Source organism: Triticum aestivum, chromosome 7D, assembly GCF_018294505.1.
Source record: "Triticum aestivum cultivar Chinese Spring chromosome 7D, IWGSC CS RefSeq v2.1, whole genome shotgun sequence".
In the NCBI taxonomy this organism is placed as follows: Eukaryota; Viridiplantae; Streptophyta; class Magnoliopsida; order Poales; family Poaceae; genus Triticum; species Triticum aestivum.
In genome coordinates, this window is record NC_057814.1 from 637,645,981 (window position 1) to 637,718,069 (window position 72,089).

Sequence of the window (72,089 nt, forward strand, 5' to 3'; positions counted from 1 at the left end):
GAGGCAGCTTGCGGGCGCGAGGGGAGCGGGGGCAAGAGGGAGCTGCGGGCGGCGGCGCGGTCCGGTTCGGGCCCGGGCGGGGTTAGAGGTTTTTTTTTTTGTAAAATTGAAACGTTTTCTTAGAATTCACTAAAAAAAGGACTGCAGGTTTAATACAAAAATCAGTAAGGGATTTTCCGCAATAACGCCGCGGCGGTGAACCCGACAGAAGTAATGCGTGCTTTATTAGTAGGTAAAGATAAAGCAACCAACCGATACATGCATCCAGCTTGGTGGGGCCGCAGCATAATCAAGCCTAAAAGAAAAACAAGAGAAAGAACGAGAAACAAATGCCAACACCGGTAGATCAATAAAATGAAGATGACCAGTAACCGCTGCACCATCTGGAGAAGTGCCACCGCGGACCTAGCACTTCAAAGCGTCGCGTACCGAGCAGCACCTTCAAAAAGGAATGCGACGGCGATGTTGCTGTTGCCCAGACAAGTTCTAGGGTTCCCCCCGTACGCAAAGGACAGTGGGGAAGGGGTATACTCGACGCCATCCAGGAAGGTCCGGTGGCGCCCGCAGGCATCACCGCGTCGATGCCGGACAAGCCACCAAGGATTTCTCCCGACCCAAAACAACAAACACCACCCCAGACGATCCGTAGTGCACCACCCAACCCGCCCGCCCACCAGCCTGTGCCGCCACGGTCAACGAACCAACTTTGCCGTCTCACTGAGGCCACCGACACGAGACACCTAGAGGAGGGAAGAGGAGCCAATGGGCTCGGGGGCATCCACAACTCAGCCGACCGAAGGGGACAACTTCCACTGCCGTCGCGGAGCCGACCAGACGTGACGACAAGGGCCTACCAGGCCCCTACTGGACCGGCCGGACCCAAATGGGTCCGGACAGGCCCTGCCGCCACGCTGCAGCATGCCGGCCGACGAAGCCGCCACCACCCATAGACCACCAATGCCTCGCCACCACCAACCGGGAGCCGCTCCGCCGCGCGCCGGACTGCCGGCCCGCCTCAACCCAGATGGGCCCAATAGGGCCAAAATCTGGGTCGAGCGGACGCTCCTAGCCAGCAGCAGCACCACGCTGCCCCGCTGCATCGAGGGCACCCGAGGCCCGCGGGATCCCCACCCGAGCCACACCGCCGCCATCAGGGGGCCCCACGCCCCCCTACGTGCGCATGGGGAAGGACATGTCCGCCGCCTCCAGCGCCGCGCGGGGCATGGCCCGGCTGACCATGCCGGCGGCGGCGGCGGTTAGGAGAGAGCGACGGGTAGGGGTGGCTGGAGGGGGACCGAGGGTTCGACCGTCGCCCACGAGGGGTGGCTGGATGTCCTCCATTTTCCTTCCTTGATGCAGGAGAAGATGATAACTGTGAATTGCTTGACTCGCGCAAAGAGTATATATACACGCGACCATTTCTACGTACGTAACTGTTTTGGATGGAGCGAGGCACCGACATGCCCGATCAACTCGGCTTGCAATACAAAGCCTTAATTTAGGTCAAAACACCGAAACGAATTCCATGACATCGCAAGTTTGACTCACGCGCGCTCGATCGGCGCCACATACGTACGTACGTATACACGTACAGCTAGCCTTCACCTCGATGTGCCACATACTTTGTCCTGGAGCCATCACCTTCACAATTGTCCACTCGTCTGTCCGTGCTGGTTTCAGAGCCATCACCTTCACCTAGCTAGACAAGGATTCCAAGTGGTGGTCGGTTAGCTTGCTTGCCTCAGCTATTATATATACATGACATGACATATCGTGAAAAGCAACAGCAGCTGCCAAGCAGGAGCGAGGAGCCGAGGACATCTCATTGCCGTACGCGTGAGATTGGGCCAACAGCAGCCGCCAAGCTCAACAGAGAAAAACCTAGCTAGCGGCCACCATGGCACCAGGACCGCTGCCGGAGTATCATTTGAGAAAAAAAGGACCGCCGCCGGCCCTCCCGGACGAGCTCGTAGGAGAGATCCTGCTCCGCATCCCGCCCGATGACCCCGCCAGCCTCCTCCGTGCGTCCCTCGTCTGCAAGTCCTGGACCGAGGCCGTCTCCCAACGCTGGTTCCGGCGCAGCTTTCACAATCTCCATCCATCACCCACCGCGCTCGGGGTTCTCCATGACTGGCACGATGAGGCCATCCCTACCTTCATCCCGGCCACCGCGTCGCCGTTCTCCCTCGCCGCCCCCGACCGCTTGCTCTGGCAGGCCGTCGACTGCCGACACGGCCGCGCCCTCTTCCTCTCAGAGGACCGTACTGAGGAATTCCTGGTGTGGGAGCCAATCACGGGTGCCCAGCAGCGCGTACGTATCCCTGTGGCGTTCCAGTTCGGCAACACCACCGCAGCCGTGTTCTGCGCAGCTGACGGGTGCAACCACCACGACTGCCACGGCGGTCCGTTCTGCGTGGTCTTTGTCTTCTCCGTCTTTGATGAAGACGCTGAGACGTCGGCATGCGTCTACTCATCCGAGACTGGCGCCTGGGGCGAGCCGACCTTAATGCACAACGACTTCATCGTGGACTTCACATATTATTCCAGTGTGCTTGTTGGGAGGTCTTTCTTGTACTTCATGACATGTGGTGGGTTTATCCTGGAGTATGACCTGGCAAGGCATGGACTGACTTGGTTCGACACACCAGACTCTTGCCATTCTAAGGATGAACCCACTTGCAACCTCATGCTGGCGGAGGACGGTGGACTAGGACTCGCCGAAGAATTGAATCCGCATCTGCAATTGTGGTCAAGGGGGGTAGTGGATGGTCGATGGGTGCCGGGCCGAATCATCTACTTGGAAAGTTTGCCGTCCCTATATGGTGCTCCCGTGGGTGCACAATGTCCAGTGCATGTGTTGGGCTTCGCTGAGGAAGCAAACACCATTTTCGTGACCACGGCTGCTGGCCTCTTCGCAGTCCAAGTACAATCAGGGAAGGCGACCAGGGTGTGCGACGATCATGGCTACGGCAAGCTGATCCCAATCGCTGGCTTGTACACTCCTATGCCTAGAGGTGAGCACTTGGGAAAAGTGGCGGCTTCCAGTTGTTAGCTCTCCTTCAATGGCAACTTTACTTCCCTGAGGGAGGTTAGCTTTGGGAGTTGCTGTTGAGTTGTAAGGTGTCTGTCTTGTACTCTTGTACATGCATGTACGTGTGTTTCAGTTGTAACTGTAGGACGTAGCTAGTCTTGAGGGCTGCTAGCTAGCTAGTCCTAAGGCACCTCCTTGTACATCTATGTCCCAGCTGCATCTAGGAAGGATCTTTATTCGATAAGTTTGCTTGACAAGTCGATCGCTTGTTTTTTTGTTTTTGTTTTCCTCTCGCCCGAATCGATGCGTTCGCCAACTACGTGCATGCGCCAACTAGTACGGAGCATGCATGCCTGCGTGCCTAACATACTCTCTCTCGCCGGTTCTTGACAAAGAAAAAAGGAACGATACACGTGCACGTTGTTTACGACGACACAATCTCTCGTCTGTTTTTTTTTCTCGACACAATTCATGGTCACCATGGCTATGTTTGATCTGCCTGCCCTCTTGTGGTAAGAGCACACCCTTTCTCTCGATCTGACCTTCTTCCTTTCTTTCTTGAAAGAATGAAATCTTGGGATATATGGTACTTACAACTCAAGCTGGTGATGAGTTTCTTGTGATGTCGATGGTTGTAGATACTTAATCCGGCGAGCGTCTACTCATCTGAGGCTGCTGCCTGGGGCGAGCGGACCTTAATGCACCACAATTTCATCGTGGACTTCACATATTATTCCAGCGTGCTTGTTGGGAGGTCTTTCTTGTACTTCATGACATGTGGTGCGTTGATCCTGGAGTATGACTTGCAAGGCATGGTCTGACTTGGTTCGACACACCAGAATCTTGCCACTCTAAGGATGATCCCACTTGCAACCTCATGCTGGCGGAGGACGGTGGACTAGGACTCGTCGAAGACTTGGATCCGCATCTGCAATTGTGGTCATGGGAGGTGACGGATGCCTGATGGGTACCAGGCCGAATCATCTGCTTGGAAAATTTGTCCATACTAAATGGTGCTCCAGTGGGTGCACCATGTCCGGTGCATGTGTTGGGCTTCGCGGAGGGAGCAAACACCTTTTTCGCGACCACAGCCGCCGGTCTCTTCGCAATCCAAGTAAAATCAGGAAAGGCGACCAAGGTGTGCGATGATCATGGCTACGACAAGCTGATTCCAATCGTCGGCTTATACACTCCTATGCCCCGATGCGAGCACTTGAGGAAATTGCCGGCTTCCAGTTGTTAGCTCTCCTTCGATGGCAACTTTACTTCTGTGAGGGAGGTTGGCTTTGTGAGTTGCTTGAGTTGTAAGGTGACTGTGTTGTACATGTACGTGTGTTTCCATTGTAACTGCAGGACCTAGTCTACGGCACCTCCTTGATCTATGTCCCTGCATGTAGGATCGATCGCCCCTGTATTCATTGAATGATCCCCCTTGAGCGCCATGTCCTTCTAAAGTTTAGAAACCACGTCATATTTTGTCACTTTTGCAGACCAAACCATATTGTACGAATATATACGCTTACATGCAGAATAACAAACCTATTTCCCAATTTCGGGATGGACAACGGCGAGTATAGTTTGAAAGATGGCTTGAAGCGTATGCCTAGCAGGGACGCGTTACGTGTTATATATAGCCATAGGCTAGGGTTTACAGGATTCGGTAGTTGGTTAGGCTTGATCCTCAAGTTAGCTATCCTACAAGATAAGGATCGAAGCTTGAACCTAACTACCAGATTACAATGTTGAACACGCACGCAACTCCAAGAGTATATACGGTTTTATATACACAACCGTATATACATACAATATATTCTAACACACCCCCTCAATCATAACTTCACCAAGTTGAGATTGTTCTTGAACTCTTCTAACTTGCGCCATGATAAGGCTTTAGTGAAACCATCTGCAACTTGATCATTAGTGGGAATGAATCGAATATCAAGAAGCTTCTTAGCTACCCTTTCTCGCACAAAGTGATAATCTACCTCGATGTGTTTTGTTCTAGCATTAAACACTGGATTTGCTGATAGATATGTGGCACCAATGTTATCACACCACAACCGTGCAACAGGAGAGTGATTGACACGAAGCTCATTCAACAAGGTTTGAACCCATATCAACTCTGCCATGGCATTAGCCAAAGCTTTGTACTCAGCTTTTGTACTTGATCTTGACACAGTAGCTTGTTTTCGTGCACTCCATGATATAAGATTTGGTCCAAAGAAAACAGCAAAGCCCCCTTTTGATCTTCTATCATCAGGGCAACCGGCCCAATCAGCATCAGAGAATGCACTCACCAAAGTTGACATTGACCTTGTGACTTTCAACCCTGTACTCATAGTACCTCTTAAATATCTCAAGATTCTTTTCACTACTGTCCAATGTGCAAAGGTGGGAGCATGCAAGAACTGACATACTTTATTGATAGGAAAAGATATATCAGGTGTTGTAAGTGTTAGATATTGCAAAGCACCTACAACACTTCTATAATTTGTAGAATCTTCAGCACTTAAAGGGGCTAAAGGTATCTTCATAATCTATACCATATCTTCGTTTAAACCCCTTTGCAACTAGTCTAGCCTTGTATCTGTCTATTTCTCCATTTGCCTTTCTTTTAATTCTATAGACCCATTTGCAGTCAATTAAGTTTCTCCCCTTTGCTGGAGGAACTAGATGCCATGTTCTATTTTTTATGAGAGCATTATATTCCTCATTCATTGCATTTTTCCAATTTTTATTTTCCAATGCCTCTACCAAAGTATTTGGTTCTCCTGTGACAGCAAGACCAGCAAAACGATGCCCTTTGTCATACCTGACCATACCGTCCGTACGTACTTTTGGTTTTAAAATACCATGCTGAGATCTTGTTCTTGGTGGCGACGTAGAAATCATCGCAGAAGGCGACTGCACAGAGGATCCGGAGCCCTGCACAACGGATCCAGAAGCTGACCCAGCCGCACCAGATCCAACACGGATCCTGTCGCCATCGCCAGCATCCGCACCTGGACCGGCAGCCGCAGATCCGAGGCGGATGCTGTCGCCTGCCTGCGACGCGCCTGATTGGCCCGCGTCACCGTGCGGAGGGGACCGCAACACTTGGCGGGTGGAGAGCGGCGCCTCGCTGCTTGTGGGTCCACCTGACCCTGAGTGCGCGACAGCGCCTGTGCCCACGGGCCTGTGAGGGGACACGCATCGTGGCGACGCTGGATCGCCGGCTCCCGAGGCTGATGCGGTGCGAATCCTCCCGCCGTCCGGCGCGGCAGGCGAAGGAGGATCTTCCCCGGGATCGCCGCTGGCTGGATCCGGCGCAGCACCTGAATCTGCATCGTGTTCCACACCTGTCTGCTACATAAAATAATAGCCAAAAAACAGAATTTCCAGCAACATTTACAGCAGGATTTTTATGAAGATTAACCGAAAGATTAGCTGTCTGTTCGCCCCCATGATCAAGAGGTTCAGATGGAGCAGTTTCTGCAAGAAGAAGAACTTCGGAACGAAGAGGAACGCCGGCATTTGGATTTAGTGAGGCAAATGGAAAATTTGTTTCGTCAAAGATAACATCTCGAGAGATATAGACACGTCCTTCTTTGACATCAAGGCACTTGAACCCTTTATGGAGATTGCTATAGCCAAGAAAAACACATTGTTTTGAACGGAACTCTAGCTTCTTAGCATGAAAGGGTCGGAGATTTGGCCAGCACGCACAGCCAAAGGTGCGTAGGGCATGGTAGTTGGGTTTTTCATGAAACAATTTTTCCAAGGGAGTGTCAAGATTAATCACTTTGCTAGGAGTACGATTGATAAGATAGGTGGCAGCTAGAAAGGCCTCGTCCCAAAATTTTAAGGGCATGGAAGCATGAGCTAAAAGTGAGAGACCCACATCCACAATATGCCTATGTTTTCTCTCGGCCGACCCATTCTGTTGATGGGCATGTGGGCATGATACGTGATGTGTGATCCCTACTTGACGAAAGAAGGAGTTGAGGCGCTCATACTCACCGCCCCAATCCGTTTGCATGGTGATAATCTTGTGATCAAAAAGTCATTCAACTAGTGCTTGAAACTCATGAAACACTTTGAAAACTTCTGATCTATGTTTGAGGATATATATATCCATGTGAATTTGCTGAAATCATCGATGAAACTCACATAATAATTTTTCTTATTAATTGAATCTCGGGCAGGCCCCCATACATCAGAGAAAACTAGCTCTAAAGGAGCTTTTGAAATACTACTAGAATCTGGGTAGGGAAGTTGATGGCTCTTGCCTTGTTGGCAAGCATCACACACTCCTTCTTTATTCAACACTTTGCTAGAAAAGGAAATTTGATTGTGGCTAAGAACATGTTGAACTATTGCCGAAGATGGATGTCCTAAACGATCGTGCCACCGTGACGGAGATATCTTGGTGGCACCAAGTGCATGTCTGCCCGAGCTTATGGGAGCTGATGATAGGGGATAGAGCCCGTTTCTACACCTGCCGTGGAGGAGGGTTTTCCTCGTTGCCTTGTCCTTGACAAAGAAAAAATGAGGATGAGTTTCAAGAAACACATGATTGTCATTGGCTAGACGATGAGCAGAGATCAAGTTTTTAGTGGCTTTGGGCAAATGCAGAATATTTTTGAGATGAAGATTACGAGTAGGGGTACGAACATATGCATGACCTATATGGGAAATCTTCATACCTGCGCCGTTTGGCACGTTTACTTGATCGTGCCCATTGTACTTGTCACGGACGGTGAGCTTGTCGAGCTCGCTGGTAATGTGGTCTGTTGCACCTGAGTCCACATACCAGTTTGTGTCCACCCCGTAGGAGGAGTTGGTGTTGACGGCTGCTGCAGTTTTCTCCTTGTTGAAGGAGACATCAAAGCGACGGTAGCACTCCATGGCCGTGTGATTTGGTTTGGTGCAGATTTGGCAGAAGACCTCAGGCAGATCGTTGCAGCCTCCTCCATTGCCGCGGCCGCTGCCGTGACCACGACCGCCGCCGCCATTGCCATGGCCGCCTCCATTGCGGCCACTGTTGCCACCGCGGCCACCACCACGGTTGGATCCACCGCGTCCACCGCGAGACACAGCGTTGGCAGAGGAGTGGGAGGACTGCCCTCCGCCTTCAAATATGGCCAGTCTGCTTTCAAAGCTGATCAGCTGCGAGTAAAGCTCGCTCACCTTGATTTGATGAGTACGAGCAGATCGTGGAGACGAAGGACACGTAGTCGTAGTCGAGTCCCGCCAGGATGTAGGACACCATGTCGTCGTCGGTGAGCGGCTTGCCCACCGATGCCATCTCATCACCGAGCGCCTTCATGCGCCCGATGTACTCGGACATCGTCGAGTTGCCCTTCTTGGTGGTGGAGAGGGCGATTCTGGTATTGACGACGTGCGCCTGAGTTTGGGAGATGAAGATCTCCCTGATGGCGGCCCATGCTTCGGCCGCCATGTCACAGTGTGCAACCTGAACCATAAAAGGAGCTGAGATGGAGTTGAAGATGAAACTCAGCACCTGAGAATCTCGAGCCTTGTCGATGTCGCATGCAGGGTTGGGCACGTCCGTGGTCTTGCCGTCCTTGTCGCGAAGCTTCTGCTCCGGCTGCTCCCGATCTGGATCGAGGTAGGAGACGAGCTGCGCCCCGCGGATGGCTGCCATGGCTTGCGCGCGCCATACCAGAAAGTTGGAGCGATGGAGTCGGTCGGCTATGGGGATGAGGGCAGGCGCGGCGACAGCGGAGCTTGAGGAGGCCATGGCTACGAGAGATGTGCTTTAGAGGGGATAGGCTCTGAATACCATGAAAGATGGCTTGAAGCGTATGCCTAGCAGGGACGCGTTACGTGTTATATATAGCCATAGGCTAGGGTTTACATGATTCGGTAGTTGGTTAGGCTTGATCCTCAAGTTAGCTATCCTACAAGATAAGGATCGAAGCTTGAACCTAACTACCAGATTACAATGTTGAACACGCACGCAACTCCAAGAGTATATACGGTTTTATATACACAACCGTATATACATACAGTATATTCTAACATAGTTGTTATGTCTTCAAACGCACATGTTCTAGAATGATAATGTACATGCAAACATTCGGTCTCCATCTAGGTTGGTGCAGTGTTCTTCTCCCTTCCTTCCTTCTTTTAGAAAAGGAGGAAGACCCCGGCCTCTGCATTTAGACGATGCATATAACCATTTTATTAATTATTAACACAAGACCTTACAAAGTCATACAACTGTAAGACTAAAGCCACCGTCTAAGCAACATCTGTCGCTACTCCTATCCAGTTGATGAAGGGACGCTGATAGTCTGGACCTAATACCAAACAGACCTCGCAGCCAAACCTAACATCTAAGACCTGAGGTCCCAACCAAGACGCCTGCTGGGTATGGGCACCCACCAGTCCGCCGTGCTCCTCAATCAGGACGCCTGCCGGGTATGAGGCCGCCGCAGCCACCTGCCACCAATCCATCTTCAAAGTTGTACTGCTGCATCTACCTTGCCCGGTCTAACTGCCGCCGACGCCACCACGACACCAGACAGCTCACCCTCCTGCGCGAGTCCATCTCCACGCATCGGGCGCCGAATCCCCACTGCGCCACGCCACCGAGATCCGCCGTCATCAATGGACAAGATAAATCACCGCTCCTCCTCTTGTCCCCTCCAACCAGCACTTGCTCCAAAACGATGCCCTCAGGAGGAAGAACGATACCGAAGGCGCCGTCATCGTCCGATCCGGTAGACCCAGATCTAGGGTTTCCCCCGGAACTTTCCGATCAGGTTGACGTGACCTGCAACGACGATGCCTCAAGAAGGGAACGACGTCCGAGACGCCGCCATCGTCCGCCAAGACCGCAGTCAGGCGCGATTTTCACCGGAAGCCACGTGGTCCCGATCTCGCGGCTGGCTAGAACCGAGCGGAACCTCGCCATGAAGACGTATGGTGCCGTCGGAAAGCCGGTTGAGGACCTCCGGCCGCCCCACCCCGGCCCCATCACGCGCCGTCGGCCGGCCATAGCCGAACCACGACGGATCTGGGCGGGACGCCAGATCCACGACCACCGCCGTTGCCCATCGCATAGCGGAGAATCCCACCGGAGGACCTCGCCAGCCCTGGGTTCGCCGGCTGCCGCCGCACAGCCAGGACGCCGCCGTGGCTGCCGCGCGAAGACCCCGCACGAGGCGCCCCAGTCGCCTGATGGGGGATCCGTCGCTTCCCTCCTGCCCTAGCCCTTTAGGCGTCGGGCGCCGCCATCCCCGTGGCCAGTGCCGGCGGCAGGGAACTGCCTCGTGGGAAGGCTAGCGGCACGAGGAATTAGGTCCCCCTGGCGTCGCCCTGGGTGGCGGCGCGAGGGGGTCGCGAGAGCAGTTTGGATGTCCCACCATTTTACCTCTCTTCCTTCCTTCCTAGCCCTTCATGTCATACACATACAACATTGATCGCTGAGGAATGTACCGATTCGCCGCATTTTTTGGCCAGCTAACTGATGGATGAAGAACTCGAAGGCAGATGTGGCGGCACCACCCTGTTTCTTTATTTCTTTCTATCTAGCCTAACCTGGTGACCATCTTCATCTTGCTTTGTTCTCTCTTCTAGGTCTGTTTATTTCTCAGTGAACACGGTAAGAGCAGCGATCTCCCGTATGCGACGGGGAGCACCCGCACCTTCTTCGCCTTCCCAGCAAGTCAACACTAGGTGGTACCTGTACCTCCGCACCTTGCGGGTGGCGCTGCTCCTACTCTTACTCGTCCAAGGTACCGGTCCAAGCCACTGCCACTGGTGGTTTCATCCACCCGCTAGTGCGCACAGTAGTTCTCATTTTTCAACACACCGCCAACTGCCTCGTTGTCAAAGCTGGTCCATTAGAGCATCTCCAATAGATGGTCCAAATGTAAAAATACCTAACTTTTGGACCGTCTGGGGCAAAAAACGCTACTCCAACAGACGGTCCATATGTAAAAATATTAGACCGTGGCCTCTCGGTGATGTAAAATACAACACCTCGCGGTGTAAATTTACATCACGAGATACAACTGGTCCAAATTCGGCGACCACCCGCCAACGCCCAACCGCCCTTCATTTCATTTCACAGCCGCGACCGTCCGCCCGCCCGAACACTAGTCGGCCGGAATCCGCCGCCGCCACCGCCCCAAATCGCCAGCGCCGCCCTCCGCCGCCCTCGCCCCCGTCGCCTCCCTCGCCGAAAGCCGTCTCGCTGCCGCCCGGGCGCCGCCGAATCGGGAGGCAGCCGTGGTGGGATTCGGCGCCTCCGGCGGTCCGGCTGCCCATGTAGGCCTCCGCCGGGTACTTAGGCCGCCGCCCGCCGCGGCTTGCTGGCCCGCCCCGTTGCCACCACCTCCCGGCCCCGCCGCCACCCCGCACTGACCCTGTCCAGCCGAGCTGCCGTCGCTATTGGCCCGTGCAGCGTGCCTGGCCGCTACTCGTGGTGTTCGCGTCGGCTGCTGCCTGCCTCCGTCGCTGCTGGCCGGCAAAGGAGCACGTACAGGGGAGCTCGGGCTCTGGCCATGGCGACCACGGACAAGCACGGGAGCGGTGGGAAACGACACCGATCGAAGGGAAAAAATAGGGGGATTGGGAAAGGAGCTCATCACGGGGAGGATGGCATGCTCGGGGAGGTCGGGGAGAGCTTGATGGCGACGGATTTGACGAAGGCGGCCGACGTCCCAAGGTTGAAGAAGACGATCAAGGCGATTTTACATCTTCGTTTTGAACAATTTGTTGGAGTTGCTCTTTTGCATCTCCGATTTGGACCATCTGTTGGAGTTGAGCATTTTTCAAAGCTCCAAAACACACTTTTTGGCGGTCCATATTTTACGTCTCCAGTTTTGGACCGCCAAAATTTGAACCATCTATTGGAGATGCTCTTAGATCGGACAAACAGGTGAGTAGCCCGAGCATGTGAAGGAAGGCCCCTATCCACATACTTTTTCTAGGTGACCTACCCACATACTTAGTGTGTATATTAATCATAGGAATATTAGTAAATATTTCTTACATTCAAGGGCCTACCGAATATGTAATAAAAATTAAATATCCAAAAAAACAAAAGACTCTATTATAGTCCACAATATAAAGCAAGTTAAGTTAAGCTAATAGTCTTCCTCGGGTGAATGATTTACCATTGATAGAGAGTGGACACACATAACCAATAGATTATGCGCAAAAAAAACATAACCAGTAGATTAGCAAACGCACTATTATATGTCACACATATTTGAGCAAAAATGATACTTCCTCGGTCTCGGTGCATTAGGCATCTTATGAAATACTCTAGATGTTTCCATTTCCGTATGTCTAATCAAAGACCGCTATCAAGATATTTCATATATCATAAAATATACAGAGCATAATTAATAAGACTGTAGACTGAAAATAAAGAAGTGCATCGCTTTTTTTAGAATACACACAAAAACATACACGCCATATCGATGCAATCGTCACAAATTAATTGAGAAAGCATATTTTTTTGATTTATTATTTTCTGTCAGCTAAGTGGATTTGGTTAATTACTTTTAAGGTGCAATGTGGAAAAAATGTAACTTTTATGAAAAAATACAGTATATTACTTATTATTGTGATTTCACAAAAAAACCAATTATAGTTAAGTACTAAAATTTAGTGTAAATAACTATATTTATTTTGGTTCTAATAACGAACGGCCGTGAAACCAACTCCAACTCAGACGTTAAAAGGAAACTCGACCGGCCACCTTCTGCCCCCAAATTCAAGGTTCCCCTCCTCGCAATCCCCAAATCAAATTAACAATCGAGAGAAATCACGTGGGAACACAAGCCCTAATCATTGGAAACTTTGCCCACCCACAATATACTCCACCGACCACGGCGAGACCGGCGCTATTCTGCCTACCCGTAGACTTAGAGATCATCGAGCATTTGCGCCTAGTTCAATGGCGAAGCAGTTGTCATCTCGTCATGGGTCTGACCGGGCGATGTGTATGATCACTGGACATCTGATATCATGGCGCCAGACAACGTGGCCACTATGACCAGCAACTTAGGGCCACTAGGCCAGAGTATCAAGCAAGCTGCAAGGGGCGGCACATGGAAGAGGGAACACTACGTTCTCACGCTCGCCTCTCTGGATGACGACTTCCAACTCGGCTGCAAGCGCAACCTATCCTACACCAATCAAAGGTGTTGATGGCAGGGAGGAGCGTGCACCGGACATTTGATGCGTGAGTTTGTGCTCATGGCGGCGAAGGTCTTGATATGTGTTATTTTTACTATCACCACACTATTGTTTAAACCGGTTTATCTTGTATAATCTGAAATATTCCCTCCGATATCTATCTATCTATCTATATACTAGTTAGACTCCCGAGAAATTCTCACGTTAATTAGAATTTATGAGCCGTTAATTTGATGGGACCGAATTATTACAGTGTAGAGCGACTCATGAAATATTTCATGAAAATTCTTGATTTTAAATAATTCTATGTCAATATATCTATAGCTCCCAGTATGTTCCCTAAAAAAACTCTCGATCTGTTCTATTTTTTTATTTTAAATAACTTCTATCTAAAGCTCCGGATCTCTTTTCTCGGTTACCAAAATAGAAGAAGAAAAAACCTCTCAAATCAATTTATCTTCAGCTCCATGGCATCTTGTATGAAACTAAATCTGAGTCATGTCGTCCATTTCTATTTTCCCTACCCTACCTCCATGTTCGACTACTCCAGAAAAAGATCGCCTCTTCTATGTGATGTTACCTCTCGACGTACCCAGTCCAGGTTCGCTATTCTCTCGGTCCATGTCTTTGTTGCCTCTTCCACGTGCTCCCACCTCTCGCCACAGCCAGCCCAGGAAAAGGATGGACAGCGGCATCGAACAAGATCGTGCTTACTTCTGAACAAATACCTAGGCCTATCATCCTCCTTCACATGCCTCCTGATTTGGTCTTGGTGACCAACAGATATAATCACAGATGTAAGCTTGGTCGTGCTAGGAGAGAAGGTTGGCTTTCATGCAATTTATTGAGTTTGTTTTCTTTATTATTGTGTTGTTGTCTTGATTGAGATGGGTTGAACATGCCTTTGCCATACACACTACAATTTGGTGGGCAAGAATTTAAGTGCAGGCTAACGTCACTATAAGGAAAATTTTGGTCATCCGTGTTGTAGTTAAGTCTGTGAGAACTAATAGTTTCAAGTATAACAAATCGGGGGCTTCAATCGGGGTGGAACTAGAATTTTACTATCTCGTCGGCTGGTTTTAAGGATGTTGATTTGGACCGCTTGTCGAGGACAACATCATCTCTATTGACAGTTCTCGTAGTGTCGTTAACTCCTCAGCTGCGAGGGCTCGACTTCTGCCTCCAGGGCCAGCACTACTGTTTTGTTCTCAGCTTTGAGCGATCGATCCATATTGCTTTTTATTGTGATCACCATTAGGCCCTATCATTTTAAGTTCCATGTAGGCATAATGAGGGACGGCATGAAATTTTGCGAGCGCGACTCGTCCAAGCAGCATGTGGTTGCCGCTTCGGAAGGGCACGATGTCGAAAATTAACTACTCGACCCGATAGTTATTGGGTGTTCCAAATACGGCGTCTAGCGTGACTTGTCCTGTACACCATGCTTCCTTTCGTAGGGCTATACCTTTAAAGGTAGTTTGGCTTGGTTAAAGTAACCACGAAGATGAGGTTTAGACTGCTTCCATCGTCCATCAAAACTTTTGTTAAGTGATAATCGTCGGTGATAGGGTCGAGGACCAAGGCCGCCACTCCTCGGTTGTGGACCCCTATCGGCTGGTCCTCAAAATCAATGGTGATCGGTATGTCCAACCATCTATTTTCCGATGTTACGATGTTGTCGATGTGATAAGACCTCTCGAAGATCTCTTTTTCGCTGATTCCTCGATGGGTGAGTCTCATATATCATTAGGATCTCTTCGTCTTCAGATGGCTTCTCAATTTGATTTGAAGCGGTACCCCGGGTCGTGTGTGTGCTGAGCTTATGGATGAGTTACACTCCTCTTTTTTCGACCTGCCTAATGATCCAGCATGCTCAAAGCTTGTGTGTCGGTGGTTTGTCCCAAGATCTCATCCAGAACTATCAGACTCCTTTCTGTTGGTTTTTGAACAATGAAAGCTAGATCCCAGATGTCAGTTGGTCCTGAACTGTCGGGACAATAATTGACATGGTGGGGGAGAGAAAATTTTATTGTGAACCGATCTAACATCGGCCTCCCTGATGAATTCTCCCGAGGTAGATAAATAGACCTTGGGGTCGCCTGTGTGGCATGGCAATCCTGGTTGTCATGGCAAGTGATCGGATCCGTTCTCCAGGCTCAGTCCGTTGAAGCGTCAATTCCACCCTGTGGATGGTGCGAAACTAGCACTTTAGTGATGATCGTTAATGGGTCCTCGACTAGATCTAATGTCATGCAGAGGGTACACCAACGAATCATGGGTCGTCGAGATCGATATCCCGACGGGCGTTCGGAGCTTTGTTGTTCTCCGGTGCTTCGGTTAATTTTATGAATTATCTAGGAGAGCCTGCTTATAATATCGTACTCGGAAGCGGTTGCCCCTTGGTGATGAGACATGCAACACCTCTTCTCATTGTTCATTCGTAAGCTCTCGCTCGCTCTTCCACACGGCTGTGGCACAGCTACCCGGCCTTTTAGTCTAGGCAGAGGCCCAGCCGCCCTTGCTAGCCAGACATGCTTTGGTCGATTGTGCTGGGTTCGCACCATATGTCATTAGCGTGATCATTGATACGCTCCTGGGATCTCACTGCATGAGAGAATCCCTCTATTTTCATGTCGATAATGACGAGTGTTCCATCCGTGCTATCACCGTTGGGCATCATGACGATCACGACAGTGTGGGCTCGATCTATTCAAAATGACGTGTCCCTGGTCGGCTAAGGTATGCACGTAAGGAAAGTACGTGGGCACGGGTTCCCACCATAAGTCATTAGCATGACCATTGATACACATCTGGGAGTTTACAACATGCGAGAGGGTCCCTCTATTTCTTAAGTTGGGTATGACGAGCACACTGTTTGCAATAACACGGTTGGGCATCATCACGACCACTTCAGTGTGACCTAGGTCAGTCCGAAATGACGCATCCCTGGTCGAGATAATCGTATAAGGTATGCACGAAAGAAAAGGTCTTATCGGAGATCTTAACATGATAGTCACCCGGAACAATTCAACTCAGCGTGCGCGAACAAGCGAATAAGCTGTGGAGCCGACCAGCAATAGCTCCCCAATGCGTGGGCCTAGGGCACGCCCGAGGACACCTCGTCCCCAGCCGTTGCCCTCACCATGCGTGTGACACCTGGTGCGCTGGTGGTGCGTCAAAAAAATCACCAACAACATCCATCCTAAAGGAGCAACAGCCATTGATTCCCTAGGCTGTAATGTCTTCAACAAAATTTTCTCGTAGGAAGCAACTCTGGTTGCCCGCATGTTGTATTTATCTGGCCTGCCACTTCTGGTATCCTGTGCCATCTGTCGGGCTATTTCGCTCACGCGAACCGGGTGCGTGTGTTCACCCGGCTCAGTGTCGGGCATTTGCTGCCGGGTTGTTCGGTCCGCAACAGCCGGATGTTGTTCTGCGACGGCTGGGAGTGATGCAAGGCTGGGTACGCGGGGTATATTGTCGAGGTGTTTGCTCAAACACAACATGACAAGCTCAAACTACAACGTTAACAAACACACATGTAGTTCCTCTGCGTTTTATGCACCCGGGCCGCCTCATGTAGTTCCTCCGTTCCAGAATAAGGTGTATAGGTTTTCATGCAAGTTAACTATTTGAATGTTTGACCAAGATTATAGAATAAAATAACAACATCTACAATAGCTAGTAGATAAAATATGAAACTATTTTTCGTGATGGACCAAATGATATAAATATTGTATTGTGAATGTTGATATATTTTTCTAAAAACTCGGTCAAATTTGCACTCATTTGACTTTTCAAAAAACAAATACACCTCATATAGAGAAACGAAGGGAGTATGGGTTAACGCTTGCTCGTTGCGGTCCTTTGTTCGCAGGGGCGAATCCACGTACAAGGTTGTGGGGGCGCATGCCCCCACTCGTTTTTTCAGACTACTCGTACTAGGCCCAGGATATACAGCGCTGCCCCCACTCAGCCCAAGGTATTTGCCCCCAGTCTCTAATTTTCCTTTGTATGTTTAAAGCCCGTCAATGAGAAATAGATAGGTTATTAGCCCAGCAGCCCATCTTGGAGAATACAATCAGGCCTCATGCATACGATCGATCAGGTGGTTCCCGATTTTCTGGAGATTCAGATGCGTTCGTCGTCTCTCGTCTGTGCTCCCGTGACGCCTTGACGAGCCGAAGCCGCCATGCCGCCGCCTGCGGTTATAAGCTGCACATACTGACATACACCCGATCAGCCTCGATCTGCACTGCGCACCACGGCCGGCCGGCCCGGCCGGCTCGCGCCATCCCAAGGAAGTTGTACTGATCAATCATTCAATCAAGGTAAGCCCTAGGTTTAGTTCTCTCTTTTTCTAATTTCCACATTATTGTTCCATTCTAATTTCCATGTTAAAAAGTAGTGAATTGTATCAAATATGCATCTTTATAAATTATAATGTACAAATTGATGATTAGGTTGATTGAATCTAGTTTCCCGTAATAGTTCCATATGAATAAATTTGAGGACGTGAGAGTAGAATAAAATCTATGTAATATTCTTCCTTCATGTATCTCAATGTATTTAATGTTCAACTATTTAACATTGACAAGAAAGCTGATGAAGAGATTTTTTGCAAATCCACAACTGGTATTATGCCTGAAATATTCAATCTGAAAAAGCTTACTCGACATCCATCTAATAGGAAGTGGCTCGCAGATTTTACAGAATACGATCAGGAAATGTTGGATAATATTCCTAATGAGGTGATAGTTCAACGCTTCTATGCGAAAAATCATCGTGGGCTCGTGGCATGAAACGGAAGTAGGCAATGTGCTCAAGCTTTTCTTCTTATCTGTCAATGATTCAATGCTCTCTATATTTAGACATGTTTCTTCTTTCTGCAGCTTGAAGGCTAGAAATCATGGACATATATAAAAAAAAAGGAACGGCATATTCATATTTCCCAAGTTATTGTGGTTTAAGTGGTTAGTTTACTTTTACTTTGGCAATGAACTTGTCATAATTATGCGTGTGATGACATTATCTTACCAGAAAGTATATGATTTTGCTTCTTACACACTATATCTATGCTTGTGTGGTTTAAATAATTTAGTCATTATAGTTCGTATACATGTTTATGAAAAAAATATGTATAAATATTTGCCCCCTCTTGATTTTCATCCTGGCTCCGCCCCTGTTTGTTCGAGTAGTATGGTCTGTTGTAGGTGTAGGTGGGCTCGCGGTTCATTCATGCGCATGCTAGGCTAGATAATATCAAGGCAAATGAACCGACCACCATCCCTGTTGCCCTGTTTCCCTCGCCTACATGCTACCCGGATGACTTGTTGCCTTTTCCCTTCGTGTGCCGCGTCGTCTACCGGAGAGGCGTTTACCCAGGCTTTCGACAACCGCCTGCTATTTTAGGCTGGTCATAGTGGGAGTAACCTATTAAGTAACATAATGCACCTCAAGAAAAGTTTGCTTATGTGGCATGTACTTCCTTGTTTCTAAATATAAGTTTTTTTAGAGATTTCAATATAAACTACGTACGGATGTATATAGACGTATTTTAGAGTGTAGATTTTACATTGTATATAGTTCATATTGGAATTTCTAACTTATATTTAGGAACAGATGGAGTATTTAATGAGGTGAGAGGTCTTTGGAGTAACATAATATGTTACTATAACATAACACATCCGAAGACAAAATGATTAAAATGATGGTTTGCATGATACCACACATATGTTACTTTCCACTATGAAGGTAGTAATATAGATTAATAACATATGCATGCGGAAATTCAATGGTGCTCCAGAAGCGTGCGCTCATGTGCGCGAAAACATTTTTTGAAATGTCAAAAAAGTGCGAACAAAAATTCTATGTGTTCTTTGTAACATCCAAATTGTACGTACAAATTTGTAGGCAAAAAGATAAATATTTTGGCCCGTGGAAAAAAAGGAAAAACAAAATAAACACCTAATATTACCCCAAAATGTCAGCCTAATTTCTTTTCACTGGAAAAACCTCGCTGCTCCATTTCGCATGAAAATTTTCAAGGATGCTTACGACACTAACACGAACATCTACAAAAAAATTCAGAATCTTTTGAAAAAATTTACTATATATTTTTGTTTGCTATTCATGCGGGAGCGCGCGCTCCCGGAAGGCAAAAGGCAATTCTCCATATGCATGTTCCTAGTCTAAGTTACTCCCCACTATGACTAGCCTTACCCTGGCCTGCATGTCCATAGGCCAGTTCATGCGAAACAGCTACGCTAGGGCGGTTGGTGGGGTCAAGCTTATTGCTAGGGTCCCTGGTTGCAAGCTCCCTCGTGGGGACATGACACGCCGCTTCTGGTGCGGTGTGTTTGTTAAGGGAGGAGATGGCCTCAAAAATGCGATGTGGCAGCTGTAAAATAATGCTCGATAACTCTAAGGACCAAATGGACATACTTATAAGCCTAACATTATGTGCGCCGTCCATTTGGTGCCGGCCTCCCGTCGATTCGTTTGGTGTGTACGCCCACACCCACCTTGGTTTCCTAGGGGTCCATGATGGGCAGGTCACGTGCCGCTTCCATCCTAGTCGAATCCTTCCTGCTGGTCCCAATCTCACCCTTTTTGCTACTCTCATCCTCTGACCCTTGCCGTCGTGTTTCCATCTCTCCGGCCCTTGGGCGAGTCATTCATCGAAGTTATCTGATGAGGATGAAAGTGTGTAGCAGCTCTGTTGTTAGGTCGTGCAAGCTAGCATTGTTCGTAGTGCAAATTATATCAGAGCAACAGGTCCGGTTTGGCCCTAGTAGCAGCACCACCGATGAAGGAAGCACCAAAGACCACGGGGCGGTAAGTTTGTCATCTGTTTCCAAGTTGGGTTACTAAAAGTTTTGCTGCTGTTTTGGTCGCATGGGTACTGGGTCCACCTGTCAGCGGCCACCCTCACCCGGGTTGCGTCCCTAGCAAGAGTCGTGTGTATGTGTGTGTGTGTGTGTGTGTGTGGGGCTTGGACGGTTGTGCGTTCATTTGCAACCGGGTCGGGAGAAGCGACCGACTGGACTCTTGTCGGAGGCGCCTGTTCGGTTCCCCCTCCCGGCTGTGCGCGGGCGTGCCGACCTCATGCCGCGTGTGCCACCTCGCGTGTTCGAGAGGTGTCTGCCTGGGATTGAGGTGGATTAAATCCCTCTAAGTCAAAATCCAGATCAAGCCCCTTCAAACCTCTCCAATCATCTTCAAGAGAGGTTTAACCAAAGATAGCCCACTTGAGAAGTAACTTCACGCCTGTTTCATTATAGAATCAAAAGTCTGCTATGACTCCCACATCTATCTATCTATCTATCTATTATCTATTATACAATTAAAATAGAAGACAAATCAGCCATCACGTTAGTCCACACAGATTAAATTGTCTTGACCGTTAGTTTTATATATTAACGGCTAGGATTTACAAGATTAACGTTACATACAAATATTTAAATTATCTTGACCGTTAGTTTTATATATTAACGGCTAGGATTTACAAGATTAACGTTACATACAAATATTATTTGCACGTACATAAAACAGTACAACATGTCACGTAGGAGTAGTCTTTTTTTTAAGGGGACACGTATGAGTAGTCAGACATGATGTTTCATCCGGACTCCTATGCCTTTCTCCAAGAAAAGAACGTGACCATCCTAATAATAAGAAAAGGAGTCCAACGAAAATACATGTATTGACGTCATCTATGTGTCAGGGTATAGGATAGAACCGCATGTCTAAGAAAAAAACTAAGAAAAGAGAACTCCGTGTAGACCTATGAAAAAAACATGTCTCCCACGGCCTCCATCACCTCGCAGCCCTACCCGGCGACGCATCATATAGCGATCCTCACCACCGTTGGCTCATCTTCTTCCAAAGTTCCATCTGACCTGGATCGATTCGGTCCAAACAAAAGGTATCATCAAATCAAGTGTGTTCAACCTTCTAATCACGTTCCTAGGTTGTTTCCTCTCCTACCCTTGAATCTCAGATTTCAAATCCAGCAATCTGACATGCATATATTCCAGTACATGATGGTGATTTAGCAGGTACAATCCAGTCTTGCGTGTTCCTCTCCAATATTTGAATCTCAGTTTCCAAGTTCAGCAATCGATGGTGATTTTTTTTGCGGGGTAATCGATGGTGATTTAACAGGTACAACCAAATCAAGCGTGTCCTCTCCAATCTTTAAATTTTAGTTTTCAAGGTCAGTAATCTAGCCTGTATATATGTTCCATCACATGATTTTTTCCCATACTGGATGTTATAGCAAGTAGGATCCACTCTACTCACGCGATCTCAGTTTCAAAGTTCTGACCTAGCAGTAATCCAACACGTATATTCAGTTACATGATTTAGTAGGATGCACGGGCCACTGTATGAAGCATATTTTGGTGGCCGCGGCTCAAACAAAACTGTTGAGTTTCTCTACTTTCACTCCAAGTCCCTAAGTGCTATATATGCAGAATAGCTTGAGTAAACACCTGATACTACAAAAGTCTACTCTTCCGCACACTTGATTTAAATCTTCCATGCACACGATGAAATTGTTTTTTCATGTAGCATGTTGATGCGTATCATGCTCTATCGGGCAGACATTGATTGGAAAAATGTAACTATTGTTGTATAGTGGTTTTGTTACCACTTCTAACCTTCAAAGTTCATATTTTCTCTGCTCCGATTCTAGCAGCAGGTGCCAATAAAGGCATGATAGTGTGATGCAAGCAGTCAGGCCCTCTGTTGTCCCATCATGCAAGCTGTTCGACTCCAGTGTGCAGGGTCGCTCCCGTTATATCAGGTAAGAAGCTCATGTCCCCAGGAACAAAGCGAAAGTTTCCATCTGGGCAAGAGCTTCTGACCAGTTTGTCTGTTATATTAGTTCTTGCTTTTTGGATATTTCTTATCAAACAATATTCGCCTGTGAAATTTGAACATCTGGAAGCATGCATATATTTAGTATTGAAACATCCTTCTCATTATTAATATAGTACAATTATTGTTGTGCATATGCTGCAGGCATGTCATGAAAAACCTCAATTATTCCTTTTTATCATAGCCAGAGTAAGTGTGGCTACTTCTACATCCTTCTTATATTTAGTAATGCAAGGCACCTTTTGAGACACCACATGAATTATAGGAAATATAGATCTAATCCATCAATTCTGTATTAACAACAATATAGACGATCCAGATTATATGTTGATGGTGCAAGAGTTTGGCTAGACTATGCTGCAACTTTGAATAAGGATGGCCGCAAGAGTTTGGCTAGAGTGCTCTGTAAGTCCAAATAAGCATCTCTAGAACAAAACTTATTTGACATGTAGTGCATCAGGAAACCTTGAGATCTACATTCCCTAAAAAACCCTCAAGATCTATTGCAAAAGAAAGCCGCACGACACTCCCGAATCAAGCTGTGGCGTTGATGAACGTCTCCTTGGCACTTAGGAGGCGACGTTTTGTTTGGTGCACATAAGTAAGCACTTATGTATCTCCTAATGCAGTCGATCACGTTGATGCTATGAATCATGCAGGTTCGATTATATGTTTTACCCCAAAAATATGTAGAATCGTCTCTTTAATCTTAGAGAAAATATCAATAGATATGACATCAGTAGACAAGAAAAAATTCAGGCCAAATGTTAGGTATGTGATAAATTTGAAGAAATAAATAACCGACTTCTATTTAAAGAAAAAATATATATAAGATAATTTAATGCAAACAAATACACACAATCTCTTTTGAAGTAATATAGGTGACATAAATATCGCGCATGTATACTCAGATAATATTCTGAATAGATTTGGTGTCTATCACAAAAAAAGAGAATGTCCTCATGAAATCTGGAAAAGGCACTTACAAAAGGAAAATATCTCGAAATATGACAGTAGCAAACCAAATGAAATCCATGTCATATGTCAGTTATGTGAAATCTTTCAAGGAATAAATATCTCAAGTGAATGCTGCCAGAATATTGTGAATACCTTTGGTGTTTAACATCAAGGAAAAAGGAATGTCCTATTTAAGTTCGGAGCCAGAAAATCATATTATACCATATATTTAATAATTGGAGGCCTTTTTTAATGCTCCATGTTAATTATAGGACGAGAATATTTTATCCTGGACATTAAGTTTAATCTGTTAGATGTTTGTTTGGTAAGATTAAGACTGCCCAATTGCGACGTGTGACAGCTATAAATTCTTGACGCCATATATGGTGGCCTATCCTATGCATTCCCCATAGCATCCTAAACCCTACCTCCAATGTCATCGGCAAACCTGCTTCCTCTCCTCCTTGGAGGTTTGACGACTGATGGTATGATCAGTTTGTAGAAGCATCCAGAACAAGACGTGGATCAGCCGGCTCTGATTCCATGTCGATTCACCAGGCCCCAGCAATCGCATCTTCTGAGGACGGCCATGATATTTGCGTAGAATGAATTAGGTAAGCATCCAACTTTAAAGTATTCGTAAATTTCTATTGGCAATTCAGATTACAGGGTTGTAATTTTTTTGAGTCTGCAACAGACTACGTTTGCACACATAGACTGAAACTTTTGTGTAGTTAGCAGTAAGCAATGAGAAATTGAGAATCCAATTTTTTCATGTAAATTTGTATGACCAAGTTCAAATTCTCATTTAATGGGTCCTTTTTTCTTCCATAAGCAGGTTAGTGAATGTTTATCCAGCTTTCAGAATCAAAGAAGGATATAGAGTTCACATGAATACATGATTGATGTGGAGAATCCGATATTATACCCATGGTCGTGCACCACGTAAGTTGTTTGGTAGCTCATATAAGCATCCCATCGTCCCAGTTGCCTATTTTTTATCCGACACCAATATTTCTAGGCAAATGGTTGTAAAACAAAATTCTGTACTGAACCTTTGGTAACGTCCAAGGTAAAAGATCTGTCTAAGAGGCCAACAGGAACCAGACCAACCCTGTTAATTAGATTTTGTTCTGCACCTTTAAGATGACAAGAGAGCTGCCTTAGCATATATGCTTCAATGCTCCATTAATTTAGAAAAGAATTAGCACGCATTCATCATGACTCATGTTCGCATATGCTGAGTTGTTTCGAGTGTAATTTTCAACAGGTGAAAGCGCATCATTCTATATATTTTCACCAGAATTTAATGTTTTAAAACTATCACCTTCTATGGATTGTGGAAGCAAAAAGGCTCAAATGTTTATGTTCACAACATAATATTTACTATAGACAACTATTAAAAGGAAAAACCGCTCAATAAGAGGGACCTAAATGAGGCAACAAATATAATGCAAAATTTCCACAAATAAAAATAGTTTCTATAAACTAAAAATAGCTTCAAACGTTTGCCAAATGGCCCACACCCAATACACCAAACTAAAGAATATACCAACAATTCTAAAAATATAGCGTACAAAATATATATGATAAATCTAGCCGCGCAAATGCGCGGGCCACCCGGCTAGTTAACTCATACCTGAACAACTTCTTGTTACTAGCTTACCTTCCGGGGAGACCGCTTTCCATAGGAGGAGGATGGGATGATGGGCGCTACATGCCGAGGACAAGTGATGGGTGGCCCTTGGAAAATGTGAGAACAACTCGAATGTTGCCACCACCCTATCAAGGCGCACATGACAATCTGAGCCGCTGTCCACCTTCTTTTTATAAGTCCACCAGTTTTCTTCAAAACGCAAACCCAAGAGACTGCACAAATCTGCAATGTCTCGTAAGCCCTCCATCTGGGCATGACTTCGCTTCTGAGCTCCGTCATGCTCGTGGTGGTGAAGAACTTAGTTGAAACCACCAATGCATAGCCATGGCCAAAGGGGTGTACAATCGAATGAACTTCAAGTTGTCCCAAGAATTATATCGCATGTTCGTCTGCGACCCACCAGACACATGTGATGTGCCATGGCACCATTCACAATTCAGACACAACATCTAAATGGCATTGAGAGTACGGCAAGACCTGAACTATAGTTCTATTTCTTCACAACATGCATATGCCTCCACTATCACGTACAAGCCAACTTCTCAACCAAGAAAAAATGCCGAAAAAGCTAACTGCCGACCATTCACTGGAAAGGGTGACATTTTGAATGTTTTCACTGATAGTTTTAATTGTATCTGGGGTGATAGTTTCTTGAGAACAACATGATATTTTCAGCAAGGATGACAGTTTTGAATCTTCATCCCAAAAACTGTTCAAAACCGTCATGATGTTCTCAAGAAACCGCCACACCGCACACAACTAAAATTGTCGTCAAAACCTGTGCAAATGCCACCCCCTCCTAGTGAATAGTCGCCACATAAGAGGGGTAAACCGTAAAAGAAAAACCATATAATGAAGGGAATTGTTTACATGCGATGCGCCGGCGGAACGCTTGGGCCGGTCATTCGTGCGCTGTACGATAGAAGCGCCCCTGGCCACTCGTTTTGTGGGTCCCAGCACCGCCCAGCGCCCTTCTATCCTTATCCCGCCTCGCATCTCTCTTTCTCCTTCTTCTCGTTCCTTCCTTTTACATCGCCAGCCATGGGAAGGGCAGCTCTTGCTCATCTCCTTTCTCTATCTACTACTCCCTCTACCCCAAGCTACAGAGGGCTATTGAGAGCACCCGCGCGACACCCTTCAGAGCTGCTGCAAAGGGGGGAGTTGCTTAGCCAGGATGCACTCGTCACCATGGGCCGCCTAGGTGAGCTCGTCGTCATGGTGCGCGCGCCGTCGTCGTCGAATGTTGCGGCCGCACCTCCTGCTACCCTCTTTTTCTGGGTAGGGGACGACGGGCGGGGGTGCTGCAACCAGCGGAGCCCCGTGTTTTTGGGGAGACGACGATGGGCTACAAGTGAGCGGCCACCGCCAACCACCGATGTGATTCGCCGGCGGAGATGCTGCTACCCCAGCACGGCGGAGCTGCAGCCGTAGTTCGGCGGAGCTACAACCGTAGGCCGGTGGAGTTGCAACTAGCAAAACAAATGCTGGAACCGGCGACAGCCGTGTTGTGATGGTCCCGGCGGTGATCCATCATTGCTTGAGTTTGAAGTATAGACAACGTTGTCCCTGCTGGTTTCTTAGCTAGAGTCGGATAAGGAATAGTAGCCGCGTCGCTTAACTTAGTATATATATAGGCGGCAGCTATTGCAAAATCGATCCATCGGGAGCAGACTAGTTAAAGCTAGAGCAGGACTGCAGAAGCTTTGCACTACGGTGGATCAATAAGAAGTTAGCCTATCTTCGTCGTCGTTGTATCGGAAACGGAAAAGTAGTCGATCACGTCGTGGATTGGGCCAACAGCAGCAACCTATCTCCGGCCGTAAAAAAAAACCTAGCGGCAACCATGGCACCAGGACCGCTGCCGACGCTCCCGGACGAGCTTGTAGAAGAGATCCTCCTCCGCATCCCACCCGACGACCCGGCCAGCCTCCTCCGTGCCTCCATTGTCTGCAAGTCCTGGAGGGAGTTCGTCTCCCACGGCGGCTTCCATCGCCGCCTCCATGATCTCCACCGAGCACCCCCGGTGCTCGGATTTCTCCATGACTGGTAGGACGAGGACATTCCCCGCTTCATCCCCGCCACCGTGTCACCGTTTTCCCTCGCCGCCCCGGACCGTTGGCTCTGGCAGGCCGTGGACTGCCGCCACCGCCGCGGCCTCTTCCTCTCTGACCACGAGCCGCCATATACCAAGCAACTCCTCGTGTGGGATCCAATCACGGGCGCTCAGCAGCCCGTACTGGTGCCCGCAGCGTTTCAAAGAGGCCGCACCACCGCCGCCGTGTTCTGCACAGCGGGTGGCTGCGACCACCGCGACTGCCAGGGAGCTCCCTTTTGTGTGGTCCAGTGTGCTTGTTGTGAGGTCTCTGCTCTACTTCTTGTCCGATGGTGGGTTGATCTTGGAGTATGACTTGGCAAGGCACAGGCTGATTTGGTTCGACGTGCCATACTCCTGCAGCTCTAAGGATAGTATTTGATTGCAATCTTATTCTTACGGAGAACGGTGGACTGGGACTCGTCGAAGAACTGAATCCGCATCTACAATTGTGGTCAAGAGAGGCTGATGCCACATGGGTACCAAGCCGCATCATCTACTTGGGAAGTTTGTCCCTAAATGGTGTTCCAGTGGGTGAGGCATGTCCAGCTCATGTGTTAGGCTTTGCCGAGGGAGCAAACGTCATTGTTGTGACCACAGCTGCTGGCCTCTTCACAATCCAAGTACAATCAGGGCAGGCGACCAGGGTGTGTGATGATGATGGCTATGGTAATCTGATTCCAATTGTGGGGTTCTACACTCCTGTCCTCGAGGTGGACAAATGAGAAAAAGGATCATGATAGGTGGTACAATGCTTATTTAGAAGCGTGACCGCCTGATTGTCCTATTGCCATCTTGTGGAACAATAAAGCTTTTGAACTAACAGGTAGCTAGATAAATAAATGTTTTGGATGTTCCAGAGACTGGGATAATGAAGAGCAAACAGTACAGCTTTATAAGTATTGAATTGCATGTCTGGTTCTAATAAATCTCTGGAAGAATTTGATTGCCTGTACTGCGCACTTCTTCATGTAGATTTCCGTTCGACAAGATCATATTTTAGGTGAATAAACGAGTAGCATTCAGCTGCAGGTCAGTTGATAGGGTGTTGCCTTAATAACCATAACTGTAATACATATGTTGCTTCAGTCAATCACAAGTTCAGAACTGTAATCTATGACCTTGGTCTTCTTCTTCAATCAATCATATTGTTCTGCACTTTACTAGTAGGCTGTAGACTAGTAAACGTGTGACATAAAGCTTGGATCCCCTTCAATGGCAACTTCCCTGAGGAAAGTTAGGTGAAAGGAAAGAGATATTATGCTCAACTATGGGAGGAGAGGAGAAGGTTGCTGAAATGCTTCGCACGAGGATCATTCAATGCAACGTGAGCCCTTTTTCTTCACCTGCCATCTTGGTGAAAAAGAAGGATGGGACGTGGTGACTCTGCATTGACTATTGGCATTTTAACGCCATGACTTGCATCGGCAAATTCCCAATACCAGTGATTGGACAGCTTTTGAACGAGCTGCACGGTGCCCTGTGGTTCTCCAAGTTGGACCTGTGTGCCGGATACCATCAAATACGCATGGCAGAGGGCGAGGAATTCAAGACAACCTTCCAAATGCATCATGACCACTTTGAGTTCAAGGTGCTTTCCTTTGGCCTCGCTGGCGCTCTGGGCACCTTTAATGGAGGAATGACTGATACCCTCCACCTTCTAATGCGTGTCTGTGTGTTGACATTCTTCGACGATATTCTGGTCTTTACCAAAACCCTGCCCGACCACATCAAGCATCGCTGACAGGTGTTCCAGCTCCTCCGCACCTCCGCAGGGATCGGTAGTATGTCAAGTGCTCACAATGTTCATTTGGCTAGCAACAAATCTCATACTTGGGGAACTCTATCAGTGTTAAGGGGGTGGCCACCGATCCTTCCAAGATCAATGTAGTGCAACAGGGGACCAGACCAACTGATGCTCGAGCAGTGAGACAATTCCTGGGCCTGTAAGGGTAATATAGGCGTTTTGTCCGGCACTTTGGCATTATTGCTTGACCCCTCTTCAACTTTCTCAAGAAAGGAGTAACATTTGTTTGGACAGATAACACCGAGCAAACTTTCAATCTTTTCAAGCAACAACTCAGCTCCAGTATTGGCTCTGCTGGATTTCACCAAAATATTCGTGGTAGAAATGGATGTACGCGATACAGGAATTGGAGTTGTGTTGCAACAGGGGGCCCTCCTATTGCATTTATGAGAAAATCATTGAGCCCAAGATATCGTGGGTTGTCCACACATGAAAAGGAATATTTGGCCATTGTGGTAGCCATCGAGCAATGGCGCCCATATTTGCAGCACATATAATTCAAAAAGACCAGAAAAGCTTGATTCGCCTAGAATAGTAGCATTTGTCCACTCCATGGCAGCAGAAGGCCTTCACCAAGCTATTGGGTTTGCAAATTCTATCAGATATAAAAAGGGTTCAGAGAATGGCGCCGCTGATGCTCTCTCAAGATCGCTTCCTTCTGAGCAACTCTATAGTTTTTTAAGCTCAACCATCATGGTTAGAAGAAGTAATCAATAGTTATAGTGTCAACCCCCACGCTCAACAGTGGCTTAAATGGCTAGCCACCGGCACTGATCCCAAAGGCAGGTTTTCGTTGGTCCATGGAGTGCTCCACTTGATAGGAAGAATTTGGTTGGGTGGTGGTACGTCTATGCAACAACGGTTCATGTCATCCTTGCATGATAACCCAATGGGGGGACATTCCAGGTTTCCAGTCACTTACCACCGTGCCAGGTAGTTGTTTGCGTGGCCCAAGATGAAGACGCATGTGAAGCAATATGTTAAGTGCTGTCAGGTTTGCCAATAAGCTAAGCCGGAACGTGTCGCGTACCCTTGGGTGCTGGAACCTTTCCCAGTGCCATGCGAGTCTTGGGAATTTATCACTATGGATTTTATTGACGGGTTACCACAATCAGGCCAATTCAACTGCATCTGGGTGATCATCGACAAATTCAGAAAGGTTGCCCACTTCTTATCTCTCGCTCACCCATACCCAGCTGCCATGGTTGCACTGCTCTACATGACTTACGTGTACAAGTTGCATGCATTCGCTGGTGCAGTGATTTCAAATCGTGACCCTGTTTTCACGAGTCATTTTTGGCAAGAGTTATTCAAATACGTTGGCACAGAACTGCGCATGAGTACGACACACCACCCACAAAAAGATGGCCAGTCAGCACGAGTGAACAAATATCTCGAGACCTTTCTGTGCCGCTTTACCCAGTCTTGCCCTAAATGCTGGAGTCATACGCTAAAAAGAGTGCCATCAAAATTTCTTCAAATAAGTGTTAATTTCTAGGTTATCCCAAATGATTGGATATTCCTCTATCACTACACCGAGGCAAATTGTTTTTCCATAGAGTGTAGAAATTTTGAAGAAATATTTTATGCAAAACAGTGAGTCGGAGCATAGTGGGATTTCAGAATTTTTGTGATCGGGTCAAAGAAAAGAAACACTGGAAGTAATGTTAGAATTTCCTGCCGCAACTGATACGAAAGCCTCTACATGAGATATAGAGACCTTGTCAAAATTGCAGCCGAACTACATAGGTTGAGCAAATTCATAAAGAACTTTGTGGTGTGCAGAGGAAATATTGTTGAATAAACAATGAACCTATAATACAGAAAAAAGCATTGATGGGCCCTAACTGAAGGAAATATGCCCTAGAGGCAATAATAAAGTATTTATTTATATTTCCTTATATCATGATAAATGTTTATTATTCATGCTAGAATTGTATTAACCAGAAACTTAGTACATGTGTGAATACATAGACAAAAAGAGTGTCACTAGTATGCCTCTACTTGACTAGCTCGTTGAATCAAAGATGGTTATGTTTCCTAGCCATAGACATGAGTTTTCATTTGATTAACGGGATCACATTATTGGATAATGATGTGATTGACTTGACCCATTCCGTTAACTTAGCATTTGATCGTTTAGTATGTTGCTATTGCTTTCTTCATGACTTATACATGTTCCTATGACTATGAGATTATGCAACTCCCGAATACCGGAGGAACACTTTGTGTGCTACCAAACGTCACAACGTAACTGGGTGATTATAAAGGTGCTCTACAGGTGTCTCCGATGGTACTTGTTGAGTTGGCATAGATCAAGATTAGGATTTGTCACTCCGATTGTCGGAGAGGTATCTCTGGGCCCTCTCGGTAATGCACATCACTATAAGCCTTGCAAGCAATGTGACTAATGAGTTAGTTGCAGGATGATGCATTACGGAACGAGTAAAGAGACTTGCCGGTAACGAGATTGAACTAGGTATTGAGATACCGACGATCAAATCTCGGGCAAGTAACATACCGATGACAAAGTGAACAACGTATGTTGTTATGCGGTTTGACCGATAAAGATCTTCGTAGAATATGTAGGAACCAATATGAGCATCCAGGTTCTGCTATTGGTTATTGACCGGAGATGAGTCTCGGTCATGTCTACATAGTTCTCGAACCCGTAGGGTCCACGCTTAACGTTAGGTGACGATCGGTATTATGAGTTTATGTGTTTTGATGTACCGAAGGTAGTTCGGAGTCCCGAATATGATCACAGACATGATGAGGAGTCTCGAAATGGTCGAGACATAAAGATCGATATATTGGACGACTATATTTGGACATCGGAATGGTTCCGGGTGAGATCGGGCATATACCGGAGTACCAGGAGTTTACCGGAACCCCCGGGTGGTATATGGGCCTTATTGGGCCATAGTGGGAGAGAGGAGAAGGGAGCAAAGGAGGGGGAGCGCCCCCCCCCAAGCCCAATCTGAATTGGGAGGGGGCCGGCCCTCCCTTTCCTTCCTCCTTCCTCCCCCTTCCTTCCACTCCTAGTCCAACTAGGGAAGGGGGGAATCCTACTCACGGTGGAGGGGGCGCGCCATAGGAGGGCCCTCCCCCTCCTCCACTCCTTTATATACGGGCGAGGGGGGCGCCCCATAGACACACAAGTTGATCCTTGATCTCTTAGCCGTGTGCGGTGCCCCCTCCACCATAATCCACCTCGGTCATATCGTCGTAGTGCTTAGGCGAAGCCCTGCGCCGGTAGCTTCATCATCACCGTCATCATGCCGTCATGCTGACGAAGTTCTTCCCCGACACTCTACTGGATCGTGAGTTCGTGGGACGTCACCGAGCCGAACGTGTGATCGCGGAGGTGTCGTACCTTTGGTGCTAGGATCGGTCGATCGTGAAGACGTACGACTACATCAACCGCGTTGTCATAACGCTTCCGCTTACGGTCTACGATGGTACGTAGACAACACTCTCCCCCTCGTTGCTATGCATCACCATGATCTTGCGTGTGCGTAGGAAAATTTTGAAATTACTACGTTCTCCAACAATGGCATCCGAACCAGGTTTATGTGTAGATGTTATATGCACGAGTAGAACACAAGTGAGTTGTGGGCGATAATAGTCATACCGCTTACCAGCATGTCATACTTTGATTCGGCGGTATTGTTGGATGAAGCGGCCCGGACCGACATTACGCGTATGCTTACGTGAGACTGATTCTATCGACGTGCTTCGCACACATGTGGCTGACGGGTGTCAGTTTCTCCAACTTTATTTGAATCGAGTATGGCTACGCCCGGTCCTTGTGAAGGTTAAAACAACACATATTTGACGAAAAATCGTTGTGGTTCTGATGCATAGGTAAGAACGGTTCTTGCTCAGCCCGTAGCAGCCACGTAAAACTTGCAACAACAAAGTAGAGGACGTCAAACTTCTTTTTGCAGGGCATGTTGTGATGTGATATGGTCAAGACATGATGCTAAATTTTATTGTATGAGATGATCATGTTTTGTAACGGAGTTATCGGCAACTGGCAGGAGCCATATGGTTGTCACTTTATTGTATGAAATGCAATCGCCATGTAATTACTTTACTTTATCACTAAGCGGTAGCGATAGTCGTAGAAGCAATAGTTGGCGAGACAACAACGATGCTACGATGGAGATCAAGGTGTCACGCCAGTGACGATGGTGATCATGACGGTGCTTTGGAGATGGAGATCAAAGGCACAAGATGATGATGGCCATATCATATCACTTATATTGATTGCATGTGATGTTTATCCTTTATGCACCTTATTTTGCTTAGTTCGACGGTAGCATTATAAGATGATCTCTCACTAAATTTCAACGTACAAGTGTTCTCCCTGAGCATGCACCGTTGCGAAAGTTAGCCGTGCCGAGACACCACGTGATGATCGGGTGTGATAAGCTCTATGTTCACATACAACGGGTACAAGCCAGTTTTGCACATGCAGAATACTCGGGTTAAACTTGACGAGCCTAGCATATGTAGATATGGCCTCGGAACACTAAGACCGAAAGGTCGAGCGTGAATCATATAGTAGATATGAGCAACATAGTGATGTTCACCATTGAAAACTACTCCATCTCACGTGATGATCGGACATGGTTTAGTTGATATGGATCACGTGATCACCTTGATGATTAGAGGGATGTCTATCTAATAAAGTGGGAGTTGTTAAGTAATTTGATTAATTGAACTTTAATTTATCATGAACTTAGTACCTGATAGTATTTTGCATGTCTATGTTGTTGTAGATAGATGGTCTGTGCTGTTGTTCCGTTGAATTTTAATGCGTTCCTAGAGAAAGCTAAGTTGAAAGATGATGGTAGAAACTACACAGACTGGGTCTGTAACTTAAGGATTATCCTCATTGCTGCACAGAAGAATTACGTCCTGGAAGCACCGCTAGGTGCCAAACCCGCTACAGGAGAAACGCCAGATGTTATGAACGTCTGGCAGAGCAAAGCTGATGACTACTCGATAGTTCAGTGTGCCATGCTTTACAGCTTAGAACCGGGACTTCAACGACGTTTTGAACGTCATGGAGCATATGAGATGTTCCAGGAGTTGAAGTTAATATTTCAAGCAAATGCCCGGATTGAGAGATATGAAGTCTCCAATAAGTTCTACAGCTGCAAAATGGAGGAGAATAGTTCTGTTAGTGAGCATATACTCAAAATGTCTGGGTATAACAATCACTTGATTCAACTGGGAGTTAATCTTCCTGATGATAGTGTCATTGACAGAATTCTTCAATCACTGCCACCAAGCTACAAGAGCTTCATGATGAACTATGACATGCAAGGGATGGATAAGACAGTTCCCGAGCTCTTCGCAATGCTAAAGGCTGCGGAGGTAGAAATCAAGAAGGGGCATCAAGTGTTGATGGTCAACAAGACCACCAGTTTCAGGAAAAAGGGTAAAGGGAAGAAGGGGAACTTCAAGAAGAACGACAAGCAAGTTGCTGCTCAAGTGAAGAAGCCCAAGTCTGGACCTAAGCCTGAGACTGAGTGCTTCTACTGCAAAGGAAGTGGTCACTGGAAGCGGAATTGCGCCAAGTATTTGGCGGATAAGAAGGATAGCAAGGTGAACAAAGGTATATGTGATATACATGTTATTGATGTGTACCTTACTAATGCTCGCAGTAGTGCCTGGTTATTTGATACTGGTTCTATTCCTAATATTTGCAACTCGAAACAGGGACTACGGAGTAAGCGAAGATTGGCTAAGGACGAGGTGACGATGCGCGTGGGAAATGGTTCCAAAGTCGATGTGATCGCGGTCGACACGCTACCTCTACATCTACCTTCGGGATTAGTTTTAGACCTAAATAATTGTTATTTGGTGCCAGCGTTGAGCATGAACATTATATCTGGATCTTGTTTGATGCGTGACGGTTATTCATTTAAATCAGAGAATAATGGCTGTTCTATTTATATGAGTAATATCTTTTATGGCCATGCACCCTTGAAGAGTGGTCTATTTATATTGAATCTCCATAGTAGTGATTGATGTCTACTACACAACCTTCTTCTTGTAGACGTTGTTGGGCCTCCAAGTGCAGAGGTTTGTAGGACAGTAGCAAATTTCCCTCGAGTGGATGACCTAAGGTTTATCAATCCGTGGGAGGCATAGGATGAAGATGGTCTTTCTCAAACAACCCTGCAACCAAGTAACAAAGAGTCGCTTGTGTCCCCAACACACCAAATACAATGGTAAATTGTATAGGTGCACTAGTTCGGCGAAGAGATGGTGATACAAGTGCAATATGGATGGTAGATATAGGTTTTTGTAATCTGAAATTATAAAAACAGCAAGGTAACTAATGAGAAAAGTGAGCGTAAACGGTATTGCAATGCTAGGAAACAAGGCCTAGGGTTCATACTTTCACTAGTGCAAGTTCTCTCAGCAATAATAACATAATTGGATCATATAACTATCCCTCAACATGCAACAAAGAGTCACTCCAAAGTCACTAATAGCGGAGAACAAACGAAGAGATTATGGTAGGGTACGAAACCACCTCAAAGTTATCCTTTCTGATCGATCTATTCAAGAGTCCGTAGTAAAATAACATGAAGCTATTCTTTCCTTTCGATCTATCATAGAGTTCATACTAGAATAACACCTAAAGACATAAATCAACCGAAACCCTAATGTCACCTAGATACTCCAATGTCACCACAAGTATCCGTGGGTATGATTACACGATATGCATCACACAATCTCAGATTCATCATCTATTCAACCAACACAAAGTACTTCAAAGAGTGCCCCAAAGTTTCTACCGGAGAGTCAAGACGAAAACGTGTGCCAACCCCTATGCATAAGTTCATTGAACCCGCAAGTTGATCACCAAAACATACATCAAGTAGATCACGTGAATATCCCATTGTCACCACAAATAAGCACGGCAAGACATACATCAAGTGTTCTCAAATCCTTAAAGACTCAAACCAACAAGACAACTTCAAAGGTAAAACTCAATCCATTACAAGAGAGTAGAGGGGGAGAAACATCATAAGATCCAACTATAATAGCAAAGCTCGCGATACATCAAGATCGTGCCGAATCAAGAACATGAGAGAGAGAGAGAGAGAGATCAAATACATAGCTACTGGTACATACCCTCTGCCCCGAGGGTGAACTACTCCCTCCTCGTCATGGAGAGCGCCGAGATGATGAAGATGGCCACCGGTGAGGGATCCCCCCTCCGGCAGGGTGCCGGAACAGGGTCTCGATTGGTTTTTGTTGGCTATAGAGGCTTGCGGCGGCGGAACTCCCGATCTATTCGGTTCCCCGATGTTTTTATGGTATGTGGACATATATAGGCAAAAGAAGTCGGTCAGGGGAGCCACGAGGGGCCCACGAGGGTGGGGGCGCGCCTCCCTGCCTCGTGGCCACCTCGAAGCTTTCCTGACGTCTACTCCAAGTCTCCTGGATTGCTTCCGTTCCAAAAATAACTCTCCCGAAGGTTTCATTCCGTTTGGACTCCGTTTGATATTCCTTTTCTTCGAAACACTGAAATAGGCAAGAAAACAACAATTTGGGCTGGGCCTCCGGTTAATAGGTTAGTCCCAAAAATAATATAAAATTGTATAATAAAGCCCATAAACATTCAAAACAGATAATATAATAGCATGGAACAATCAGAAATTATAGATACGTTGGGGACGTATCAGTGATACACATATTCATAATATTGAAGCCAAAAGATGCAGAGTTGATAATGATAGTGCAACTTATTTGTGGCACTGCCGTTTAGGTCATATTGGTGTAAAGCGCATGAAGAAACTCCAATCTGATGGACTTTTGGAATCACTTGGTACTTGTGAACCATGCCTCATCGGCAAGATGGCTAAAACGCCGTTCTCCGGAACAATGGAGCGAGCAACAGATTTGTTGAAAATCATATATACTGATGTATGTAGTCCGATGAATGTTGACACTCGCGGCGGGTATCGTTATTTTCTCACCTTCACAGATGATTTGAGCAGATATGGGTATATCTACTTGATGAAACATAAGTCTGAAACATTTGAAAAGTTCAAAGAATTTCAGGGTGAAGTGGAAAATCATCATAACAAGAAAATAAAGTTTCTACGATATGATTGTGGAGAAGAATATTTGAGTTACGAGTTTGGTCTTCATTTGAAACAATGCGGAATAGTTTCGCAACTCACGCCACCCGGAACACCACAGCGTAATGGTGTGTCCGAACGTCATAATCGTACTTTACTAGATATGATGCGATCTATGATGTCTCTTACTGATTTACCATTATCGTTTTGGGGTTATGCTTTAGAGACGGCTGCATTCACGTTAAATAGGGCACCATCTAAATCCGTTGAGACGACACCTTATGAACTGTGGTTTGGCAAGAAACCAAAGTTGTCGTTTCTTAAAGTTTGGGGCTGCGATGCTTATGTGAAAAAGCTTCAACCTGATAAGCTCGAACCCAAATTGGAGAAATGTGTCTTCATAGGATACCCAAAAGAGACTGTTGGGTACACCTTCTATCACAGATCTGAAGGCAAGATATTCGTTGCTAAGAATGGATCCTTTCTAGAGAAGGAGTTTCTCTCGAAAGAAGTGAGTGGGAGGAAAGTACAACTTGATGAGGTAACTGTAACTGCTCCCTTATTGGAAAGTTGTTCATCACAGAAATCTATTCCTGTGGCTCCAACACCAATTAGTGTGGAAGCTAATGATGATGATCATGTAACTTCAGATCAAGTTACTACTGAACCTCGTAGGTCAACCAGAGTAAGATCCACACTAAAGTGGTACGGTAATCCTGTTCTGGAGGTCATGTTACTTGACCATGACGAACCTACAAATTATGAGGAAGCGATGATGAGCCCAGATTCCGCAAAATTGCTTGAGGCCATGAAATCTGAGATGGTATCCATGTATGAGAACAAAGTGTGGACTTTGGTTCACTTGCCCGATGATCGGCAAGCCATCGAGAATAAATGGATCTTCAAGAAGAAGACAGACGCTGATGGTAACGTTACTGTCTACAAAGCTTGACTTGTTGCGAAAGGTTTTCGACAAGTTCAAGGAGTTGACTACGATGAGACCTTCTCGCCCGTAGCGATGATTAAGTCCGTCCGAATCATGTTAGCAATTGCCGTATTTAATGATTATGAAATTTGGCAAATGGATGTAAAGATTGCATTCCTGAATGGATTTCTGGAAGAAGAGTTGTATATGATGCAACCTGGAGGTTTTATCGATCCAAAGGATGCTAACAAATTGTGCAAGCTCCAGCGATCCATTTATGGACTGGTGCAAGCATCTCGGAGTTGGAATAAACGTTTTGATAGTGTGATCAAAGCATATGGTTTTATATAGACTTTTGGAGAAGCCTGTATTTACAAGAAAGTGAGTGGGAGCTCTGTAGCATTTCTAATATTATATGTGGATGACATATTGTTGATTGGAAATGATATAGAATTTCTGGATAGTATAAAAGGATACTTGAATAAGAGTTTTTCATTGAAATACCTCGGTGAAGCTGCTTATATATTAGGCATGAATATCTATAGGGATAGATCAAGACGCTTAATTGGACTTTCACAAAGCACATACCTTGATAAAGTTTTGAAGAAGTTCAAAATGGATCAAGCAAATAAAGGGTTCTTGCCTGTGTTACAAGGTGTGAAGTTGAGTCAGACTCAATGCCCGACCACTTTAGAAGATAGAGAGAAAATGAAAGGTGTTCCCTATGCTTCAGTCATAGGCTCTATCATATATGCAATGCTGTGTACCAGACCTGATGTGTGCCTTGCTATTAGTTTAGCAGGGAGGTACCAAAGTAATCCAGGAGTGGATCACTGGACAACGGTCAAGAACATCCTGAAATACCTGAAAAGGACTAAGGATATGTTTCTCGTTGATGGAGGTGGCAAAGAGCTCGTCGTAAATGGTTACGTTGATGCAAGCTTTGACACTGATCCGGATGACTCTAAGTCACAAACCGGATACGTGTTTATATTGAACGGTGGAGCTGTCAGTTGGTGCAGTTCTAAGCAAAGCGTTGTCGCGGGATCTACGTGTGAAGAGGAGTACATAGCTGCTTCGGAAGCAACAAATGAAGGAGTCTGGATGAAGGAGTTCATATCCAATCTAGGTGTCATACCTAGTGCATCGGGTCCAATGAAAATCTTTTGTGACAATACTGGTGCAATTGCCTTGGCAAAGGAATCCAGATTTCACAAGAGAACCAAGCACATCAAGAGACGCTTCAATTCCATCCGTGATCAAGTCAAGGAGGGAGACATAGAGATTTGCAAGATACATACGGATCTGAACGTTGCAGACCCGTTGACTAAGCCTCTCTCATGAGCAAAACATGATCAGCACCAAGACTCCATGGGTTTTAGAATTATTACTGTGTAATCTAGATTATTGACTCTAGTGCAGGTGGGAGACTGAAGGAAATATGCCCTAGAGGCAATAATAAAGTTGTTATTTATATTTCCTTATATCATGATAAATGTTTATTATTCATGCTAGAATTGTATTAACCGGAAACTTAGTACATGTGTGAATACATAGACAAAAAGAGTGTCACTAGTATGCCTCTACTTGACTAGCTCGTTGAATCAAAGATGGTTATGTTTCCTTTCCATAGACATGAGTTGTCATTTGATTAACGGGATCACATCATTGGATAATGATGTGATTGACTTGACCCATTCTGTTAGCTTAGCATTTGATCGTTTGGTATGTTGCTATTGCTTTCTTCATGATTTATACATGTTCCTATGACTATGAGATTATGCAACTCCCGAATACCGGAGGAACACTTTGTGTGCGACCAAACGTCACAATGTAACTGGGTGATTATAAAGGTGATCTACAGGTGTCTCCGATGGTACTTGTTGAGTTGGCATAGATCAAGATTAGGATTTGTCACTCCGATTGTTGGAGAGGTATCTCTGGGCCCTCTCGGTAATGCACATCATTATAAGCCTTGCAAGCAATGTGACTAATGAGTTAGTTGCAGGATGATGCATTACAGAACGAGTAAAGAAACTTGCCGGTAACGAGATTGAACTAGGTATTGAGATACCGGCGATCAAATCTTGGGCAAGTAACATACCGATGACAAAGGGAACAATGTATGTTGTTATGCGGTTTGAACGATAAAGATCTTCGTAGAATATGTAGGAACAAATATGAGCATCCAGGCTCCGCTATTGGTTATTGACCGGAGATGAGTCTCGGTCATGTCTACATAGTTCTCGAACCCGTAGGGTCCGCACGCTTAACGTTAGGTGACGATCGGTATTATGAGTTTATGTGTTCTGATGTACCGAAGGTAGTTCGGAGTCCCGGATATGATCACGGACATGATGAGGAGTCTCAAAATGGTCGAGACATAAAGATCGATATATTGGATGACTATATTTGGACATCGGAATGGTTCCGGGTGAGATCGGGCATATACCGGAGTACCGGGAGATTACCGGAACCCCCCGAGAGGTATATGGGCCTTATTGGGCCATGGTGGGAGTGGAGGAGGGGGAGGCTCGACCCCCCTTTCCTTCCTCCTTCCTCCCCCTTCCTTCCACTCCTAGTCCAACTAGGGAAGGGGGGGAATCCTACTCCCGGTGGGAGTAGGACTCCCCATAGGGCGCGCCATAGGAGGGCCGGCCCTCCCCCTCCTCCACTCCTTTATATACGGGGGAGGGGGGCACCACATAGACACACAAGTTGATCCTTGATCTCTTAGCCGTGTGCGGTGCCCCCCTCCACCATAATCCACGTCGGTCATATCATCGTAGTGCTTAGGCGAAGCCCTGCGCCGGTAGCTTCATCATCACCGTCATCACGCTGTCGTGCTGACGAAGCTCTTCCCCGACACTCTACTGGATCGTGAGTTCGTGGGATGTCACTGAGCCGAACGTGTGCAGATCGCGGAGGTGCCGTACCTTCGGTGCTAGGATCGGTTGATCGTGAAGACGTACGACTACATCAACCGCGTTGTCATAACGCTTCCGCTTACGGTCTACGAAGGTACGTAGACAACACTCTCCCCCTCGTTGCTATCCATCACCATGATCTCGCGTGTGCGTAGGAAAATTTTGAAATTACTACGTTCCCAACACTAACTCCATAAATTGGCTATATGCCAACATAATCTGAGATAGTTTCCATACACATAATTCAAGCTTAGAACTTGATGAACCCTTCAATAGACTTCGATTCCAAAGAATAGTAATGGATCTATAGACTGACAAAAATAAAAATGTTTTATAATGCTTGACTTGTTACAAATAGTTTATTACAAGATCAAGGAGTTGACTATGACGAGATTGTCTCATCATAGCAGTACTAAATATTTTAATTATGAGATATAATAGATGGATGCCAAAATGATTCCCATGAGATGGAAATAGAACCAAGGTTGTATATTTAGTACGCGCTAAGATAATGTTGTCGATCTAGACGATGTTAGTAAGTGTGCAAACTTCAAGAGATCCTATAATGATCTGAAGCAAGCATAGTGGAGTTAGAACCTTCGTTTTGATGAAATTGTCAAATAATTTGATTTCATCGAGGAAAGCGAAGATGCTTGTATTTACAAGAAAGTAAGTTGGAGCATGATAATATTTCTAAACACTATATGTGCATGAAACATTGTTGATTGGAAATTATATAAATTTCTTGACACGGATTAAGACTAAACTAGTTTTTCAGCAAAGTACTTGGGCAATATATTGTCCTGGTATTAGGCATAATGATAGATGGAGATACTAATTTCTAAACGGGATTAGCCAAAATACAGATTGACAGAATACTAAAGCAATTTAATATGAAATACGCAAGAAGAGTTTCTGTCAAAGTCGCATGTAAGAGTTTTAAGCAAGAATCGGTATCAACACTGACCCGCAAAATACATGATTTCAATCACACTTGTGTTAAATACTATGTTCATTGGTATGTAAACAACTAGATATGTCTAGTAGTCCAAGCAAGTTGTGAGTAAAATTACCAGAATGACCAAATTGTTGATTATATGACAAAGTGAAAATGTCATGAAGTACTAACGACAAGTTTCTCGCATACGGAGAAGATGAAGAGATTGTTGTAAGGAGTTACATCAATACAAGCTCCTTGTAAGTAGTACATTGATAAAATATCCATCAGTGCTCTAAGTAATTCTTGGTTTCACTTAAACGATTTATGGTGGCACGGTAAGTTGAAATTGGTCCAAGAAAGTTACTGTGGTGAATTCTATAACAAAAGGCTAAGTATATTGTTGCTTTAGAAGCAATAGAGGATGGTGAATCAAAGGTTCATTTATGAACTTGGTATGATTGTGCAAATGGAACAATGTTCTCAATTGTGGTTCCATAGCTCACTCAAAGGAATCAAAGGTCATGCCGGTGATTCAATATGTACAAAGCATGTTTCACAAATTATAAATTATTGTGAAAGCATGATAGATGCACAAATATGCAAATGATACACATGGATCTGAAGTTGTCAAGATCTGATAGGACGAGGGCTCTACAAGCAAAGCATGAACAAACATCAGATATGCATTGGTATAAAAGAAAATGCGCTAACTAGATTATTGACTCTAGTGTAAGTGGGAGACTATAGGAAATAAGCCCTAGAGGCAATAATAATGTATTATTATATTTCCATTTTCGTAATTAAGGGTTTATATTTCATGCTATAACTGCTATGATCACTCTTCTCCCTTTGATTGAGCCCTTGAAGTTGAGAAGATGCTCCACTTTCCGATCAATTTCCTCTTGCATGCTCATGACCATGATCATGTCCACTTCTTCGTCCGAATCCGAGGAATTGAAGAACTCATCTTAAATCATTTGAGCAAGCTCCATCGGTTCATACTCCTCGTCCGACGAAGCATCAAAAATCCATCGTTTTCCATAATGAGATCACAAAAAATCCGGTCAAACACATCAAGTGCAAGGCGGAGCCAGAGAGTTGCTGGATGTACCGCGGTCACGTCCAGGCCAGCAACTATGTCCCCCATGGCGAGGACGGGCAACAGGACTGCTCTGCCAGAGCTGGCGGCGCAGAGTCTAGGAACGACTGTGGAGCGCGCACATTTGTGGAGCTGCGAGACTGGCGGCATGCAGGAGGAAGAAGAGAGGAGATAACAAATGGGATCCGGTAGGTCTGGGGGTGGATTTTGTGCAATTTGGAGTGGGGGCGGGCTGTCGGGTCCGACATGATGGGCATGCCCGGACGCCCTCATATCCGTCCCACATTTGGTGTGAATATGAGGGATGTCGGTCAGTCCGGGCGTTTGAGAACCGTTTGAGGCGCACGTCTAGGTCAAAATTTCGTGACCTGACAGTGACCGGGCGGTCTGCCCAGACGTATAAGGCGGCTTTGAGGCTGCCGGCTGTAGATCCTCTAAGGCGATTGAACTCTGCGTGGGCTGGCTCGGTCACTTTCGAGGGATTACAAATGGCCCAAGACAAACAGGACCTGCTTCACACAAACATGCTTGCAAGCGCAGACACGTATATTATATCTGTAAGAAACGCGAACACGAAACCGAGGCATGAGCTCATACAGGCACACACCAACAGCTAGCCTCATATGGAGGTCTTTGTTTCACACAAATATCTAAGGCTCGACCAACACCCGGTCTGACATTTTTTTTAAATGTCCGTGCTGGTTTCAGAGCCATCACGTAGCTAGCTAGAGTAGGATTCGAACTAGCGGCCGCCTCGGGTTAACTTTGCTTGCCCTTACTACTGTACTATATATACATCTAAACACACCGTGAAAATTGGAAAGCAGTACACAAAGCACCAAGGCTAGCTAGCAATTAGCCAGCTTGGGCTTAGCTTCTGGCCGGCTACCCATCGTGTACATACGTACGCTTCGTCGCCATTGCCGCACGTACTCGTCAGACTGGGCCAACAGCAGCTGCCAAGCTCGGAAGTGAAAAATCGAGCTAGCGGCCACCATGGCACCAGGACCGCTGCCGGAGTATCATTTGAGAAAAAAAGGACCGCTGCCGGCCCTCCCGGACGAGCTCGTACAAGAGATCCTGCTCCACATCCCGCCCGACGACCCGGCCAGCCTCCTCCGTGCCTCCCTCGTCTGCAAGTCCTGGAGCGAGGCCGTCTCCCAACGCTGGTTCCGGCGCAGCTTCCACGATCTCCATCCATCGCCCACCGTGCTCGGGGTTCTTCATGACTGGCACGATGAGGCCATCCCTACCTTCATCCCCGCCACCGCGTCGCCGTTCTCCCTCGCCGCCCCCGACCGCTTGCTCTGGCAGGCCGTCGACTGCCGCCACGGCCGCGCCCTCTTCATCTCCAAGGGTCGTACCGAAGAATTCCTCGTCTGGGAGCCAATCACGGGTGCCCAGCAGCGCGTAGCTGTGCCCGTGGCCTTCCAGTTCGGCCACACCACGGCAGCCGTGTTCTGCGCAGCAGACGGGTGCAACCACCACGAATGCCACGGGAGTCCCTTCCGGGTGGTCTTCGTTTCCTCCATCTATGACAAAGACGCTGACGACGACCCGTTTACCACGTCGGTGTGCGTCTACTCGTCTGAGGCTGCAGCCTGGGGAGAGCCGACCTTAATGCACCACGAATTCATCGTGGACTTCACATATTATTCCAGCGTGCTTGTTGGGAGGTCTTTCATGTACTTCATGACATGTGGTGGGTTTATCCTTGAGTATGACTTGGCAAGACATGGGCTGACTTGGTTCGACACACCAGACTCTTGCTACTCTAAGGGTTGGCCCACTTGCAACCTCATGCTGGCGGAGGAAGGTGGACTGGGACTCGTCGAAGAATTGGATCCGCATCTGCAATTGTGGTCATGGGAGGTGACGGATGCCCGATGGGTACCGGGCGAATCATCTACCTGGAAAGTTTCTCCCTAAATGGTGCTCCAGTGAGTGCATCATGTCCGGCGCATGTGCTGGGCTTTGCCGAGGGAGCAAACACCATTTTCGTGACCATGGCTGCTGGCCTCTTCGCAGTCCAAGTACAATCAGGGAAGACGGCCAGGGTGTGTGATGATCATGGATACGGTAAGCTGATTCCGATCGTCGGCCTTTACACTCCTATGCCCCGAGGTGAGCACATCAGAAAATTGTCGGCTTCGAGCGGTCAGCTCTCCATCAATGGAAACTTCCCTGAGGGAGGTTAGGTTTGGGTATTTAGCTTGTGCCCATGGGATGGTTGATCCAGCTTGAAATGCACCACTACCACCTGTCAAAGACAATTCATGTTCTGCATACATCATACGCCTCCAAGGACTAGCTATCAGACATGTGTACATGAGTTAATTTGGAAGTGTGAGGCACGGGGGGCATATATAGGCCTAGGGCGGGGTTTTTTTTTCAATGTTTCAACAGATTTGTATAATGGTAGTGGAAAAAGATTGTCGGCGTGGACCTTTCAAGCTTTTTTTTTTTGCGGGGATGGACCTTTCAAGCTGTACTCTCATATAATAATAAGACATATGACCAGGCCTTGTACACAATTTAAATCCCTAGATTCCCTTTTGTGAATATTGGAACTTGTAAAGCAATTATTTTTCTTATGTCGGCATAGAACTTTCAGGCTTGTAACATAAAAGGAGATATATGGCCAGGCGTTGTCCACCATTTTAATCTGTGTAGGTTCCCCTTAAATTTTAGAACCACGATTTGGCATCGTTAGGTTGAAACAACGTATTAAACATTCCCATGAAGTTTATGTTTACCTTTTTTGTTAGGTTTGTGTGGCCATCACGACATCATGCCAACGGCGAACGAAGCATTGTACAAAATAAACATTTCATGATTCTTTGATCTTGTGTGGATGCCGCATTCTATCTTTATATAGTCGTTCTTCTGGCATCTATTTCCATGTGTTTGGTGTTCTTTCTGGTTTGGCAGCTTACCTTGCGACGGTCGCAACCAAAGATTTTATGTTCCCACTCCTTGAGGTGGGAGGCACATGAGGTTCTTTGAAAGCCTCGGAAGAGGTGTATTTGACAAATTTAGGTTCTCACTCTTTGGCGTAGACCAAAACCTAATGATGGAAATTTTACCTATGGGCATGGGCACCCCACTCGCATGGGTATGGTATGGGCACATATTTATGCCCATAGTCAGTACCCAAACTCTACCCGACTAGTCATGGGTAGGGCAAGGGTACGATTTTGTGCCCATGGGTATGCCCAGACCCTGCCCGGTTATCTTTGGGTATACCTGGCCACGGGAAATCTGGCCCGACCCGGCACGGTCTGGTCTTACCCACGGGCCGAGCTTGGGCCTAGGTTTTGAGCCCGAATGACATGGCAGGCCGGGTTTGGGCTTGACATATGTGCATCTTAGGGAAGAGGCCCGGCCTGAGGCCCGAGGCCCGGCGGGCTTTTCCGCTAACGGGCCAGGCTTGGGCTTGAAATCTAGGCCCAAAGGCCGGGTTCGGGCCTAGGTTTTCTGATGCGAGCTTTTTCAGGCCCGGCCCAGCCCGAGTTACGGCCAGGTATATCTTTGGGCCTTATGTGTAGTAAACACTAAGGTACCTAATGTTTCTATATATTAGGTTGCATTTCCCACCCACATCCTCCTCCCAATAATCAATTCTCCAACCATGGAAATCTCTAGTGGCTGGTGCCTCCATCAAACATTGGACTAGCATTTACAGCACCATCTTTCGATGTTGTGTTGATCTTCCCAATGCGTACCAATCGGGCACATATACCCATAGGGCATGGACATGGATATTTACCCGATGGGTAGGTATGGGCAGATTTTACGCCATCAGAAACACGAGTATGAGTATGGGATTATTTTACCCGCACCATACCCTACCCATTGACATCCTTAGTAAAACATATGAGTCAGGTTAACAAAAAGTGTACATGTCTGGTCTTCTGTATTATTGTCATTGGAGACCTGGAGGGGCATCAAAATGTGAATTAAGATATGTTGCTTCAAAAGGAACTTGATGAAGCCTGCAATTTTCCTTGGCTTTATTTTTGGACGCGGCAATATCTCATATGACTAAGAATTATCTATTTTTTGGTCGATTTTACAGGTTTGTTCATACCGATCAAGAAAAATATTCACCGGTCATAACATTATATTTATCTAGTAAAACTAGAATGGATATTTTCCGACCAAACATCACACCGAAGGGCCTCAGATGGCATTCGTTCTAAAATTCAGATAGTTCCCGGATTCGGTCATGGATAGAGATAGTTCTCTTTGTGTTAGACTACGGGTTTGGTTTTGACATTATACCATCATGTTCAGAATTATATTGAGTTCAATCGGAGATTTTCCAGATAATACCGTAGAGAGTTCGAGGATAGACTACACAGCCATTGTTTCAACCCATAAAACCATGCACTGGCTAAAGACACACATGCAGACTTGAGGGGCATTAGGCAAGTCATAGTGGGGAGTAACTTAGACTAGTAACATGTATATGTTACTAGTCTATTTTAGTATTTCACAGTGGGTAGTGTCATAGCTATGATAACCTAGAGAGCTTCATTTATTACTTTATAGAGTCACTTTACATTAGGAACCGCTATTAGAGATGCATTGGACATGAATTTGTTGAATGAAAGCCTGCCAAATGACAATGCTATTATACGGTTGCTAACTGTTGGTTAGGTCCTTCCTATAACTTGCAAATCTAATAGCTAAAATAATTTGGATGATGTGGCTTAAAGTTGTTCTTTGAATTGAACAATACATTTTGTTTTTATAATATACTAGCACATATGTCCGTGCGTTGCAACGAAAGAGATATTTTTTTCCCGAGAAGCAGCTAGAAAGATAATTGATTTGTCCACCAAAAATTGTCTCCGCAGCGGTGCGTGATAGAGCGAGGAGTTGCGGTCTTCTCGTGGGTCATGTCTAACCCGCGAGATCTTGATAGTGGTGGGGTTGGTCGGCGTGGCAGAGACCATCCAACTAGTACCTTTTTTTCCTCCGGCTCGACCTTCGTATTGCGGTTGTGCCTTCCTCATCATTTGGTTGTTGCGCGGCAACCTTTAGGACACAGTCGCTTCGACCACTCACTCCTACAATGGCATAACCGGAGTGGTTACTAATTAATTGCATCGCATAAATCCGGTTTCATTAGCATAATCATCCCATAACTAGGCATGATTGTCCCTTCTTTATCAGGGTTTATTCTCTTTGATTATTTTAGCACTCACGTGCCCATAGTTTTTTTTAATTGGAGCAAAACCAACATTTTCTCTTTTATTGGCATGTGACCGCATGTTTTTTCAATTATAGCCAACCGCCATATTCTCGTTGGCACATGCAAGCTACCACCAGCAATAATTTAGGGAGTTCATCGTTCTGCTCATGATTCTCGAGACAACTTCCTTATTATCAGACAACCTCCTTTTTTTCAGGCAACCTAGAGACATATCAAAACATGTGTAATTTAGTATAAAGCTCCAAGGTGGGACTATTCCTCTCATAATTTCAAGCTAGATGAGTTGGTTTTGTCCATCCGCACAACAGGGAAGGACCATAGTTCAGTCCCCTCCCGACCTAAATTATTTGCTGCTCATCTGTCTGACAGAAAGGTAAATGCGTGGTAGGCCCAGTTCGGCGCACCTGGGGACAAATGTAAAAAATTCAGGAACTAAGTGCGGAACGGACGGAACAAAATCAATACATATAATTTGCTTTTCTTGAGCCAACTGCATGAGAGCTACTATATGATGCTATTTCCGTGAAATAGCGCATGGGACGCACGACAGTTCGTGTCTGGGCCAACCCACTGGTTGACACCGAAATGACCTGTGTTGTAAGGCGCGGGTAAAAATTAAAAAAAACAGCGCGTTGAACGATCGAACTGATGACATCAAAGTCCCGACTAGGTGCTGCTAGCCACTAGAACAAGCGTGTACTGCTAACCAATGAACAATGAGAATATTTAAGAACACATTGCAGTGTCAGAATCGTTTTTTTTCTAAAATATGAATTGTCAAATACTCTTGGAAACGTGATTTTTTTAAAATTCCGATTATTTGAATATTCCGTACATTTTTCGAAGAACATTGAAAAATATTGAAACAGGGTCATTTTCTGAAATTCACAACCATGTTTTGAGAACATGAACCTTATATAAAAACACGAACATTTTTTAAATTTGTGAAGAATTTTTGAAACTGGGAACATGTTTTGAACATTCAGATCAACTATATCAAATGAGTTTTCTGAAACACGGACATTATTTTGAATATATGAACATTTTCTCGCATTTGGAACATTTTTTAAATTGCAATTTTTAAATCTAGAATTTTTTTGGATTTTAAAGTGTTTTTTTTACAAAAATGGGAACATTTTTTGAATTTTGAAACGAGAAGAAAATTTCAAAGTTCAAAAAAATTAAAAGAGGAATAGAATTTTGAAAGTCTGAACATGTTTCGAAAATTTGAACAACAATTCAAATGCTGAACAGTTTTTGAAAATTATGAATTTACAGAAACAAGAAAAAGAAAATTAAATTTGGAAAGGAAAAAAGAAAAAAGAAGCAGGAAAGAAAAAGATTTTTTTTAACATTTGGATGATGTAGCTTTATGTTGTGCTTTGAATTTAACCACACATTGGGTTTTTAGAATACACTTGTAAATTTACGTGCATTGCACGTTAGAACTTGGATAACCAGCAAAGATTAGCATACTGTTATGGTATATATTATAATAGGTAAGTGAACATTTTGAAGCAGATGCATAAAGTATAAGATACAAAACTTGGGTAAAATAAACCAGCCTTGTTGTGTCCAAGTGGTATCTTTTTATGTATCTCATATTGCAGTTTTTAATAGAAAATAACAAGCATAGCTAGTGTTGCACTTGGAAAGATAAATGTGACCATGAAGGTACCTTTGTGGCCTTGAACACAAAGAAATAACTATCAATTAAAAGTAAATGATAGTTTTGTTAGAAAAAGACGTGGGGAGAGTCTACATATAGAAGAGTCTATAAAAAAATTAGAAAAGTTTTTTGAGTTTTATGCAGAATGTTCGTAGAGTTTAAGCACAATACTAAACTCTTCTAGATAGTACATGTGGCCGAAAATTGTGTAGTAAAGAGAAGATCCAATAGCTAGCAACATCCGGATTTGCCACCTGTCCACCATCGCATCGGCTTCGTCCAACGGCTGATATTCAAGTTATTCATAGAGTACATAGTAGTACAGATATAGTAGATACTATATAGGTACTGGTGTGACTGATTGGTTTGCTACAAAAAGGAATTCCAAGGAAGCGCTTCTATGCAGTCCTTCATGCTATGGCGGAAGTAGAAGCTGGTGGGCTTGTTATTGAAAATGTTGAATCCTGGAGGAGTGCAACCAAACAGACAAAGGTGGAGTTTGCTTATAGTTAAGTTCAGTTACATTTGGTGTCTCTTCTATAATTCTATTAATGGAATCTTGGCAGCCCTCATGTTAACTTTAGAAAAAGGTTAACCTTAGTGTGGGATGTGGAATTCCCTTTCTGTGATTTTAGCCGTTGGTTTTTTTTATCCTTTTTGTGTTTTCTCGCGACCTACTCCTTTTATGTTTTTAGTTATTTTGCGCAATCTATTTGGTCTTGCAGAGCGTGGAGGGCCTTGTAAAGCTTTCAAAATAAGTTGGGCCTTGGGGTCTTTCCTCCAAAATTCGCCTAATATTATTTTATTTTATTTTCTCAGTCATGCATATACACTACTAAGAAATTATATATGCTCTTATCAAGTGCACAGTCGAGCAAACATGCACGATTTTTCAAGGCGTCATCGTCATCATCACCTATGTTGTGCTAGGATGAGTTTGGAAAAAAAAGGAAGGGGGGGGGGGGGGGGGGGGGGCAACGCCCAAGCCACAGAGCCGAGCGAGCTGGTGACTGTACTAGGTGCGCCAATTTAATAAGTTATGTTCTCTGGTTTTCCCGATTTCCGGAACCTTTTAGAAGTTTCGGGTCCAGTTTTTTTTCATTACTGCTTTTTGCAGGATTTTGCTACGTTCAGTAAAATCCAAAATAGTTCCCAATTTTAGAAAATGTTCATGTTTAATTTTCCACAATTTCTATTTTTCCAAACTTTTAATAAATGTTCTCTCATTTGAAAAAAAATCTCCTATATATAAAATATGCTAACATTTCACAAAAAGGTTCTCAAGTATTAAAATGTTCATTTTTTAAGTGTAAATAAGTTTTCAGTTATTCTAGAAAATGAAAATTAAAACCCCACAAAAACAGAGGAAAATAAAAAAACAGAGCTAGAGCTCGCTCGCGACTATGTGTTGCTCCATGGGCCGGCCTACCCGAGCGAAACTTGTGCTGATTGGCGGAGTGTCAAATAGGGCCTTCCCTAAGAAACATCATCATATATATTCAGCACAACATTGTCTCAAATAATAATAATTCCCTGCAACAAAAATTATGAATGCTATAAAAAATATTAAAATTCAACATGTTCTGAATAAATAGCTAATATTATTATGTGATTAATTTTGGAAGTATAACAGAAATTTTACACCGAAAAGGGTCAGCCTCCATGAAATTGCCACAGCCCCCCCTTTTTTTTATCTTTTCGCAAAAAACATCTTCTCGCAGCCATTCCTCTCCCCTTCCTGCAAAGCTGCAATCATAAATCGAAAACCTAACCCGATCTGAAATCTCAGAAATTAGTTACTCGCTTGATGCAAGAACAATACATAGATGACCAGTGTTAAGTTTTCAATGTCTTGCATGATTGGTTTCCTTTGAGCGGCATGCCCTTCTAAAGTTTAGAAACAGCGTCATATTTTCTCAGTTTTGTAATCCAAACCATATTGTTCGAATATATACGCTTACAGAATAACATACCTGTTTCCCAAATTCAGGACCGACAACGAGTATATATATACATCTTGTTCTGTCGTCAAACGCACATGTTCTAGCAATAATAATATACATGTAAACATTCGGTCTCCATCGAGGATGGCTGCAGTGTTCTTCTCCCTTCCTTCCCCAGCCCTTCGTGTCATGCATTCAACATTGATTGCAGAGGAATGTGCCGATTCGCCGCATTGACTATCCAACTAACCGGATGAGGAGCTCAAAGGCAGATGTCGCGACACCGCCCTGTTTCTTTCTATCTAGCCTAACCTGACCATCTTCATCTTGCTTTGTTGTTTCTTCTAGGTCTGGTTATTTCTCAGTGAATACGGTAAGAGCAGCGATCTCCCGTACGCGACAGGGAGCGCAAGCACCTTCTTCGCCTTCCCAACATAGGCCCTCTTGGTGAAGTTGTTGTAGTCATTCGCTTCGATCTCATCGAGGATCTGCCGGTACAACAACAGAGAGGCCCAAACCTGCAATTGCAATGCAATGCAAAACCATATTATCTTCCATTTGAGCCCCTAATTTTTTTTCAATGATTATTATACCAAGGTGTGGGAGGCGACCCCCCATGAACTACACGTAGCATCATTTTTGCTACTGATAATTAACAATGATGAGAGATCTATATGTAGTTTTGTTTCACATTCAAGTCGTGGCTTTAGGGCACTTACCGGCCACCGGCTCTCCTTCCTAAGCTCAGTCACCCCTCGCTCCGCCTCCTCGAAGAACATCCTCGCCCTCTTGATCTGCCTCTTCATGAATTTCCTCCACTTGTCGGTGACGACTCCTTTGAAGATGTCTTCATCGGAGAGCCCCGCCTCCGCAAGCTCGTCTTGTGGCAAATATATCCTCCCTCTTCTTGCACTGCAAATTATTCCAAACACCAGAAAATTCAGGATAGTGCTATCTGAAAATATCCGTATCATGATTGTACAATGGAAAACCATTGCACTGCAATTGCATTGGTAGTCAATGAGTTGCTTACTCTTCTCCAACATCCCTGAGTATGTTGGTGAGCTGGTTCGCGAGGCCAAGAGCCAGAGCGGCGCCATAGACGCTCTCGGCTGTCGCCTTGGACTCCGGCGCAATGCCCATCACCGGGACGCTCATCAACCCCACGGTGCCGGCAACATAGTAGCAGTACATGTAGAGCTCGTCAAAGTTCTTGTACCTCGCCTTCTTAAGGTCCGTCCGCATCCCGTCGATCATGTCCTTGAAGGGCTGGCATATGTAAAAGTAATTGGTCATTTAGAAAATCAATAATATAGTTCATAAGTAGTAGTGCTAAGAACGACCAAGACCTTTTTGAAAAAGAAGAGTATTTGACAAAAAACTACCACATTAGGGGTTGCCGTCCCACAGAACTACCACATTCAAAAAAGTGACTGATAACTATCAAAAATTTCTAATTTTGTGACTAAAAACTACCACGGGACATGCGGGACCCACCTGTCAGGGCTGACGTGGCGGCAAAGTCAACTCTGTTTATTTTGACCGTTACATTGACCGTTATTACAAGTGAGGCCCACCTGTCAGCATCACTCTTCTTCTTTCTCCTCCTTTCTCTAGCATTTCCTCGAACACCTTGTGTGCATCCGGGCTTGAGCTCCGAACTCCTCCATGGTGACGCCCCGGCGCAGCACGTCACTGGCGTTGGTTGGGGACAGGAACGGTGGCGCAACCAAGGTGGCTGGAGCTGTGGAAGCGGCCGCCGAAGCTGACGAAATTTCCTCCGAGGCCGTCGACGCCACCACCCGACGCAGCTCCTCGACGACGGTCTCCTTGAGGATTTTGTGCTCGAGCAAGTCGGTGTGCAGGCGGGACTCTCGCTCTTGCAGCTCCTCGACGAGGCGCGCGAGCTTGGCGGCATCCGGCGCCGTGGCCTCGCGCGCCGGCTGCAACTGCACGGAGGACGGGAGGTGGGCGACGAAGAGCCCCAGGAGCTCGTGTGGTAGCTCGAACCAAGGCCGATGCTTCAGCGTGCGTGTGTGTTGTCGTTTAATTCTTTGAACAAGAATTTAGTGGCCAATGCTTGAGCGTACGCGTGCGTTGTAGGTTTGTGGGAGTACTAGCTAGGTTGGTTCGTGCGTGCGAGTACTAGCTAGGGCTGGAGTGATGCGAGGGGGAGAGGCGGTCGCCGGAGTGGTTGGGCAGCTTGGGCTCTCCCGATCCAGACGGGATCGAGGCATGGGGAGAGGTGAGCGCCGACAGTTGAGGACGACGGAGGTGCCTTGCGAGTGCACACGAGGTGTTTGAGGAAATGCCAAAAAGAGAGAGAGGAGGAAGAAGAAGAGTGATGCTGACAGGTGGGTCCCACTTGTAATAACGGTCAACGTAACGGTCAAAATCAACAGAGTTGACTTTGCCGCCACGTCAGCCCTGACAGGTGGGTCCCGCATGGCATAAACGTGTTTAAATCATCTAAACTGACCATTTTTCAAAAGTGGTAGTTTTTGGTCACAAAATTTTAAAAAAATTGATAGTTATCAGTCACTTTTTTGAATGTGGTAGTTCTGTGGGACGGCAACCCCTAATATGGTAGTTTTTTGTCAAATACTCAAAAAAGAAAAGAAATACAGAGTAACGTGGTTTATATGGGAAATTAGGCGGAAAACAACAAAGCCCAGTAAAAAACAGGGACCAAGTACATTTTCATGATGTATTATTCAGGTGTGGAGTTACTTGGACTCTCCCTGATTTCATTTTTCCTTCTACATCATTTCCAAGTTCCTGTTTGTTCTAGGTATGTTCGGGAATAATACTTACTGAAAAGTTCTCCCTATAATTTTCCCACTTTGATCAAACATATCTTTGACCAGACGATTCCCACTATAGCGTCTAGTCAATTGGATAAGCCCCCACTACAATGTGTGAAAAGTTCATACGGCTCAACAACAGCATCAGAGACTAACAAAAGGCCGACAAACGAAACAATTTTGACCAATCATGGACTTTCTGGTCATCTTGCACTTAGATTGTGAGGTCTAGGGGCAATCTGATGCTGACAGGGAATATCCACCACCACTCTGTTCTACCGGAATCATACAATGTGGACTGAACAATTGTGCACCGGCTAAGCTGGTACCTGAATATCTATGGGGAACTTGGTGATGGTGTCGGAGAGCGCGGCGTCGAGCATGTCGTAGGGGCGCCCGGCGAAGAGGTCCTCCAGCCTCCTCTCCCACCGGTCCAGCGCCTGCGGCGTGATGTGCGACGCGTTCGGCCCGTCCACCAGCTCGTCTGTCCTCCTACACCACACTGCACAAAGGATGCTGTACATCAGATTCTGAAAGTGATCGATGCCTAGAGTATATCTCATTTAGAACTGACAGAACCCTCAGATTCACATTCCTTAAGTAATTTGAGGAATTTGTTCTTGCAACCTTTTCTCATGTACTTTGATCCTATTGAAGCCATTCAGCCAACAAAAAGCCTAATTTGATGCTTCCACACATAATGGCATATAAAAAAGGTATTATATGAGGCCTTTATTCTTCACTAACTGTATCTATGTATATATAGCATGGAAGTTCAGCAATGTTTCTATTTGCCATTATTCGCATCCAGAACTAGTTCACACCATTAACTGAAAAGTGGCCGATTTTCTTGGGGAGTTTCAAAATATTCTTGCAAGTTGCCGTTAAATATGTCGCAATTTAACTGATGCAAAATGTGGGCATGCCCTTTCTGATGGTTTGAAGTGAAAATGAAACTAGCTTCATTTTCAGTCACATTACTGAAACTAACTGACACTGTGTGACACATACTGATACTACAACAGGGGAGCAACAATTGAGGGTCCAAGCCAGGCATGGTGAGGTTCCAGATTGATTACCGTAGATGGCCCATATGGCGCGCCGCCGCTCCTCCGTCATCAGCAAGGTCCCTGCCATGCACGACCAGACATGAACGAGTGAGCTCCATGATCAGCACAACACCGGCTTGGCACGCAGCAGAATGCCACCATGGTTCAAGAAAAACAGAGTATCCATGAAGGAGTGGTGTACCGAGGTAGAAGGTCTTGGCGTACTCCTCGCAGATCTCGCCGCAGCGGGCGTAGGCCTCCCCGAGCCCGCCGCGCGGCGCGTCCATCTCCCTGGCGACGGCGGGCGGCGCCGCCTGCTGCTGCTGCGGGCGCAGCTGGCGCTTGAGCAATGCCGCCTGCTTCACCACCACGTCGTACACTTTCTGCTCCGACGAGACGACGGCGACGGCCGCGTCGCCGCCGGGGCTGACGGTGAGGCTGGAGTACACCGGGGACGCCGCGCTCCGGCCGCCCGCCTCCCCCGGCTCGCCGAGGCCGAGGCAGCCGTACGTGAGCGAGCAGAGCACCCAGCGTTGCCTCTGCTGCCGCTTCTTGGGCAGCAGGCGGGAGCGCTGGAAGCCGTCCCGCGCGGCGCCATCACCGGCGGCGAGGCCTGGGGACGAGGCTGCCCCGAGCAGCAGCGTGACGGTGGTGGCCATCTGCTGCATGGGCGCAAGGCCACCCCCAAACCGCCGGAGCTGGTCGCCGCGGAGCAGAGGAAACGGAGCTCTGCTCTCCCCTGCAAGGGAGAGAATTGAGGCACGCACCGTGTGATGAGCGGGCGGATGGATGGATTCACCACTCCGGTGTGAGCCGGGGGGGAAAGGCGCTCTTGGACACACGCTCTGTCTGGGCCGGAGTGGTGGCCGCACTACCGACCACTAGTCTGCCGGGCACCCCTGCGTATACTACTCCTACTACACAAGCATGCACACAGTGAGTGACATATAACGGCGACAATTCCCTTGTGTTTGGGCAAAAGGCCTTATGCACGAGGAACGGCTTAGGCCACTCACCTCTTATCAGCACCACCACCCGCTGCAAGCTCGATCCCTCTAGCTACAAGCTCACGGCATATGCCTGAACCTGCGCCAAATCGCCGTCAAGCAAGAAGACGATACACATGTACGGCCGGATCCCGCTGAGAGTGAGCGCATGTATATGAATATGCTGCTGCCAAGGTTCCATGCGAGGACAAAGTCCAGTGTCTCCCTCTCTCTCTCTCTCTCTCTGCGTCCAGTGTCCTCTTGCTTGCTCTTTGCCTTTGGGGGAGAGACGTGGAGGAGACAAGGGCCGGTGAGATGAGGGGATAGGGTTATCACATGGGGGCGCTGCGGGTGCGTGCCTTGGCGGCCGCTCAGTGGTGACACCTGGAAAGGGATGGATGGACGAATCCGGCTCGCTTCGATGGGGCGCTCCTACGTGGCGCCGGTGACATGGCGTCATGCATTCCCTGCCTCCACTTCTGTTGGCTTGCTGTCCCAGTGTGTGTGGTAGCATTCAGATATCAGGTTTGTGTTACTCCCTCCGATTAATATTACTTATTGCTGAAATGGAGGTATCTAGATATATTTCAGTATTAAATACATCCGTTTGAATGCAAGTAATATGGATCGGAGGGAGTACCATATTTTCCTGTACTGACAGAACCTTCTTGCTTGCATGGACTTGCCTTACTTTTTACTACTAACTTCTTAAAAAAAATTGAACACAGTACAAACGCAAGCGCTCATATACACGCGCATACACTCACCCCACTGAACGCGCGCACGCACACCCTACCCCTATGAGCACCTCCGAAAGACGGAGCCAGCATATCATCTTGAAATTTACGAAGTCACCGTAGCTAGGCACCTCGTCGTCGACGGGAACGTCTCCTCCCACTGAATGCGCATTGCCGGAAATCCTGAAATAAATCCAGAAATAAATGCGAGCACCAGGATTTGAACCCTGCTGGGCTGGGGATACCACAGTCCCTCTAACCATCCAACCATAGGTTGGTTTGCAAAAAAATAATTCCTTCAGACGATGCAAAGCGAGCTCCGCATCAGTAGGAGTAGTACGTACCATCACCACTTAACAATGTCGAGTTGACCAAGGTAAGATTTCTCTTCAATATTCATGCATGCATGCATGGGTTACTTCCAAGGAAAATAAAATAGCTATGTGTGGACACATGAGGAGAATGGGTGTGACTCATATGTGGCTGAAAGTTTGGCCAAGGCCATGCATCTAAGCGTACGTCAGTACGTGTATCCTCTGCCCTGTCTTTGTGGGTGTGAGCTGCACTAGCAGCACTAGTGGATGTTGCTTGCAACATTTGTGTGGTGGAGAGCGTCAAGTAAACAAACTAATCGTGAAACGAACCGATGGAATACGTGTAGGACTCTGCACAAAGTCTGGATCTGACCCGCGTAAAGCAGCCTAGCTAGCTCCCAAGCCGTCGGAGCACAGTGCATACCACTATGCATTGCATGTGCTCTCCGGCCCTGTTTCTGCTTTGACAAAAACAGGTCGAACCGTACTGCGTGGGAAGACTATTCCAAGGCTAAACTTTCGTCGCCGAAATCGTAGAGATTACGTCTCGGGTTGAAATTTGACCAAAACCAATAATAGTAGAAGGAAAACCATTCTGTGAGATAGGGCATCTCCAACGCCGATCCTCAAACCATCCGCAGCCGTCCAGACCGCAAGGTCCGCGCGTATTTTGCCATTCAACATCGTCCTGCATCGGCCCGTTTGACGGTCCCCGCGCACTTTTCCCGCAAACAAGCAACAAACTGGGAGGGGGGCTTTCTAGGCGTCCCGACCGTTGTCACGCCCATGACTAACTAATCTGGCCCATCAAAATCCTCTCGGGTGCCCGCTCGCTTTCCCGTCCGAAGCCAGCTGCCGGCATTCATGCTGCTCTAGAGCGGCCGCTTCGCATTCATGCCAGCCGAGAACGGATGTGACCACTCTCTCTAGCGCCTGTGCCGCGTTCCCCGTGTCCGCGCCTGTTCAGTGCCGGACAGACGTTTACTAGACGGGACGGGGCGGATATATACCACGCCCGTTCAATACCCGTCGTCCGTCTTCCACAATTAAACAGGCTCGGGGCCAAGAAACCAACTCCGGCGCTTGGGCAATGAGGACGCTTGGCCTCACCGGCATCCACCATCTAATGGCGGCCACAGCCGGCAAAGAACACATCACAACCCCATCTGCTCCACATCTTCCTCCCGTGCACCACATCCGTCATGAACGCAAGCGGGAACGCTCTATGAGAGAGCATGTCGATGGAGATGAAGCACGAGGTGCCCTCCTTTGTGGCGGCCTGGCAGAGCCGCCATGCTAGGTGGATCGAGGCCGGCATGCCAACCAGCTCCCACGAGGTCTCCGACGATAGCCCCAAGATGGAGACGGACTCCGACTCCGACTCAGCGCCTAAGCCCATAGCGATGCATGTGCACTTCAACGCCGCCATAGCGGAGGAGCAGCCTGCGCCGACACCTCTGTCAGTGTTCCGGCAGGCGCAGGAGCAGCGGCGGTACAACTTGTTCCTCCTCAAGCAGCACCGACTGGCGGAGGGCCAAATCTATGGCGAACGCGGGAGCGAGGAGGCCGTGGCAGCCATGGCCCTGGTGAACCCGAACTTCATCGCCGAGCAGCATGCGCTCTATGAGGCCGCTCGCGCTCAAGCCACCGCTGGCAACGCACATGCGCTCTATGTTCTACTCTTCCTCACCGTAGACCGCCCCTTCACTTCACGTGTCTTGTCGCCGCCGCTCATGGAGATGGCAGATGGAAGACGGTTCACCAGAAAGGAACAACAAGGACTTGGACGACGGACGCCGACGTAGTCTAGGTTTAGGTCTGGTTCCCTTTTTTATAATGAAAAAATGTCCTAATTGTGATGAATGTACTCCGGTTTGTATGAATTTCGTCAAGTTAGTTGAAACCCGGCTTGAAACGTATACGGATAGCTTTGCATGCTCTGCTCACGCATCCGTGTCCCTATCCGCGGACGAATACGATGTCTAGTTTACGGGTCAGCATCAAAGATGCCCTTATACTACATGCAATTAATTGCACATAGGGTTTCTATATTTGCTACTATTGCATTTAATGTATGACCGATCACGCGCTTGCCATTCACTGGGAGTGCGAGCGGTTTGTGTGGCCAAGGGTGCGCATGTGGCGGTGCGCGCGACATCAACCTACCTACCGAGGAAGAAGTGCTTAGGCTGGTCATAGTGGGAGTAACTTAGGTAGTAACATAACACATCTCAAAATAAATTTGCTTATGTGGCATGAATTTAATAAGGAAAGAGGTGTTTGGAGTAACCTAATATGTTACCATCAAATAACACTTTCCAAGACAAAATAAGTCTACAAGCTAATAAGTACAATCATATATGACACTACAACTATGTTACTCCCCACTATGGAGGTAGTAACATAGACTAGTGTCATATGCATGACACTACTCTAAGTTAGTCCCCACTATGACTAGCCTTAGACTATCCTTAGACTACTCATAGTGGGATCGGAGTAACTTCGACTAGTAACATGCATATGTTACTAGTCTATGTTACTACCTTTATAGTGGGGAGTAAGATATGTGTGGTGTCATGCAAAACTTTATTTATTAGCTTGTAGACTCATATTGTCTTATGTGTGATGTTACTCATAGTATGTTACTGATGTCTACTACACAACCTTCTTCTTGTAGAGATTGTTGGGCCGCCAAGTGCAGAGGTTTGTAGGACAGTAGCAAATTTCCTTCAAGTGGATGACCTAAGGTTTATCAATCCGCGGGAGGCGTAGGATGAAGATTGTCTCTCTCAAACAACCTTGCAACCAAATAACAAAGAATCTCTTGTGTCCCCAACACACCCAATACAATGGTAAATTGTATAGGTGCACTAGTTCGGCGAAGAGATGGTGATAGAAGTGCAACATGGATGGTAGATATAGGTGTTTGTAATCTGAAAATATAAAAACAACAAGGTAACTAATGATAAAAGTGAGCGTAAACGGCATTGCAATGCGTTGAAACAAGGCCTAGGGTTCATACTTTCACTAGTGCAAGTTCTCTCAACAATAATAACATAATTGGATCATATAACTATCCCTCAACATGCAACAAAGAGTCACTCCAAAGTCACTAATAGCGGAGAAAAAATGAATAGATTATGGTAGGGTACGAAACCACCTCAAAGTTATTCTCTCTGCTCGATCTATTCAAGAGTCCGTAGTAAAATAACACATAGCTATTCTTTCCGTTCAATCTATCATAGAGTTCATACTAGAATAACACCTTAAGATACAAATCAACCAAAACCCTAATGTCACCTAGATACTCCAATGTCACCTCAAGTATCCGTGGGTATGATTATACGATATGCATCACATAATCTCAGATTCATCTATTCAACCAACACAAAGTACTTCAAAGAGTGCCCCAAAGTTTCTACCGGAGAGTCAATACGAAAACGTGTGCCAACCCCTATGCATAGGTTCATGGGCGGAACCCGCAAGTTGATCACCAAAACATACATCAAGTGGATCACGTGAACATCCCATTGTCACCACAGATAAGCACGGCAAGACATACATCAAGTGTTCTCAAATCCTTAAAGACTCAATCCGATAAGATAACTTCAAAGGGAAAACTCAATCCATTACAAGAGAGTAGACGGGGAGAAACATTATAAGATCCAACTATAATAGCAAAGCTCGCGATACATCAAGATCGTATCACCTCAAGAACACGAGAGAGAGAGAGATCAAACACATAGCTACTGGTACGTACCCTCAGCCCCAAGGGTGAACTACTCCCTCCTCGTCATGGAGAGCGCCGGGATGATGAAGATGGCCACCGGTGAGGGTTCCCCCCTCCGGCAGGGTGCCGGAACAGGGTCTCGATTGGTTTTTGGTGGCTACAGAGGCTTGCGGCGGCGGAACTCCCGATCTATTCTGTTCCCCGATGGTTTTAGGGTATATTGGTATATAAAGGAGGAAAAAATATGTTAGGGGAGCCACGAGGGGCCCACGAGGGTGGAGGGCGCGCCCAGGGGGGTGGGCGCGCCCCCTGCCTCGTGCCTTCCTCGTTGATCCCCTGACGTGCACTCCAAGTCTCCCGTATTGCTTTCTTTCCAAAAATAACTTTTCTGAAGGTTTCATTCCGTTTGGACTCCGTTTGATATTCCTTTTCTGCGAAACACTAAAACAAGGGAAAAACAGAAACTGGCACTGGGCTCTGGGTCAATAGGTTAGTCCCAAAAGTAATATAAAAGTGCATAGTAAAGCCCATTAAACATCCAAGATGGATAATATAATAGCATGAATACTTCATAAATTGTAGATACGTTGGAGACGTATCAGTTACCACCTTCCTCTCTTTCCTCATTTAATGATGTGCCAACTCACCAATTTGCCTAGTTGGCATTCCATGTAGATGCATGTTACTACCTATGTTACACTCCCACTATGAGGCTGGTCATAGTGGGAGTAACATACTCCCTCCGTCCCAAAATTCTTGTCTTAGATTTGTCTAAATACGGATGTATCAAGTCATGTTTTAGTATTAGATACATCCGTATCTAGATGAATCTAAGACGAGAATTTTGGGACGGAGGGAGTAGTAAGTAACATAACACATCCCAAGAAAAGTTTGCTTACATGGCATATATTTAATGAGGAGAGAGATTTGTCGAGTTGGACCTTATGTTACTCTCTCTCCTCATTAAATCACTACCACATAAGCAAATTTGTCGAGTTGGACCTTATGTTACTGCTGAAATTATTCTCACTATGGGTAGTATTAGTGGGAGTAACATAAGTGATAACATCACACATATTTAGGCAAAAAAAATGATGTGGCAAGTAATTAATGAGAAAAAAGAGGCATGTGGTAACATAGTATGTTACTCACACTATGGGTAACATCACACGTACCAAGACAAGATAAGTCTACAAGATAATAAATAAATTGTTGCATTGACATTACACATACTCATGCGAAATTTGCAGGTAAAATAATTTGTGGTGTCTTAAAGATTTTTCTTTTTCCTCCACACCGGGCAGGCTACAAAGATGGTGGAGGTGGTCGGGCACAATGCAGTAGAGGAAGGCAACACGATGAGGCGGAATGGTAGCCTCGTGCACCTACCCTCCCTTGCACTAGTAGAAAAAGGGCCATTTGTCCCGGTTCGTAAGGCCCATCTCTCCCGGTTTTGGATCCGGGACTAAAGGGTCGTTACTAAAGCCCTAGGCCTTTAGTCCCGGTTCTTATACGAACCGGGATAGATGGGCCTCCACCTGGCTGCTGCGGCGAGCCCAGGCAGGAGGGACTTTGGTCCCGGTTGGTAGCACCAACCGGGACCAATAAGCGTCCACGCGTCAGCATTTCAGTGGCTGTGGTTTTTGTTTTTTCTGAAATGGGGGGGGGAGGGTTAGGGGGTTTTGGGGGGTTAATTTAGGTGTTTCATATATTGTGTTAGCTAGATAATTAATAGAGAGAAGTGTCCTCTCTTATCTCCGTGCTTGGTCGACGCTACGTACTATACGTATAGAGAGGACTCGACACGCTAGCTAGTAAGCAAATGAAGGAAACAGAAGATCGTCATGAACATATGCATACAGAGAGAAGTGATATCGACCTCTCCTTCTCCGAGAGATTGGTCGAACAACAAGTTTTCGTATATCGTCTATTCGACGCTACTGGCTACATATATACAATATTAAGATCTCTTACAATATAACCCCCTAATTATATATGAACTCAGGGTCCACATGGTATTCTCCGTCTTTATCGATCACGTGGTCAAGAATGAATGCCGCCAATTCCTCTTGAACTGCTCGCATGCGATCTGGTGCTAGGAGTTCATTCCACATCCGAAACATCTAAATTTGAAGAAGGGGGTCAATACATATATATGAATGAATGAAACTCAACACAAATGATGGTAATAAAATAAAATTGTGAATATTATTGCTTACGCACTTCATATTGTTCGTTAGAGTAGCCCCACTCACAGGTCGTGTGGCGGATGGACTCGCAAACGTAGTATCCACAGTAATCATTCTCGGCTTCCTGCCACAACCACTTTATAAGAAATAGAGGTCAATCAAACTGATAAGCAAGCATGCTAAATGGTATTGATGAAAATAGCGCTTGAATCACTAGGAGATGCGCGGAACTAGCTAGTAGTTCTTACTTTCGGGTCTGTAAATTGCAGCTTCTTCGGCAGTCCCGGAGCTTTTGAGGTGAATTTTTTCCAAACCCTGCGAGACAAAGAAAACAATTACTTGATATCAGGAAATGAACAAAGTTGCCGATATGGTGCGATAATGATCGATTTAACTTAATTACTTCTCTACCATTTCAGTCATGTCCGCATACTCCTGGGGATCTTTTCGTCTCGAGTCTAAGACGGTTACTGTCCCTGCTCAAGCTTAATCTCTAGGAGAATATAGTGGAACCTGCGCACGCATGCATAACTCATCAATTACATTACTATAACCTCGACTAATAAGGGAAACCGAATATGCCCAAGACAATAACACTCACTTGAAGTTGTAAGGAAAGGGTATTATAGCTTTGTTTTGATTTAATACGAACGATTGTGGCAACTTGGCCTCGGTATCTCTGGCCTGAAATTCAACCATATATGCATCTATGAGATTTGTGCTAATGAACCCAATATCACCGATTTGTCTTTTCTTCAATTCGGCGATCTTCAATCTGCATAATATAGTGAGGATAATTAAAAATACATGCAATGAAAGAGCTGACCTATATATAGAGACTTAATGACAGAAGTAGTACTTATAGATAGTAGCAAGTGACCGTTAATTTATCGAGGGCCTTTTGATTGAAAAACTGGAAGAAATCCTCAAATGGAACATTCAACAGATCAATTCCAACGAGGTCATGCTCCTCTTTAACTCTCAGCATCAAAATATTCCTCCCCCTAGACTCTCTGGAGGTTTTCATGTACCAATCATGGAATCTTCGCATCATCGTTGTTAGAGATCTTTCATCTTTGACGAGAGGCTTCCCGTACTCGTATTTGTGTTCGTCCACCTCCAAGAAATCATAATGTACATCGTCAGGCAGGTAATCTCCAAGATTGTTATAACCGGGCACCATCCTCGGATCATTAGCGATGATATCGCTAGACACCTTCAGCGGGGGGCACGATTGGTTCGCTTGTTCGCCAAGCTGGGCAATTTTTTCCCAGCTCGTCGTTCTGCTAACCTTCGATCACTGACAGTACTTCCCGACCGATCCACTTAGATATATAGCCTTTCAATAATGCGATCATAGTTGGATTACGGCGGAGACGGTGGTGGTTTCTTCAGGGCATCGATAGTGCGCTTTGCTTTCACCGGATCTATCTTCTCCTCCGGAGGTGGATGTTTCTTTCCTTTCACCCCTTCAAAGAAGTTTCTAACTTGGGCTTGACAGATCTCCTTGTTTTCCTTCTCGGTCATCTCGTATGGTAACTTCTCTAGAGGCTTGAGAGATGGACCGAATCTGTATTGCCTCCCGCCTCTGGCTGTACTGCTAGACGCCGGAGCAGACGGACTGGTTGCGGCTGTCTTCTTTCGTGCTTGCTTACGAGGCGGAGGAGAAGGAGTACGACGCGCCGGAGCAGCCGTAGCGGCGGCGGGTCTCTTCCGCCCTTGCTGGCGAGGCGGAGAAGGAGGAGGCTGGCTGCTCGGGCGCCCCGGCGCAGGCGGATAAGGAGGTGGAGTGCCGCCACGCGCCGGAGAAGGAGGCTGAGTGCCCTGATCACTCGCCGGAGGAGGAGGCGGAGTGCCCTGACTCGCCGGAGGAGGAGGAGGCGGAGGCGTCTAGTTCGGAAGGTTGATGAGCTCCTTCCGCCATAGGCATGGAGTCTTCAGAGAAGAACCCAGCCGAGTCTTCCCTTCCCTCGTAGGGTGGTCAAGCTCGAGGTCCTCAAATCCGTTAGTTATTTCATCCACCATCACCCTAGCATATCCTTCTGGAATCGGCCGGCAGTGATAGGTTGCGCCAGGTTCAGGAGGTGCAACAGAGCCAACAGCCGCCTTGACTTTCAATTTCATCCATTGCGTCATAAGGTGGCAATGTTGAGACTCCGTGATAGCTTCCACGGGGTAGCTAGCAGGAGCCGTGAAGACATGCTCCTACTGAAGCAGCTTGGTGGAAGCCATGCTGCTTCTACACTGTGATGGCGGGGTAGCTTCGGGGGAAGCTTCGGCAGGTCGTTTGCTGTGATTTGCTTCTCGTTCCTCTATCGCTTGTACTCTTGCATGCAGCGCCTGCAGTTGGATATGCTCCACTTTCTTCCTCCTCTCCTGGCATTTGTAACCGCCTGCGTCCGGAAACCCAGCTTTCCACGGAACGGAGCCTGGCGTGCCTCGTGTCCGTCCAGGGTGCTCAGGATTCCCGAGGGCCATTGTGAGCTCGTCGTTCTCTCTATCTGGAACGAACGTCCCTTGCTGGGTGATACATCCATTTTGCATCATGCTTTTATATCGATATTTATTGCATTATGGGTTGTTATTACACGTTTGTCACAATACTTATGCCTATTCTCTCTTATTTTATAAGGTTTGCATAAGGAGGGAGAATGCCGGCAGCTGGAATTCTGGGCTGGAAAAGGAGCAAATGCCTATTATGCACAACTCCAAAAGTCCTGAAACTCCACGAAAGTCATTTTTGAAAATAATAAAAAATACTGAGCGAAAGAAATACGCCATGGGGGCACCACCTGCCCACGAGGGTGGGGGGCGTGCCCTACCCCCAAGGGCGTGCCCCCCTGCCTCGTGGGACCCCTGTAGGCTCTCCGGTGGCCATCTTCTGCTATATGAAGTCTTTCGTCGAGGAAAAAATCATAAGCAACTTTTCGGGACGAGACTCCGCCGCCACGAGGCGGAACCTTGGCGGAACCAATCTAGGGCTCTGGCAGAGCTGTTCTGCCGGGGACACTTCCCTCCGGGAGGGGGAAATCATCGCCATCGTCATCACCAACGCTCCTCTCATCGGGAGAGGGTAATCTCCATCAACATCTTCACCAGCACCATCTCCTCTCAAAACCCTAGTTCATCTCTTGTATCCAATTCTTGTGTCCAAGTCCGGGATTGGTACTAGTAGGTTGCTAGTAGTGTTGATTACTCCTTGTAGTTGATGCTAGTTGGTTTATTTGGTGGAAGATCATATGTTCAGATCCTATATGCATATTAATACCCTCTGATTATGAACATGAATATGCTTTGTGAGTAGTTACGTTTGTTCCTGAGGACATGGGAGAAGTCTTGCTATTAGTAGTCATGTGAATTTGGTATTCGTTCGATATTTTGATGAGATGTATGTTGTCTATCCTCTAGTGGTGTTATGTGAATGTCGACTACATAACACTTCACCATTATTTGGGCCTAGAGGAAGGCATTGGGAAGTAATAAGTAGATGATGGGTTGCTAGAGTGACAGAAGCTTAGACCCTAGTTTATGCGTTGCTTCGTAAGGGGCTGATTTGGATCCATATGTTTCATGCTATGGTTAGGTTTACCTTAATACTTTTGTTGTAGTTGTGGATGCTTGCAATAGAGGTTAATCATAAGTGGGATGCTTGTTCAAGTAAGAACATCACCCCAGCACCGGTTCACCCACATATCAAATTATCAAAGTACCGAACGCGAATCATATGAACGTGATGAAAACTAGCTTGACGATAATTCCCATGTGTCCTCGGGAGCGCTTTTCTCTATATAAGAGTTTGTCCAGGCTTGTCCTTTGCTACAAAAAGGATTGGGCCACCTTGCTGCACTTTATTTACTTTTTTTTACTTGTTGCTCATTACAAATTATCCTATCACAAAACTATCTGTTACCACTTATTTCAGTACTTGCAGAGAATACCTTGCTGAAAACCGCTTATCATTTCCTTCTGCTCCTCGTTGGGTTCGACACTCTTACTTATCGAAAGGACTACGATAGATCCCCTATACTTGTGGGTCATCAAGACTCTTTTCTAGCGCTGTTGCCGGGGAGTGAAGCGCCTTTGGTAGGTGGAATTTGGTAAGGAAAAATTTATATAGTGTGCCGAAATTTACTGTCACTTGTTACTATGGAAAGTAATCCTCTGAGGGGCTTGTTCAGGGTATCTTCACCCCGACCAGTAGAGCAAAGAGTTGCTCCTCAACCTACTGAACCTATTGAAAATGAAAATGTCCCCTTTGAAGTTCCTTCGGGTATGTTAGAAAAACTGCTAGCTAATCCTTTTGCAGGAGATGGAACAAAGCATCCTGATGAGCACCTAATCTATGTGGATGAAATTTGTGGATTATTTAAGCTTGCAGGTATACCTGGTGATGTTATTAAGAAGAAGGTCTTCCCTTTATCTTTGAAGGGAGATGCATCGACATGGTATAGGCTATGTGATGATACGGGGTCATGGAAAACGATTGAAATTGGAATTTCATCAGAAGTTTTATCCTATGCATCTTGTTCATCGTGATCGCAATTATATACATAATTTTTGGCCTCGCGAAGGAGAAAGCATCGCTCAAGCTTGGGGGAGGCTTAAATCAATGTTATATTCATGCCCCAATCATGAGCTCTCAAGAGAAATAATTATTCAAAGTTTTTATGCTCGGCTTTCTGATAACAATCGCACCATGCTCGATACTTCTTGTGCTGGCTCTTTTATGATGAAGACTATTGAATTCAAATGGAATTTACTGGATAGAATTAAATGCAACTCTGAAGATTGGGATCTCGACGAAGGTAAGGAGTCAGGTATGACACCTAAGTTTGATTGTGTTAAATCTTTTATGGATACCGATGTTTTTCGTAAGTTTAGCACTAAATATGGACTTGACTCTGAGATAGTAGCTTCTTTCTGTGAATCCTTTGCTACTTATGTTGATCTCCCCAAGGAGAAGTGGTTTAAATATCATCCTCCCATAGAAGTAAAAGTAGTTGCACCTATTAAAGTTGAAGAAAATACTGTCACTTATAATGATCCTATTGTTCCTACTTCTTATGTTGGGAAACCACCTTTCCCTGTTAGAATAAAGGATCATTCTAAAGCTTCAATTGTGGTTCGTAAAAGCAATATTAGAACTTATACCCTTCCTGAGCAAGTTAAAGTTGAACCTAATATTGCTATTGTTAAAGATCTCTTGGCTGATAATATTGATGGGCATGTTATTTATTTCTGCGGTGAAACTGCTAGAATTGCCAAACCTTGTGCTAAAGATAAACATAGACCTGTGGTAGGCATGCCTGTTATTTCTGTTAAAATAGGAGATCATTGTTATCATGGCTTGTGTGATATGGGTGCTAGTGTAAGTGCAATACCTTATGACTTATACAAACAAATTATGCATGATATTGCACCTGCAGATAGCAGATATTGATGTCACAATTAAACTTGCCAATAGAGATACTATTTCACCAATGGGAATTGTTAGAGATGTTGAAGTCTTGTGTGGAAAAACTAAATATCCTGCTGATTTTCTTGTTCTTGGTTCCCCACAAGATAGCTTTTGTCCCATTATATTTGGTAGACCCTTCTTGAACACTGTTAATACCAGGATAGATTGCGAAAAGGATGTTGTTACTATTGGTTTGGGTGATATGTCTCATGAGAAATGATATGTTTATGAATGAAAGAAGGGAAATAGATGAAGTATTCTTTAAACAGGAACCTATCCTGAAACACAATTTGCCTGTTGAAATCCTAGGGGATCCTCCTCCACCTAAGGGTGATCCCGTGTTTGAGCTCAAACCTTTACCTGATACTCTTAAATATGCTTATCTCGATGAGAAAAAGATATATCCTGTTATTATTAGTGCTAAACTTTCAGAGCATGAAGAAGAAAGATTATTGAAAACTCTGAAGAAGCACCGTGCTGCTATTGGTTATACTCTTGATGATCTTAAGGGCATTAGTCCCACTCTATGTCAACATAAAATAAATTTGGAAGAAGATGCCAAACCAGTTCGTGATCATCAACGGCCGAATCCTAAGATGAAGGAAGTGGTAAGAAAAGAAATACTAAAGCTCCTTGAGGCAGGTATACTTTATCCCGTTGCTGATAGTCAGTGGGTAAGTCTCGTCCATTGTGTCCCTAAGAAGGGAGGTATTACTGTCGTTCCTAATGATAAAGATGAGTTGATCCCGCAAAGAATTATTATAGGTTATAGGATGGTAATTGATTTCCGCAAATTAAATAAGGCTACTAAAAAGGATCATTACCCCTTACCTTTTATCGATCAAATGCTAGAAAGATTATCTAAACATACACATTTTTGCTTTCTAGATGGTTATTCTGGTTTCTCTCAAATACCTGTGTCAGCCAATGATCAATCAAAGACTACTTTTACTTGCCGACTTCTCCGTCTATGGATCCTCTTTTGATGATTGCTTGAACAACCTTTTTTTGAAAGGAAAACGGTAGGGGAAGCCCCCCACAGCGAGTTTTTTTAATAATAAGAACCCAAATTCGCGTCCGTGAGGACTTGAACCTGGGTGGCTGGGTTGTACATCCACTCCACTAGCCAAGTGAGCTAGGCTCACTTCCTGCTTGAACAACCTTGATCGAGTTTTGCAGAGATGTGAAGAAACTAATCTTGTCTTGAATTGGGAAAAGTGCCACTTTATGGTTAATGAAGGTATTGTCTTGGGGCATAAAGTTTCTGGAAGAGGTATTGAAGTTGATAAAGCCAAGGTTGATGCTATTGAAAAGATGCCATGTCCCAAGGACATCAAAGGTATAAGCAGTTTCCTTGGTCACGCCGGTTTTTATAGGAGGTTCATTAAGGACTTCTCCAAAATTTCTCGGCCTCTGACTAATTTATTACAAAAAGATATACCATTTGTCTTTGATGATGATTGTGTAGAAGAATTTGAAATACTTAAGAAAGTATTGATCTCTGCACCTATTGTTCAGCCACCTGATTGGAATTTACCCTTTGAAATTATGTGTGATGCTAGTGATTATGCTGTAGGTGCTGTTCTAGGGCAAAGAGTTGATAAGAAATTAAATGTTATTCAATATGCTAGTAAGACTCTAGATAATGCTCAGAGAAATTATGCTACTACTGAAAAAGAATTTTTAGCAGTCGTATTTGCTTGTGATAAGTTCAGACCTTATATTGTTGATTCTAAAGTAACTATTCACACGGATCATGCTGCTATTAAATATCTTATGGAAAAGAAAGATGCTAAACCTAGACTTATTAGATGGGTTCTCTTGCTACAAGAATTTGATTTGCATATTGTTGATAGAAAGGGAGCTGAGAACCCCGTTGCAGACAACTTGTCTAGGTTAGAAAATGTTCTTGATGACCCACTACCTATTGGTGATAGCTTTCCTGATGAGCAATTAAATGTCATAAATGCCTCTAGTAGTACTCCATGGTATGCTGATTATGCTAATTACATTGTTGCTAAATTTATACCACCTAGTTTCACATACCAGCAAAAGAAAAAGTTTTTCTATGATTTGAGACATTACTTTTGGGATGACCCACATCTTTATAAAGAAGGAGTAGATGGTGTTATTAGACGTTGTGTACCTGAGCATGAACAGGAACAGATCCTACGCAAATGTCACTCCGAGGCATATGGAGGACACCACGCTGGAGACAGAACTGCACATAAGGTATTGCAATCCGGTTTTTATTGGCCTACTCTCTTCAATGATGCCCGTAAGTTTGTCTTATCTTGTGATGAATGTCAAAGAATTGGTAATATTAGTAAACATCAAGAAATGCCTATTAACTATTCACTCATTATTGAACCATTTGATGTTTGGGGCTTTGATTATATGGGACCTTTTCCTGCCTCTAATGGTTATACACATATTTTAGCTGCTGTTGATTATGTTACTTAGTGGGTAGAAGCTATTCCAACTAGTAGTGCTGATCATAACACTTCTATAAAGATGCTTAAGGAAGTTATTTTTCCGAGGTTTGGAGTCCCTAGATATTTAATGACTGATGGTGGTTCACATTTTATTCATGGTGCTTTCCGAAAAATGCTTGCTAAGTATGATGTTAATCATAGAATTGCATCTCCTTATCACCCGCTGTCTAGTGGTCAAGCAGAATTGAGTAATAGAGAGCTCAAATTAATTTTGCAAAAGACTGTTAATAGATCTAGAAAGAATTGGTCCAAGAAACTTGATGATGCATTATGGGCCTATAGAACTGCATATAGAAATCCTATGGGTATGTCCCCGTATAAAATGGTTTATGGTAAAGCATGTCACTTACCTCTCGAACTAGAACATAAGGCCTATTGGGCTATTAAAGAGCTCAATTATGATTTCAAACTTGCCGGTGAGAAGAGGTTATTTGATATTAGCTCACTTGATGAATGGAGAACCCAATCCTATGAAAATGCCAAGTTGTTTAAAGAAAGAGTTAAAAGGTGGCATGACAAAAGGATACAAAAGCGTGAGTTTAATGTAGGTGACTATGTATTGCTATACAACTCTCGTTTAAGATTTTTTGCAGGAAAACTTCTCTCTAAATGGGAAGGTCCTTACGTTATCGAGGAGGTCTATCGTTCCGGTGCCATAAAAATCAACAACTTCGAAGGCACAAATCCGAAGGTGGTGAACGGTTAAAGAATCAAACATTATATCTCAGGTAATCCTATAAATGTTGAAATCAATGTTATTGAAACCGTAACCCCGGAGGAATACATAAGAGACACTTTCCGGAACATTTCAGACTCCGAAAAGGAATAGGTATGTCGTACGGTAAGTAAACCGACTCCAAAACAGTTTTTATGGCAATATTTCTCCGTTTTTGAATAT

General features: G+C 45.7%; 2 protein-coding genes, 1 long non-coding RNA gene and 3 pseudogenes across 4 annotated transcripts; 4 read left to right on the forward strand and 2 right to left on the reverse strand.

Annotated features, from left to right (window-relative positions):
- Nucleotides 1–1,829: 1,829 nt before the first annotated feature.
- LOC123164494 (uncharacterized) lies at nucleotides 1,830–3,171 on the forward strand. The gene has a single exon (XM_044582002.1). It carries the CDS (start codon nucleotides 1,898–1,900, stop codon nucleotides 3,050–3,052), a length of 1,155 nt encoding a protein of 384 aa, XP_044437937.1. The 5' UTR covers nucleotides 1,830–1,897; the 3' UTR covers nucleotides 3,053–3,171.
- A 4,992-nt stretch (nucleotides 3,172–8,163) lies between these two features.
- Nucleotides 8,164–8,300, reverse strand: LOC123171730 (uncharacterized; annotated as a pseudogene).
- A 9,017-nt stretch (nucleotides 8,301–17,317) lies between these two features.
- On the forward strand, nucleotides 17,318–23,847 carry LOC123167693 (uncharacterized). The gene is made up of 3 exons (XR_006484060.1): nucleotides 17,318–17,526; nucleotides 17,900–18,004; nucleotides 18,088–23,847. It is a non-coding gene; the product is annotated as an uncharacterized lncRNA (long non-coding RNA).
- A 2,512-nt stretch (nucleotides 23,848–26,359) lies between these two features.
- LOC123171137 (uncharacterized) lies at nucleotides 26,360–27,983 on the forward strand (annotated as a pseudogene).
- Nucleotides 27,984–43,592: 15,609 nt separating this feature from the next.
- LOC123171510 (uncharacterized) lies at nucleotides 43,593–44,794 on the forward strand (annotated as a pseudogene).
- Nucleotides 44,795–51,395: 6,601 nt separating this feature from the next.
- LOC123165432 (phytoene synthase 1, chloroplastic) lies at nucleotides 51,396–56,554 on the reverse strand. Of its 2 annotated transcripts, none has more exons than XM_044583068.1 (7): nucleotides 56,299–56,554; nucleotides 55,485–56,199; nucleotides 55,313–55,363; nucleotides 54,563–54,735; nucleotides 52,463–52,698; nucleotides 52,149–52,341; nucleotides 51,396–51,947 (listed from the first exon to the last, which is right to left on the reverse strand). In XM_044583068.1, exons 2-7 carry the CDS (start codon nucleotides 55,948–55,950, stop codon nucleotides 51,774–51,776), a joined length of 1,293 nt encoding a protein of 430 aa, XP_044439003.1. In that variant the 5' UTR covers nucleotides 55,951–56,199; nucleotides 56,299–56,554; the 3' UTR covers nucleotides 51,396–51,773. The 2 variants fall into 2 exon arrangements, with proteins under 2 accessions (XP_044439003.1, XP_044439004.1); XM_044583069.1 differs by having other exon boundaries at nucleotides 55,485–56,196; nucleotides 56,299–56,552.
- Between the last annotated feature and the right edge of the window lie 15,535 nt (nucleotides 56,555–72,089).

Bases quoted from the DNA above. Each gene is read 5' to 3' on its own strand.
- LOC123164494 (XM_044582002.1), top strand. From the start codon at position 1,898: ATGGCACCAGGACCGCTGCCGGAGTATCATTTGAGAAAAAAAGGACCG.
- LOC123165432 (XM_044583068.1), bottom strand. From the start codon at position 55,950: ATGCAGCAGATGGCCACCACCGTCACGCTGCTGCTCGGGGCAGCCTCG. The intron at 55,364-55,484 runs GTACACCACTCC...CGTGCATGGCAG, and splicing joins CGCCAAGACCTTCTACCTCG to GGACCTTGCTGATGACGGAG. The intron at 51,948-52,148 runs GTAAGTGCCCTA...TTGCAATTGCAG, and splicing joins GGAAGGAGAGCCGGTGGCCG to GTTTGGGCCTCTCTGTTGTT.